Below are 72089 nucleotides of genomic sequence, written 5' to 3'. Positions count from 1 at the left end.
TCTTTTATCTTTTTTACCTACCTACCAAACAATGCAAAGTAATGATTCATTTTATTTCCATGTGGTAACCAAACATTTCATTGGAATTGTAGTAACCCATTCCATTCCTTTGTCCTTTTTATTACCACGTTCATTTCATTCCGTCATCAATTGAATTACCTCATACCAAAAATACTCTGTTGGTCTGATCCATTATTTATCTCTTCAATGGTATTTGATTTGTATTTAAGTTTTAAGCTTGAACTATTAATGCATAGTAAATTTCATGGTTTTTGAAGCTTAAACATGTGTTTAGCTTGCCTGATATGTTTTGAAATACTATCAACATCATTCTTCCATTGATTGATTCATTCATAATTTAATGAATCGATGTTTTCTTCTCGATTTGCTTATTAATGCACGGTATTGAATTGTTTTAGTGTTTAAACCGATGGAATCTTCTCATTCGTTCTAAATATTTCAATTTCTTTCATTCATTATTAAACGAATCAATGTTTTTTTTCTACTGTTGAAATCCTAAAAATAACTATTGTTCTGTTATGCAGACAAATAAGTTGACTAATGATTTTAATCTTGAAGTCTATTGAGAACCAAATTAACAAATAAACCTAAGTTAGTACATGTGAGGTAGGAGGGGATTATGGGTAGACTTAACAGGTATTAGAAACTTGTAGGTTGTCATTTGGTGGTAATGTTGGATTGTGATTTTCATTTTTGTCTAGGCACGCTCTTTGCTGTTCAGATGGAGTGTCGATCACTAAATTTTGTCTCTGAGTTCATGCCTCTTAATCTCTTATTTGGTTAAATTTTATTTTATTTTATTTTAAATTTTTATTTTTGCATGTGTGTGTGTGTTTCGTTCATATTATAATGGGGTCATAGGCAATTTGGGTTAAAACTTTAAAGTGGAATTTGTGATCCGGTCAATTTTAAATTGTAGTTATAAAAAGGTTTATATTTAGATATGCATTTTCCATGTATTTAAAGGTTGTTCTTTTATTTGCCTAATTATCTGATTAATCTGATTAATTTGTATTTTGGATATTATGCTAATCAATCATATACATGGTCAACTTAAATATTTCAAGTTATCTGAACTTGATTGTTAAAAAAAACTGTTTGTGCATGTTGTTTACACTTTCCACATAGTTCTTTAAATATGCTCATCATCCAGGCTAGCTTTTCATTTTAAGTATAATTATCTCATTCGCCAATGGCATGAAAAACGGGTTAGGAGACACTAAATTTATCAACATGGTCATCCTACAGTCATATCTCTTAGTAAACTTGTTATAGAAGCGGAAATTATGTCTGGGTTAATATTGGTATTCACACATTTGTTACAAGGGTTAATATGACACCTACGGCTATAAACAAGAAGATTCATTTCAAGTTTATGAGTAAACAATTTCCACTTGCAATGTATTTTTCGACGACGGTTAATGAAACCGAGACAATCACTAAGGAGAGTTAGTTTGTATATAAAACAACAGATTTTCACCCATTGACAGTATATGGCACTTTCAAAAGTGAATAGCTGTCGGTGTAAAGTTTTCAAATATTAGATATATATATATGTAAACATACAAATAATTTTCCAACTTTATAAGGCTATATGTAATGGGGGCTACAAAATGAAGCGATTTGTGTCATGTGATGTCCGGTCAGTAAAATGGTGGTTTTTGTTTAAAGGGTGTAATGGTGTTGTAGCCAATATATATATATATATATATATAGGGGCTACAAAATGAAGCGATTTGTGTCATGTGATGTCCGGTCAGTGAAATGGTGGTTTTTGTTTAAAGGGTGTAATGGTGTTGTAGCCAATATATATATATATATATATATATATATATATATATATATATATATATATATATATATATATATATAGGGGAGGGATATTTTGAGAACTTGATGAGTTGTAAGAACTTTGAGAACTGCATTTTGGACCACACATTTAATTAAATAAGTTAGAATATTTGGCTGAGATTAAATTTGATTAAAAAATGAATCAGGAGAGAGAATAAAGATTTTTGTTGATTACACAAGTTTAAACTTTAGTTATACATGTGTAAAAAGTCAATTCGGTGTGTAAAAATTTGCGGTAATTTTTTGTACATTACTTACACTTACGTATTACACATGTGTAAAAAAAATTCAAAAAAAAAGTTGTTATGTTGAGTTCTTTCGAGTTCTTAAAACTCAAAGCGGTTCTCAAAAGAAATCAATCATATATATATATATATGGGTGGGTTATTGTACAATAATCAGTTATCGTACATTAGGTACGCGAGCTTTATAAACGTCGATTTAATTTTTACGCGGTGGTATAATCGTAAATAACCTAAATCTAATTATACGATCTAATTCATTAACTGATTCATCGGACGTCCATCCATATCAATATAATTCAATCGTTAATCCATATCTAGGTTCTCGGTCTTGGCCGAAAACTCTCTTGTTGGTCGAGAACTGACCAAAATCTTCGGGCCGAAAACTCTGAAGCTTTGGTCTTCTGGCCGAGAACTCAAAGGGTCAAGAGGGGAACCATTCTGGTCAAGGGTTGGCCTGCTTGTTTGGATGTTCATAACCTAGCCATGACCTTGTGTATGTTGTGTGATGTTTTGTGATTTATTCAACTTGGTTGTAATATTCTTTTATTCGGGTTTGTAATCTATTTATTTATTTCAAATTGGTTTGTAATAATAAGTAGAATAGTTGTATTTCTTTTACTAGAAAAATGTATTATGATATATTTTGTAAAAGAAGATGCAACTACATTCATTTTGGTTTTGGGCCTTAATGGACCTAATAGTCCATTATGGGATTTTAGCCCAATGGCCCAGGCCCAAAATAGGACCAAGGAGCTAAAGTTGGAGCCCAAATGGAAGCCCAAATAAAGAGAAAAGATCACAACAAAAGGTGAACACTTGAAGTATATGGATGTGGAGTCAAGTGGGAGTTCGCCATCACATACCTTGTGTCATGCTCGTCCCTTAGGAGAGACCTTAAGACACACTTGTTTCGGTCAACAAGTGTGTCAATCTTAGGTGGCTATTGTTATGGACTTGTGATTATTATTTATGCGCGTGTGGTCGACTTATGTTTTGTTTTATCATATTTGGATATGTTGTTAACTTGCATAAAATTGATTCCTTAGAAATCATTAAGTAATAAAACTGGTTTTATTAATATATTAATGGTTTCATAATAAAATGAGTTTTATTAAAAGGAATTTTGAAAATTGGTTTTCAAAATGTACCATACATTTGAATGCATACAATTGGAAGGTACATAAAATAGTTTTCCAATCTAGAATTTAGAAAACTTAAATCCCTTTTAAAACGAGTTGAACACCATCCTTTTTTACGACACTCGAATCACTTGGGAACTTGATGTGGGATAACGGTCACCTAACCGCATTTAAGTAAACTTGTGAGTTTGAGGTGGATTTACAATACTTGTGGGATGAATGTCACCTAACCACTTGTATGTGTAAACTCACACGTGTGTATAAGTAGGACGACTTGATTTGGAAACCATGTGAATAGGGTCACCGAAGCATGGCGTACAAAGGTGTTGATGGGATTAAACATGCCAACTAAACGTATGATGTTTAACCGATCCCATAAAACTAGAAGTTGCAAAAGGTTGCAATCGTCAAACGTTGACTACCTTGTTAATTTGAATAGTAGGATAAAGGTCATCTGACTGCTATTTAAATGAAACATTGGGTTCTAGATTTTAATCATTAATTTTCTTGGAGACATTAAAGGGTATTAACGATTAAAATTTATTAATGATATCGAAAATACTAAAATTGAGCTTTGTTAAATTTATAGATGGCTGCAAACAACCCACCTAACGGAATTATCCCACCTGTGCATAATCTATCACTGAGATCCATTCTGGATAAGGATCGTCTGAATTACAACAATTTTATGGATTGGTATCGAAACTTGAGAATTGTTCTCAAGCAAGAAAAGAAATCCTGTATTTTGGACGATCCTATTCCTGATGAACCTGATGTTAATGACTTGGATGCATACAATGATTGGTTAAAATACACCAAGGATTCAGTGCAAGTTTCTTGCCTTATGTTGGGAACAATGATTCCCGAGATCCAAAAGGATTTCGAGAATGGGGCATATGACATGATCACCCAGCTTAAGGAAATGTTCTTTACTCAAGCAACGATGGAACGCTTCAAAACGGTTCGAGCGTTTCATGCATGTCGTATGGAAGAAACCCAATCTGTCTCATCTTATGTGCTTAAGATGAAAAGCCACATTGATCGGCTTAACTGTCTCGTCTCAAAAGATTTAGCCACGGATATGATCCTCAATGGGTTAACTAAAAGGTTTGAGACATTTGTTATGAATTATAACACGAATGGATGGGACAAGAATATTGGTGAGCTTCACGAAATGCTCAAAACAGCCAAAGCCGGAATGGGTAAAAAGGTTTTACCCATTATTACGATCAATGAAGGTGGCTTGAAGAAGAGGCATCACCCGGAACCCAAAGCAAAGGTTGCTAGTGGTAAAGGGCAAGTCAAGGGAACGTTCAAAGGAAAGGCAAAGGCGAAACCCAAACCAAAGAAGCTAAAGGTTAGCTCCTAGGATCCGTGCTTTGGTTGTGGTGAGATAGGCCATTGGATGAGAAATTGTCCAACATATCTCAAGGAGTTGATAGCTAAGAGGGATGCAGGGAAAACCTCAGGTACAACTTTCATGATCCATATTGATCTTAATATTATTTCTTCTAGCACATGGTTATTGGATACCAGATGTGTAACTCATATCTGCAATTCATTGCAGGAGTTCTAAAGAAGAAGTGATTACAAGAAAGGATATATAAGTCTCTTCATGGGGAATGGAGCAAAGGTTGACATCCAAGCCCGAGGAGATTATGTTTTGAAGCTTCTAAATGGTTTGGAAGTTATTTTAAAAAACATTTTGTACACTCCTAGTTTGACTAGGAATATTATCTCTGTTTCTTTGTTAAGACAATTTGGTTATGATTTAAAGTTTGTAAACGATGGTATTTATGTTTTCATGAATGATGTATTTTATTTTAAAGCGATGCCGTATAATGGCATTTATGAATTAGTTCATGATAATACATCCATTGATAACTCGTTGTACCAATCTAGCACCAAAAGACTCAAATTGGATTTGAGTAAGACTTTTCTTTGGCATTGTCGCCTTGGTCACATAAACAAAGATCGCATTCATACACTTCAAAAGAATGGTCTTTTGGAATCAAATGATGATTCATTTGATAAGTGTGAATCTTGTTTATTGGGAAGGATGACCAAGGAGCCCGTTAGTGGAACTAATGAAAGGGCAAAAGACTTATTAGGTATCATACATTCGGATGTATGTGGTCCTTTTAAGACAATGACAGGGAATAGTGAAAGATACTTCAATACCTTTACCGACGATTATAGTCGCTATGGGTATGTGTTCTTTTTAAGACACAAAGATGAATCCTTTGAAATGTTCATAGTCTTCCAAACTGAAGTACAAAATCAACTCAATAAAACAATCAAAGTACTTTGTTCCGATAGAGGAGGTGAATACCTCAATAATGCGTTTCTAGATCATCTTAGAAGTCGTGGGATTGTCTCAAAACTTACTCCACCTGGAACACCACAACATAATGGTGTGTCCGAAAGGAGGAATCGAACTCTATTGGATATGGTTCGATCTATGATGGCTAGAAGCACATTACCTCTATCATTTTGGGGTTTCGCATTGAACTCCGCAGCCCCTATTCTAAATATGGCACCAACCAAGAAAGTAGATAGGACACCATTTGAAATATGGCATGGAAGGGTTCCATCGTTATCATATTTAAAGGTATGGGGTTGTGAGGCTTATGTCAAGAACAACACTCAAAACAAACTTGAAAGCTGACCCACTAAGTGTGTTTTTGTAGGATATCCCAAAGATTCTATGGGATATTATTTCTACAATCTAAACGAGCATAAAGTGTTTATTGCTCGAAATGCTGAGTTCTTGGAAAGAATGTTCCTTATGGAAGGAACTAATAGAACTGTGGAACTCGAGGAGGATCGAGAACCACTAGCCGACACACGTTTGGTTGACACTAGCAATTAAAAAGAGGTTGAAATGATCAAATGGTTTATCAAGACACCCAAAAAGTTCGCAAATCTGGTAGAATTAGGATGAACCCGAAAGATATGGATTTTTCGTAGATGGATGCTATGTGGTGGATTCGGATGAACCCATAACATACCACGATGCAATGTCACAATCTGATTGTGATAAATGGCTGAAAGCCATGAACGTTGAGATGTAATCCATGCATGCCAACCAAGTTGGGACTTGGTTGCACCACCACTTAATTCCAAACCTGTTGGAAGTAAGTGGGTTTTCAAGAAGAAAACTGATATACATGGAAACTTGGATACTTATAAAGCTAGACTTGTAGCAAAAGGTTTCACTTAAACTCAAGGGTTGATTATGATGAAACTTTATCGCCTGTCGCGATGCTAATGTCTATTAGGATATTGTTTGCCATAGCCGCATATTATGATATGAGATTTGGCAAATGGATGTCAAAACCGTTTTTCTAAATGGACATCTTGAAAACGATGTCTATATGGTTCAGCCTGTAAAAGGGGGGAGTGTATGGCTGATCTTCAGCAAGACCAATAAGAACCTCAAACACAAGGTGGAGCTCGGCTTGGAAATCTTCTGAACCTCAAGTAGCTAGTCTTTCTAGACTTGAGAGAACCCTCAAACAACCCATCAGAAAATAAGAAAGATAAAAGACTCAAATGAGTTTTTAGAGAGAGAAACTAGAGAGAAGGTAGAGAGAAATATACAAGAAGAAGTTTTTTTTATTTCCAAGGATGAAAAAATACATTAGGGGGGAACCCTCCTTTAATAGGCCAAGGAAGGGTGTCCATGACATCATTGCTTACATCACACTAGCAAATGACATCATTGCATACATCACACAATACTAGATATCTTAATACATAACCTACTTGCTAAAACCACTTTAAGAGTGATTAAGCTTTATTCTTAGGCACACATTAAGCAAACTACAAAGCACACAAAAGCACACAAATAAAAATAGCCGAATCAATGGAATTCTTTTGGCACATGCTTCTTCATATCGGTCATATCGCAGATTTCGACGGTGAAACTAGGTGGGCTTAGATCTTCGTTAGCTGGGGTGACCTCGTAGTAGGGATCTCCGTTTGAATCTTTCACTCGTGAATACATGTCCTCATCCGGTGAGAAATCTATTTCAAAAGCTTCATTGAACGGCCACTTTCTGTTCTAGTAATCTAGAATTACCTGATCCCATTCTTTTGTCTGAGGATCTTCAGTTGTCCAGGCGTCTTCATTTGCTAGGATTTCAGGGGGGAATCTCTTCAAAATTTACTTTGTTTACCTTTGCCATGTAACGACGGATCTCTTTCCATGGCTGGAGATAATTAATTTTGAAGTAATAGCTTGCCGGGTTCATCTCAAACCATCAGTAGACAAATTTCGATGGGTCATTGATCTTCCTTGTCGGACCACTCCGTATATAACTTTCTGGTTCATCAAACAGCACAAGGCAATGTCTGCCTTGTCTGGACGACAACATCTTTACCCATCCACTGATTGGGGCAGAACCAATCAAGGAGTTTAACCACGTTTGATCTCTCTGGGGCCATAATTCTGGCTTCGTGGGTGATTAGGTGTGTGATAAGTTTTTCAGAATTGAAAGAAATGGCTATTTTATAATTCTGAAACAAATACCAGAAAAATGCCAAGGCCTCTGTTGGTAGCTGGTACAGGTTGCCAATTTGTAAGATGTTAAGAAAGGGGTAGTCTGGGTGGAACCTTTAATTTTTCATGAACAAGCTATTGTCAATCCACAACATCCTAATAAAGTATGCAAGTTAAAGAAGTCAATCTAAGGACTGAAACAAGCATCTAGAAGTTGGAATCACCGTTTTGATGATGAAGTTAAGAAATTTGGATTCATCAAGAACGCTGATGAAGCTTGTGTGTATAAGAAAGCTAGTGGGAGCATCATTACCTTTCTGGTATTATATGTCGATGACATACTACTATTTGGAAATGACATTCCAACCTTGGAAGGTGTATAAGCCTGGCTTGGAAGTTGTTTTTCCATCAAGGATCTTGGTGAAGCCGCCTATATTCTGGGAATAAGGATATTTAGGGATAGATCAAGGCGGTTGATAGGTTTAAATCAAAGTTCATAAATTGACAAAATCTTGAAAAGGTTCAAGATGGACAACTCTAAGAAATGTTTGATACCTATTCAAAGAGGAACAATATTGAGTGCATATCAATCTCTAAGATCAAAGGATGAGCAAGATAAAATGAATGGAATCCCATATGCATCTGCTATAGGATCCATCATGTATGCCATGATATGCACTAGACCGGATGTGTCATGCGCTTTGAGCATGAAAAGTAGATACCAACAAAATCTGGGAACTAGCCATTGGATGGCAGTTAAGAGAATACTAAATACCTTATGAAGGGTATGTTTCTAATATATGGCTCTGGTGAGGAGAAACTCGTTGTAAAGGGTTACAAGGATGCGAGTTTCCAAACTGATCGAGATGATTCTCGATCACAATCAGGATATGTTTTCGTTTTAAATGGTGGAGCTGTCTCTTGGAAGAGCGCAAAACAAGATGTGGTAGCATTGTCCACCACTGAATCGAAATACATCACCGCCTCATTGGCAGCTCATGAAGCTGTGTAGATTAGAAAGTTCATTTCCGATCTAGGGGTAGTCCGTACCATTCAGGACCCTCTAGAAATCTTTTGTGACAATGAGGATGCGATTGCTCAAATCAATGAACCCCGTGCACATCAAAATACAAGGCACATTGAGCGGAGATTCAACTACATAAGGGCTAAAGTTGAAAAAGGGAAAATATGTATTCGCAAAGTTCACACTGATCAAAACGTTGCGGATCCACTCACGAAGCTCCTAGAAAGGCCAAAGAATGAAGGTCATACTTGTGCCTTAGGACTTGGATATTATAGTTATTGGATTTGATCAAATTTTGTATTTGGATATCGGAACAATTGTTATTTGGACTCAATCATATGATTATGGTTTATGATTATGCTTTTGAGTTATGTTCCATTTTAGCATGTTTAAATACATGAATAAGTTAATTATTCTAAATGTCCGTAGTCGATCATATATGTGGGAACAAATATGAAGGTAAGACTATTATGAACTTAGATGGGTAGATATTCAAAAGGTATGAATATAGAAAGGGTTTGCTGCCAAGGTTCATAGATATTTATGGGATAATATTGGACTGACCCGCCCTCAAATTTTACTACATGGAATCCTTGTGATTTGTGGTCATAAGTAAATTTGAGAAAAGGCGAACATCATAGTATCCTTCGACCTGAGATACATATTGGGTCTTGCTATTCACCAAATATTATACTTTGACGTAGTTCTTCGTTGCTCTGAAATATGTCAGTACATAAGGCTGAGCTCAAGTATAGTACAAGGTGATAGTGAGAGACGTATGTAGTCAATAGGGGATTTGTCCATCTTATTAAGGCCTGATAAGTTTAATGTCTAAGGCCTGATATGTTAAATAAACAGGGAATGATCACTCTATGTCTCTGGATTTAACATGACATTTGTGGCAAAAGGATAAATTATGGTTTCACCTAAATCATTTTCAAGTCAGGGACTTGATGGGGATGATGTTATTGAATGGCACTTCGTCATGTGTATTAGGGATAGTAAACCGTTGTTAGGCGGTATTTGTTATTTGCATCAATCTTCTATGTATATTGTGCAAGTGGGAGATTGTTGGAATCGATATGCCCAAGACACATATTTGAGTTGATGTGACTAGTACGTTATGATCCAAGTCAGGTCATACCCAATAACAAGCTAGATAAACACCACGGCATTTATTATTAGATATGATCTAACTAATAAATATCAACACTCATAATATTTGGAAAAATGGTTTTCTAAATATTTGCACTTGTGTGATAAATAAATTATATGGATAATTTACATTTTGAGAGATGCTTTTTAAGTTGGTTAAATAACATTTTGCATGTCACTTATTTTATGTAATGGACATAATATAAGTATGGTAAGTAATAAAAGAGGATTTGAAATTTGGGTGGGAAAACCCCCTCCTTTGGCCAGCCCCCTCCCTCCTCTCTTTCCTCCCTTTTGTTTCTTCCAAGGACATGCAATATAGTTGGTTGGTGGATGGTTTTTGACCAACACAATTCAAGCTAACACTCTCCCACACATACACAAGCTCTCTCTCTTTTCTCTCTTCCTTTCGGCCGAAATCAAGAGGAGGAACAAGAGATTTGCAAGAGTGTAAATCCTAGCAATATTGGGTGTTTGTTGAAGGCTTGAAAGGGTATACAAGCTTGAGGATCTTCTCATTTGAAGACTTGACATTCAAAGCTTCATCTCCTTCACTTTTCAGAGGCTTGAAAGGGTTACCAAACACCCTATGGTGGTTTTGATAGTAGGTAAATCGTATACGGATCCTGGTATTGGGTTTTGATATAAAACGGGTTTTATATGTACATGGTAAACAAGATTTAAAACTATTATTTCCGCTGCGTTTTACATATAAATGGGTTTATATGTTCTTGATAATCTTGTGAAGACCCAACAATTACCATTAATAAACGGACCACAAGGGACACGCTACATGTAAACCCTACATATGAAATTTGCATGCTCACCTATGGTAATGGTTCGGGGTATTGCTTGATAACGGGGGGTACGTCATGTTGTGGGGAACACTGGCTATTATTTAATTATACATTAATCGTATCTAATGGCTGCTTGGTAGACTTTAATGCTTAAGTTTAGCTGGATAAACAATACCCTTGATCGTCTTAACTGTTCATGAAAAAAAAGAGCAATAAAAGTTTTAAATCTGCTAATTTTGAGGTTTAAGTCAAGTAGGGGTGGTCTAGTCCGGTAAAAACTGAAAATAAGCGGGTCTTAATTGTGTAAACCACAGAGTATTATAAATTTTAGATCTTATTTGTCCCGGTAAAGATTAAGGCATGGGTTTAAGTGGACAACAATATCGGTGATCGCGGTTTTTCCGTTTTTCTGAGCTTTAAATTAGTCTATATGTTTTTAAGACAGTATTTTCTGATTATGATTCCATTGCAATACTTTCGAGGACGAAAAAGGTTAAGTGTGGGGATATTTGATGTGGTCTAAATTATACATATTATTATATAAATATTTTCTATTGTTTCACTATGTGCTATTTGTTTAAATATGTTGGAAGGGTGGAATTAAACGGGTTAGACCGGGGTTGGATAAAAGAAAAGCCTCCTGATTGAGATTTCGGGAGCGAGTGCGGCTGAAGACTTTTCTGTAAACTTAGCACTTCCAGGGAGGCATGTAGCATCGTGAAAGTTTCGTGTTAAAAAGATTCACATTCAAAAGTTAAAGGACCAAAATTGTCAAAATTCTAAACTTTGAGGACTAAAATGAAAATTCTGGTTTCCTGACCCATCGCGATACGCGATGGATCGTAAGGAAAACCCATCGTGTATCGTTATGGGTGTACTGACAGGCTGTACACGTGTCCACACGTGGCACAACGTCCGCCACGTGTCACCACGTGGCATCATGTCTGCCACGTGGCAAGCCTAGTGGTGACAAGGCAGGGCTACGTCGCGATAAGCGACGGGCTAGCCAAAGGGGCCATCGCGTATCATGATGGGTCCCCTGTCTTGCTTATAAATAGCAACTTCGGGTGTTCTCATTTCTCACACCTAAATCTGCATATCTCTCTCTAGCTTCTTTCTAAAGCCTCGTAAAGTGTACCCTCGATTATCTCGTAAAACGTGTCCAAATCCCTCTATTCTCGTGCCTAATTATCGATATTCCCTCGACTTCCGTGCCACACACAACGACGTTCCAACAAAGAAGGTGTCGCCATCCCGACAAACCGCCTTGTAAAACGTGCCGACGTGTGGAGGAGTTTTGGCGTGCATCGTTGTTCGTGCAAAGGAAAAGGTGTCGAGAAGAAAGGGTTGATCAAGATAAAGAAGTTAAAGCGGCGTTGAAGTGCTGCTCGATTGTGTACGTTTTCATAAGCCGACAAAGGTAGGCATGCTGCCCGAGTAAAATAATAATAAAATATTAAAAAAAGGCTTAAAACCCTAAGTCGGGGAAATACTCGATACCTCGATAAGATAAAAGAAAATAGAAAAAAGAAAAGAAAGAAATATGAATATATATGTATATATATATATATATATATATATATTCCAATGTGATTATATATAATTCTTTGTTATAGAGTATTATTTAAGCAATTATGAATATTCTTAAATAATAAATAAAAGAAAAGAACACGTTTCTTAGAGAAGAAGAAACGTAGGGTTTTAAAGAAAGTAAAATATGATTAACTAAAGGTTTATTTTATAAAAGAAAAGAAAATAAGTTAAAAGAAAGACTTTTAATAAATGTTGCAAAAGTCGCTAGGCGGTACCTAGGTGGCCGACCCCCTTGGAGGGATTACTCGGAGTACTCGGGGAGTACTCGGAATTGCTAAATATAAGAGAAATTAATTATTGGACAATATATATATATATGTCAAAAGACTCAAAACAAACATAATTCACATCAAAAATTCAAAATAAGCATAATTAATGTCCAAATAAGCATAATTCAAAAGGGTACATGATTAAAGTCAAAATTTCAAGTGCTAAAATACTTCAAAATAAACATAATTCATTCAAAAAGACATACGAAACATTTAAATCTCTTCTTCGAAGCCGTCCAAGGTATCTCCATATTGTTCATTGATGTCAACCCCATCCGATTCATAATCAACCTCCTCATTCAATTCTTCTTCATCCTCGGACACAAATTCTAAAGACTCATCCTCAGCCATGGTTTCACTATCTTTTTCAAATGCATGAAAAGGAATTGCACATTCTTATGCCCATCTACATATATACTCTTTTACGCGATTAATGTGTTCCTTACGGATAACATTTGAAATATCTTCACTTTTGCTTTTCCCCTTATGCGATAAATTTTCAGGAGGATTAGTAAAACCTGGATATCGATCATTTGATTTTCTTTTTAGTTGCTCTTGAGTTGCGCTTGAATTAGTAGATGGGGTAGCTGACGACATAGCTAGCAAAACAACATACAGCTGTAGTTACAAAATAGAATTACAGCAACAAAGTAGTACAAAATTTAATAAACATCCAGTAAACACTAAACAGGAATAAAATCTAACAAAAAAGCCAAAAAAAGTAAACTAGTTTATGACTTTATGTATGATATATCAAATCTAGCAATGAGAAATTTAACTAATTGAAATCAAAATCTAAATGGCTAAACCTAAATCAGACAAACAGTGACCGATTGTAATCTGATTAGTACCAAACAGCAGTGTACAGCTAAACCTAAATCAAAATCTAAACGGCTAAATAGTTAGTAGATTAAAAACAATAAAACCCAAACTGCCAAACAGTGAACGATTAGAAGTTTAGAACTTAAAAGTTCAATTAGCACTTAGTAGATGTTAATGGTAGATCACTAAGTGATGGTAACGATGTCGATTGAAGATTAGAACGAACTTGGAATCGTGCAGATTGAAGATAAAACTTTTGTGGAGACGTGGAGATTAAACAACCGTAGTAGAGGGCTGGAGGCTGAATGGTGTTAAAGAAGATTTAAAGTTTTTTTTTTGGTTTGCTTTAGTTTTTAAGTGTTTTTTTAAGTCAAACCCGGTGTTGACCGAGTAGACCTTGTAGGCCGAGTTTGTCCTAGTTTGACCTAACCAAGGAATATTGGCCGAGTAGACAAAAAGCGGCAAGGTCGGGTTCCGAGGACCTTGGAATCGCCGATTCCAAGGCCTTGGAATCCGACTTTTACAACACTGCTTTTAATTTACAAAAGAAAAGAAAGAAAGAATACTTTTTAACTGAGGTTTTAAAGTAAAGAAAATATAATCGAGGTAAAGATTATAAAAAGACTAAAGGTTTTAATCCAGATTGTATATCCGACTAACAAAAGGTTATACTCGTACTATAGGTGCGAGATAGCATGGGAAAGACCCTCGGACAGTGTATTGAAGCTTATCCAAATCGAAAAAGGTGAATACGCCCCAAACTTTACAAACTTGTTTTAAAACGAGTCAAATGAATTAAAAGGTTTTACATTGGACTACGTGTCACTAAAACATTATAAACAAAAGTAAAAGCGCTAGCTCTCAGGCAGTCGTGTACGTTTGTCTGGATCCTTACATATGTGGTATACGCGGTGGACACACCGCACCACACCTGGTCATATGACGCTTTCTTGCGGGGAGCATGACCATGTGTATACGAATGGTACTTAACTAAGTCGAACGCTGCCGTGTTTGCTGGGGTATTTAGTGTAGAGACTTGAGTTTATAATTGTGTTGTTTTAAAGCTTGATTATTCCTAAGCTACGATGGGCCGAGCATAAATTTGTTCGAGGGGTAATCAAGTAAAAGAAATATTTTAGCGTCAGCATATTCACCAGCATGTGTTCCTGACGTATTTTCTAAACATTTTGCAGGTAATCAAGATTAAGGCTTTGGATGACGAAGTACTCAATATATCCGATGGCTCGGATCTTTTTGTTAAACTTTAAATATAAATGATGATTTTGTAATTAAACAAGTAACCCACTAAATGGGAACTTTTAATCCCATCTTTTGTGAATTTAAATATTATATTTTAAATCCACATGTTTTTAAAGACTTCCGCTTTAAAACCGTTAACTCTAATTTATTTACAAATGTGGTACCAACATAAGCGTCGCACGTCTAGACCGTGGTGGCTGTTAACTCTAATATAAAGATTACAAATTTTTTTACTTTGAATTTTATTTTTATTTTTGGGGTTCTTGCTTTCTTGTGCTGGTTGTTTCTTGGTTTGCTTTCAGGTTGCTCTAAGATATTAGATGATTGATGATACATGGTTTGATTCAAGTGTGGGGAGACTATTTGTTTATTTATTGCTGATTTCGTTCGTAAGTGACAGCTTGGAGTGTGAGGCTTTTGTTTGAGTTGGAGGGCACGAGACACGACTCGCGAGGCAATATCGTCATATTTACCAGGGGAGTCTGTTCCACGTTACTTGTATTTGAATGTTGCTTTATTGTTTGTCTTTTTTCTGTCTCATTGAGGACAATGTGACATTTAAGTGTGAGGATGGGAAACTGACGTTTTTATATTACAAAAAAACAAAAAAAAAATCATAAATTTAAAAAAAAATAAAAAAAATGTCCCTTGAATTATAAATTTATTTTAATTTTTGAAAATAATGGAAAATGATAGAAATATCGGGAATTGGTCTTTTAAACTACTAATAATATAAGATAATATAAAAGAAAACACACTTAACTTGGGATATGTCGGTAGGCTCAACCTTGAGAATGAAAGGGCAATTTGATAAAATGGTAAACGGAAATCTTTTGTAGGTATATCGTTTTGTTCGTGGAAAATAAGTAATGAAAGGTCGGGCCATACTCAAGCCTGAATTGTTGGTATGAAATGTGAATATGTTATAAATGTTATGAGTTTTAAAATTTGAATACGTTATCATATGATGCATGGGTAAGTTGAATGTTACAGTATGCCAAGTAGCCGGTGATATAATCTTAAACTGCTTAGTTTTAGTGTTTTACACTTCATTGGTGTGTGGTTTTATAACCTTAATTCTTGTATTGATGGGATGCCTCGGGTCCGGAGACCATAGGTCTGTATGCAGTCTATTCATCTGGGTATTCACAATTCCTATGTGGGGTTGTGAATATTTAAATAAATCTAAAAAAAAGCAAACCCGCGGTTATCTGCCACATAAGTCATTAAACCATGATCACTACGTACTAAAAGTACAAATACACTACTGACTTGATCATCCACGCTGTTAGCCATGTCGGGTCCCCTTGCTCGCGTCTCATTACCATTAATAAACGGACCACAAGTGACACACTACATGTAAACCCTACAGATGAAATTTTTCATGCTCACCTATGGTAATGGTTCGGGTATTGCTTGATAACGGGGGTATGTAATGTTGTGGGGAACACTAGCTATTAATTAATTATATCCTAATCGTATATAATGGCTGCTTGGTAGAGTTTGATGCTTAAGCTTATGTGGATAAACAATACCCTTGATCGTCTTAACTGTTCATGAAATAAAGTGGAATAAAATTTTTAAATCTACTAATTTTGAGGTTTAAGTCAAGTTGGAGTGGTCTGGTCCGGTAAAAGCTGAAAATAAGCGAGTCTTAATTATGTAAACCACTGAGTATTATAATTGTTGGATCTTATTTGTCCCGGTAAAGATTAAGGCATGGGTTTAAGTGGACAACAATATCGGTGATCGCGGTTTTTGCATTTTTCTAAGCATTAAATTAATATATATGTTTTTAAGACTCTGTTTTCTGATTATGATTCCATTGTAAAATATATTTTCGAGGACGAAAAAGGTTAAATGTGGGGATATTTGATGTTGTCTAAATTATACATATTATTATATAAATATTTTCTTCACGTTGAAGTACTTTTGAGCCGGGTTTTTATCGAATATTTTTATTTGGCTCATATTTGGATTTTAAAGATTTCAAGTGACGAGTTAAAACTAGTAAAATAATTTAACAAGAATAACAGTTAAAAAAGATACATGGTTGGTAATTAAATTGAGTTTTATTATTTGTTCAGTTTTAGTCAAGGTTGAAAAAGTCTCTAGGCGGACCTAGGCGACCGACTGAGGAGTTGGGAGTACTCGGCCTTAGTCGGTGAGTACTCGGCCTTAGTCGGAGAGTATTCGGGGATGGATCACCGAGAACTCGGCCTAGGCGGGGATTAATCGTTGAGTACTCGGCGCCTAGGCGCGATTTTTACAACCATGGTTTTAGTAAATTGATTGGAAAGATAATTATATTAATTAATATTATCATTAAATTCTAAACTAGTAAAATTATATAACAAGAATAACAATTAGAAACGATACATGGTTGGTAATTAAATTGAGTTTAATTATTTGTTTAGTTTTAGTAAATTGATTGGAAAGTTAATTATATTAATTAATATTATCATTAAATTCTAAAAGAAATTAAGTGGTGCTACAGGTACATCGAGAGAAGAAAATTGTCAAAGGATCACAAGCTAAACAATAATGACTAGGGTGGGCCGTAACAATTGGTTATTCAATTAAAACAAAAGTGGGCATCAAGGAATTAACAGTGGGTGCCGGCAACTAAAATCAATATATATACATATATTTGGAGTACGAAAAGGGGGTGGACAGCTGATTGGAGGGGGGGGGGGGGGGGGAAGAAAGGGTGCGTTTGGAATAAAGAAGCAAGCACGCCCCTAGGTCAATAAAGTCACGGCCAGGAACCAAGAAAAGAATTAAAAAGCACGCTAACATGCTGCTCAATTAATTTAAGATAGCAGGCTAGTAGCTCAACTTTTTTTTTTCTTTTTCGATGAAACGTAATATATATTTTACTCTTGTTTCATTGATTATTATGTTTGGCTAAACTTTTATAAGGCCTGGGTTTGGATGAATACTTTTTAAATTCGTTTTATTTTCGGTCTTGGATTATTATTGATTGGTTCATGCTTTGGTAAAGCTTTTATTGTATTTGGTTGTGATGCATATGCGTATTTGGTATTAATTTATTATCAATTTTTGTTTCATATGCGTCTTTGTGAATGTCTTTCATGTATGGATGCATATTAGGTTGTTTACTGTGTGTTTACAACTAGTTTATGGTTTATAGTTAACGTATTCCATAGGAACGGTAATCGAAAGTTTAGAGATACTTTATATTCTGCCACTAAAGAGACCGGGAGGTAATTAAGTGTCGTTTGTTTTGGTCTTTTGCGGGTTTGGGTAGTGATTGCACTGGAGTGAGTTAACCTAAATTCCATTAGATTCATACATATCCGAATTATAACCGAATTAAGCGAAAATACCCCTTTATGCCTTAGGGTGTTTTGTGATTATAGAGACTGGGAAGTAATTTAGTCTTTGGGTGCCTTAGCATAGTTAGGTAAGGTGAGACCGGGATGTGATCCGAACTATTAAACCGTTGAGCTTTACATGATATTTAGGGTTATTAGGTATTGTTGGTGAGACCGAAAGGTGATCTAGCATACCTTATTTATTCCTTAAGTTTCATATTTTTAGAATCCGGTACCAATCATAAATCCAATTCCGAGAGTTTACGAGTTGACAAGTAGGGTTCCTTGCCTAGGTAGTTGTTTCCACTAATTAAGTTTCACCCATATTTTATCGTGTCTAGTTTCGTATCAGTTTTAGTTTAAGTATTATTTAGTATATATTTAATAATTAAAAACTCAAAAATCAATTAAATCTATTTATTTAAGTTATTAGTCAGAGTTTAGTTTAGGTATCGCTAGTGTCATGTGGGTTCGATATCCGGACTTTTATAGGATTTACTACATTCGATAGGTACACTTGCCTGTCTAGTGGTCTAGCATTAGAAGAGTCTAGATTTATAAATTTAAAAAGTAGAGTGTCTAGGTTAGGTTAGGTTTTTAATAGACCGTTTTGCACATCAGTTCTCTTAAGATCCTTACCATATATGTGTGTGTGTGTGTGTGTGTGTGTGTGTTTGATTTCTTTTGAGAATCACTTTGAGTTTTAAGAACTCGAAAAAACTGAATGGAACATTTTTTTTAATTTGTTTTTACACATATATAATACGTAAGTGTAAGAAACGTAAAAAAATTACCGTATTTTTTACACAATGAATCGACTTATTACACATGTGTAACTAACATTTAAATTTGTGTAATCATCAAAAATATATATTTTCTCTCCTGATTAATTTTTCAATTAGATTTATTTTCAGCCACATATTCCATACTCATTTAATTAATGTGTGGTCCATATTGAGTTCTTAAGGTTCTTACAACTCATAAAGATTCTCAAAATATCTATCCCATATATATATATATAACACATATTAATATAATAACATTTAACAAAACAAACCGGCGACAAAAACACCTCGATCGCCCCTCATCGCTCACTACGTATAGCCTAAATGCAATTTAACTTTCACTTTATTTAATATAATTTCCAACTTTATTTATCATTTCAATTATTTATAGAGTTGGACTCATATTTTAATTTGTTTAACTAGTATAGGACACGGGTACGAAACTTAATTTTTAACAATGACATGTTATAATGCTATATATACCCCAAATAACTGCACTAACGGCCTTCTACCGATAATTCAGGTGACAAAATGGGACTACATTTGTCTTTGGGTTTGCACAGTTTACATTTTATTAAATATTTTTGTAGCATATCCATTCAAAATTATCTTTGACAACTAAGTTGTGCATATCCGGTCCATCTGGATATCAAAACTCATACAATATATAATTTTGATTATGCCATACTCCATTAAACTAATTGAAAGAGATGACATACTCAATTAAACTAATTAAAAGAGAGTAGCTGTGCATATCGAAATATGAGTTAAAAACTAATTAACATGATCCACGACCCACGACCTGATCACCATAATTTAAAATAATGGCGATTATTAACTATTTTATTACAAAGGATAAACATTCATAGTGAGTTGTTTTCAATTTAGCGAAAAGTCACGTTCAGAGAGTGTAATGTCTCAAGTTCGAATTCAAACTAAACCGAGATTTACCGCAGTAAGTCTTTACGCGGCGGGTTTTTACCAAAACATGAGATGATAGGCTTAGGCTATAAAGCGATGTTTGCGATCATGGACGTATGGGGTCGCCTTTTCCCATTACACTACCCCGGATAGTCATGTTTTATTAATTGGATGTTATAAAAAACAGAAAAGAAAGTCCCAATTTTTTCCCTTCTGTAGGGGTAAGGTATAAAACATTTCATGCATACAAAAGGATAACATGGTTAATTTGCGGAAAGGGTATCTTCCGTGAAGAAGTCAAAACCCACCGCGGGATATAACCACAAGACAATATGAGCAGGAACGAACAACAGAAGTGCTGCCACAGATAGGCCACGTGGTGGAACACCATTGCATAGTACCAACTGCCATATGGCCACACGATGGACCAATGAGAATGGGCCAACGCCGCACTTGTACCAAACGAGAAAGCGGCGAAAGTGTTGCATGGTACAAAACCCTACATGGACGCATGATGGACCAATGAAAATGGGCAACGCTGTACCTGCACCAAAAGAAAGAATACTATTGGCCAGACTGTCTAACCAATCAGGGCGAGCCATCATGCTTAACCATGACAGGAGAAGCTTCCATTGAGTGGGACAGCTGGCCCAACCTTCTCCCCCCTTCGACTATAAATACAGATGATAGTGTAACGGTAAAAGGATTCCAACTTCTAAGCTGTCTCATTCCTTTAAATAGATTCCGACCACCTACGATACTGATTCTCACGCCGGAGGGTGGTTACGAGAAGACCCTCTATTCCCCTTCTCGTGACGAGTTCAGGGCTTACTTGTATTCATATAGAGATAATTGGTTGAGCATCTAACCTCATCAGCTTGGTTTGATCTGTTGATTAACCCCTTGGACGAAGTGTTAGGCCTAACCTTATCGGGTTAGACTTAGTGTTTCTTCATTGGCGCCATCCAGTTAAGCTAGAACTGTAAAGAAAACTCAAATCTATGAGTTCTCGCGGGCCTACATCGGGAACACCACAGTCCTCCAACCGTGCAGGGACCAACCTAGATGGGACCCCGGATGGAAATTCAGGACAAAGGGAAGAATATGTGGAAGTGGAACGCCCTCAGCAAGACGCGTCGATCAGATTCGCGGAAATACGCGATGTTCGTCAAAAAGGCCGTTTAAAACAGATGACGAGGAAGAAGACCTAGTGATGTGGTTAAAGAGGGAAAAAGAAAGGGTCAGCGGAGAGTACCAGAAAAAATTGGAGAAACAGGAGAGGAAATTGGCGAATTGGATAGCCCCACGCGCCATCTTACTCACAAGAGATTACACGGAATCGTCCAAAGACGAAAGACACCCTCGCTGTAGAGAGATCGAAAGACTGGAAAGCCATAAAGACCAACAGAGAAAGCAAGGGAGAAGCCAAGACAGGTCTCCTAACCAGAGTCGGGTGGCTAGGTCAAAAAACGCGCGCGGGAAAAGCTCAGAACCAAAGAGTGGAATGCGATGGGGAAAGCTCCGGACCAAAAGATCAACCGCGGGGGAAGAAACATCTCAGTTATTATCCCGAAGCGGACGTAGATTTTTCAAAACCTCACAGGCCAAAAGCTTTTGCGGAAAAGTCCAAATTCGTACAAAAGATAGCAGAGGCTCCGCTGCATTTTAACTCGAAGCTGCCATCCGCAGCGGGAAAGTACGACGGGATGACCGATCCAAGCGAACACTTGCAAAGCTTTATATCGGCCGGAGGAGTAGTTGGGTGGACGTTTCCCGTGTGGTTCCATATGTCCCCCCTAACTCTTCGCGGTGCGGCCAGGGAATGGTTCGAGAGGCTCCAGAAGGCTAAATCACGTGCTTCGAAGATCTAGTAGCTAAATTCTCCCTGCATTTTAGCCAACAGCAAAGGCACACCCGCGACCCCGCCGACATATTGACCGTGATCCGCTGAGATAATGAATCCATCGAAGATTTTATCACGCGGTTCAACACAGAAGGTCTCAAGATCGGAGGAGTGAGCGAGGATATGATGAGGGCAGGCTTCCGCTAAAGAGTGCGAAGCAATGACCTCATCCGGTGCCTATCAGGGAGAGATGGCATGCCAAAATAATGGAACGAACTCATGAAAGTAGCCAAAGTATACGCGGGCACCGAAAAATCCTTATGTAGACGAGGACACCCAAGAGCTGAAAATATAAACAAGCCGAGAACGTTCAGGAACAACAAAAAGGAACGTGAGTCTATATGGTTTAGAATCCAACCCTCTGCAAACACATCAGCTCAAACACCAGTTCCTCGGCCGCTAATAGGAGAAAAACAAAATCGAGGGCACAAGACCAGAGAATGGACCCCACTGGCGAAAACCCCATCCCAGATATTGGCGACGGAAAACGTCGAATTCCGGACACCGAAGCCGATCTTCAAGAGAAAAAATCTAGATAAATCGAAGTATTGTAAATTACATGAGGACATCGGCCACAATATAGACGATTGCACAAATCTGAATGATGAGATCGAAAAGGCGGTGAAATCCCGGAAACTCGAACACTTGACCGTAGAGGCGAGGAAGCACGCCAAAAACCAGGGCCCAACAAAAGACGATGGTCCCCCGAGAAAACAAATAAAAAATCTGACCACACATATGATACAAGGCGGGCGGAACAAGATTGAGAAAAGGCAAACACCAATTGGCAAAGCCTGGAAAGAAGAACTAGTCATATTCACACGAGTAAAAGGAGGGCCATGCCTGACGCAACCACTGATTATCACTGCGTTGATAGGACACTATCGAAGCACCTATGTCTTTATTGGCCAAGAAAGCACGTAAGATATTATGTATCAACAACGTTTCGATCAATTGGACGCGAAAGATAAAGTGAGGTTAAAACAGGTCAATGCGCCTGTCTCAGAGTTCTCGAACGAAGTAACACATCCATTGGGACAACTAAAGTTCCCGGTAACACTGAGCGATGGAAAACATTCGAGAACCGAAGAGGTAGAGTTCCTCGTACTGCCAGTAAAGTCCAAACACGATGGGATTATGGAAGGAGAAGCGATTGGGGATTTTAATGCAAACCCATCCACCACTCATGGCATAACGAGTATCCCGACACCAACGGGAATCGCACTGGTGAGACCAAACAAAGACTGTTTGGTCGTGGAAGGGTCAAAACCCCTAAAAGGTGAAAAAGACGAGAAACAACAACGAGCCCAAAAAGTGGATGCTCAACGCCAAGTTCCCAGATCAAACCATCACCATTGGACCAACTTTATCGAGTAGCATAATCTCTCATCTAAAACATCTGTTGCTGAGGGACATGGATGTGTTCGCGTGGCAATCCGTAGATATGGATGGGGTCCCGTGCAGTATAGTGCAACACGCCTTGAAGGTCAACCCAGCGTTCACACCAGTAGTCCAAAAACAACGGAAGATGGGGCCAGAACAGACAAAAGCGATGAATGATCAGGTGAGTGAATTATTGAAAGCGGGCATCATTAGGGAAATCAGGTACCACATATGTTGGGATGAGAAAAGACTTAAGGAAGATTGGAATCTTCTCAACCTCCTTGGAGAATGGCTAAGTATGGAAACCGAGCACACTTAGGCCTCACAACAAGCTAACACTTAGTCAAGCAAGGTATTTTGCTCTTCGAGCAAAGTTATCTTCTGGAATTCTTCTTAAGTGTTAGTTCGAGCAAACTACACTTCATCAAGCAAGGTTGTTCTTCAAGTCTAGCAAGATTTGTTTCAGAACAAACTCTTGACTTAAGCAAGCTAAAACCAAGTATTTTGTTGGATCGAGCAAGGTTTATTTATAATAAACAGTGGTCCCAACAAGCTTGAAGGAAGTTGATAAAGAAATTACTTAAGGACTTCAAACGAGCAAGGTTAAACCCTAAGCAAGCTACAGTGCACCAGCATACTTGGACTTGTTCAAATAAGTTAAAGCAACAAAAGGTTGAATGGATCTCTGAAGAACAAGTTTGCTCGTAGGATATATATCGAGCAAAGTTTGATATTATTAGAAAGATTGAAGTCTGCTTGATGAATATTTTTGAAGGCAAATATTCTAAGTAAAGCTTACTCGGAGAACGTTCCCTAGCACACTTAATGGTTACCAGGTCTGCTCGCTAAAGACAAAAGCTGCAAAGCTTGCTCAAAGACATGTTTACACTTAGAATGATTTGTAATACGTTTGAATATGTTTAGTTAGGGTTCTTAGAAGAAATGTCAGGGTATGACTATAAAAGGCAACTTTAGGGCACGCATATGATAAGAACAGACACTGAGCGAATATTGTGATTTGACGGCTGTCTTTATCTTGTACGGAAAAGTTGCCAAGAATACAAACTTTCCACCTAGAAACCCTAACTGATTTTCATTGTATCATTCATACTATAAATGGAAATCGTTTGAGTTACTTTGTGTGTTTGTTACTTTCCTGTCCGTTGAGAAATATTAAGAGTATTATTGATTCCGCCTTTAATATTTATTGGTTGTTCATAAATACAGTATGTCGTAACCTTCTTGTCAACACGTTTGTGTGGGTTACGATAGTGAGCGATTAATCTACAATATTGTTGAGGTTTAAAAGTGTTTCTTACTCAGATCTACATTAAAGTTCTTTCCTTTATTATAGATCTTGCTCTTATCCGTCCAGATACATCGGATCTGAGGATTTTGTCCACAGATCTGATTATTTTTCTAGATTGTTTAAGTTTATGTTTAATTTTGTTAAGTTTCTTTCAAGTAATTTTTCAATTCCAAAAATATTTTAAAATACCAAAAATATGTTTGGATCAACGGATGAGCAAGAGGTTTCTACTAACAAGATTCCTAGGCTGTATGGACAGGAAACCTACATCAAATGGAAGGTGTTGTTTGAGGCTGCCGTTTGTTATAATGATGTTGAAATGTGGAATTCGATTAAGAATTGGCCATGTGTTCCTGATGGCACAGCAAACAACCAAACAGTTGAATGACCAATGAAAAAGAAAGATGACAGAGCCTTATATATGTTGAAGCTGGGTTTATCATAGGAAATATTGACCAATGTGGCTCATCATACTACAGCAAAAGCAATGTATGATGTTGTAGTAGAGATGTTTGAAGGAAACACCGATCTGAAAAGAATGACAGACTGAAGCAACAGCTAGACTGTTTCAAGTTTAAGGAGGGTGAATGATTGAAGTCAATTTTGTAGAGGTTCGTGCTATTGTTAATCAGATCAGAACAACTGACCTTGCATTCATAGATTTTGATCTGAACAAGAAATTGTTGTCATCCTTATCTAGAGAATGGTACACTGCTAGCAAATTCATCAAACAGAAACCCAATTTTTCATCCCTCAAGCTTGATGATGTTATCTGCTTTTTGCAAGCAGAAGAGCATGAGATGATAGAGAATAATATGATCAAAGAAGGCAGGCCAAGTTTTCAAGTGGCTAATGCTCTCATTGCACCCATGGGAAATATGTCTACAAAGAATCAACAGCGGATTCCCATAATAGAAGAGCCAAGTAAATATGGTGTTGAGATGCCAAGGATGTTTGTTGCTGGTCAGTCAAGCAATCAAGGTGGACAATCAAGATTCATTGTCCAATTGATTGATGACAATGATACATCCTTAATGGCCAGTGGACATGCTCCTTATAATGCTGGAAATGTGAACCATGGAAGTGATTATCAAGCTCTTTTCTCCATGTTCACTGAGTCTTATAATGCTTTTGTAGCAAAGAATCTGATTCATACTAGTGTGGTTCAGGAAGATCTTGAAGAAATTGATTCTGATGACTTAGAAGATATGGATCTGAAGTGGCAGGCTGCAATGCTAGCTGTGAAAAGTAAGAGGCTGTACAACAGAACTGGGAGATCATTGGTTTCAGGACCAAATGATATAATTGAATTTGACAAATCCAAGGCTATTTGCTACAACTGCCAATTACCAGGACACCTTGCAAGAGAATGTAATCAGCCAAAGCAATTTCAGAACAACAATCAACAAAGAAATCAATTTCAATATCAAAATCAGAATTAGGGGTCAGCAGAGAAGTTCAACAACTACAACAACCCTCAACAACAGAATCATCAACAAGTGATCCCACAACAACAACCCTTTCAAAGAAAGCAACAAATCCCTCCACAAGCTCCAGTAAATCAGAACATAAACAATACCAATCAACCAAGAAATCAAGGGAATGTTGCATTAGCTCAACAACAGCAAGAAGGTGTATTTTGTTGGAGAAATCATGCTGATGACATTGAAAAGCCAATGTAGCATTCATGGCAAAGATAGAGAATGAAGCAGAGTCCTCATCATCTCTGGTACATTCAGATCTTTCAAACCTTGAAATACTTGAAATGAATAAATCTTTGAGAATGACAGTTGGTAAAACTACAAAGTGAATGTTTTAAAACAAAGCATGATAAATGTGTATGAAACAAGTGAGTTGACCAATGAGAACCAAAATAAGAGTCTGGAACAGGACTGTATGCACAGTTACACCATTCAGTCTAGGTATGTAACTGAAACTGAAGAACTTAAGAAAATATATCATGATGAGAAGTTGAAGAATAGTCAACTTCAAGTTGAGAATGATTTCTTGAAATACCTGGTGTCAACTGGAAATATTTGTGGTAAGTTGAAGAAGATCAAGGAGGAGGATAAGTATAAAGTTGTTCCTCCACCTTCTAATGATAATTACTCATTGAAAGTGGATAAAGAATACAAAAAAATTCTTTCCTTGATCAGTTTAGAGATGTGTTTGAAGTTCAAAAGGAGTTTGTTGAGAATTACAAGTTGGTTGAGGTTGATGACAAGGGCAAGTTTGTAATGAAGGATGTTGAAACAAATGTTGAAAATTCTGTTGGTGTGCAAGTCTCAGAAGGTGACTTTTTTGAAAAATTGTTGGATAGAGATGGCTTGAGTGATTCAAGTGACAAAAGTTCAAGCAACGAAAGCTTAAAGGAAGAAAGAATGGCAAACAGAAACCAAAGAACAAGATTCCTTTGCTGCCAAAGATAACTCCCAAGATGAGAAAGCATCATGAGCAAATGAGAAGGGAACACGAATCTTTTGATATTTGTGGTGGTTCAAAAGAAAAGAAGAATAATAAAAAAATCTGCTTACAAGGTTCCACAAAGAAGAGAAAGTGTCAAAGAGAACAAGAAAAGAGAAGAAATCAAGAAGAATGATGATCTATTCATTCCAGTCTATCCTGTTTTCCCTAATCAAGAATTGTTTGATATTAGAGAGGTTGAAAGAATGGAGGAATATGAAAGAAGACAGTCAAGATTTAGAAGCAACAAAGATGATGAACCGATCAAGATGGAAAAGATAAACTTTGTCAAAAGTGCAGTTGAGAGACAACACATAAAGATTGACGAATTTGTAGCTTTCTCAATGAACTATGATGGTTTCATTACTTAAAATACCATTGGAGTTGATCCTCCAAGACCAAGTAAGAGGTTTAAGAAAGGAAACTCAAGTGAGAACTTCAAGGGAAAAGTTTGGTGCAAACATTGTGATGTGTATGGACATCATACTGACTCTTGTCATGAAAGGTTTACCTTCAAACCAATTCCTATCCATGACACAACAAAGTTTGGACAAGACTTTGGTTTGTACAAGAAAAAATATAATGAATTTTTGAACAAGGGTAAAAAGATGGTTGATGAACCACTGAGTAATGTTGCAGAGGCAAGTAAGAAGAAAACTGAAGTTGTTCACAACAAAGAAAACAAGAAGAATTGACTGAAAAGAAGAAAGCACCAATGAACAGACAGCCCATCAGAATTAAGCCTGGTGTGGACTCTAAGTCAGTAAAATCTGTTGAGTCTGAAAAGTCACAAAGATTTGAAGAGAAAATTAAGTAGAAAATGTTCAAGAAGAAGTCAAAAGAACTAAATGGGGGTGAGAAATTTCTTCTGAACATGGGTTTGAACCACATGGATTTTGTGGAAACCAAGAGTTCAAACACAAGTATTGGTTGAGAAAAGAGAATATGTCATTGAAGAACGCACAAGCATAGTTCCCTATGTTGGAAATTTGATTGAATTTGGTTATGAATCTGATGATTCATGGGAGATCGTTTATGAGGACCCCAAACCAAATGCAACAAGTCTTAATGTTGCTGATGGTTTGCAAGCTGATTCAGTTTGTATTTCATCACTTAACTGATTTCTTTATCTTTGATTTATGCAGGAACAATCCACGCCAGTGAATGATGTATGGTATATGAACAGTGGATGTTCCAGGCACCTAACCTGTGACAAAAGGTTACTGGTAAATTATGAAGAAAAGTTTGAAGGACCTGTTGCATTTGGGAGTGATGAAAATGGAGGGAAAGTTGTGGGGAAAGGCATTCTCACTAATGGAAAAGTATCTTTTGATAATGTGTTCTATGTTAAAGGATTACAATATAATTTATTGAGCATATCACAGATGTGTGATAAAGGTTATAAGGTTGGTTTTGATGATTCTCACTGTTACATCCTCAAACCTGAATTTGTAATTCCTCCTGATATGATTATGATGATGGCTTCTAGAAATGGGAACTTGTATGAACTAAGAATGAAAGATGAAATTCTGGGGGTGGAACTCGTTTTGTGTCAAAGGCCACTAAAATTGAAACAAAATTGTGGCACAAAAAGCTTTTTCATGTTAATTTAAAGAACATGAACAAACTTGTTAAGGGTGAACATGTAATTGGTTTACCAACAAGGGAGTTCAAGCTGGATGACAAGTGCATTTCATGTCAAAAGGGAAAGCAGCACAAATCATCACACAAAGCAAAGCTTATAAACTCAATTGAACAAGTACTAGAAATGCTTCATATGGATCTTTTGGGTCCTGTGAGTGTTTCTAGTATAGGGAAGAAAAGATATTGCTTGGTGATCATTGATGATTTTTCAAGATATACTTGGGTTTATTTTCTGAATTCCAAGGATGAAGCTGTTGAGTTAATTAAAGTATGTGTGACAAGGATTGAGAACCAACTAGATGTGAGAGTGAAGGTTATGAGAAGTGACAATGGAACTGAGTTCAAGAATGGGGTGATGGCTGAATTCTGCCTTGCAAAAGGAATTCCTCAACAATTCAGTGCACCTAGAACTCGTCAACAAAATGGGGTAGCAGAAAGAAGAAACAAGACACTCATTGAAGCTGCAAGAACCATGATAGCATATGCTTATCTGCTTGTTACTTTTTGGGCATAAGCTATTAATACTGCTTGTTATGTTCAGAACAGGGTTCTTCTCAACAAAAGTAAAGACAAAACTCCCTATGAGATTTTGTTCAAAAGAAAACCCTTCATCAAGTTTCTCAAGCCTTTTGGATGCAAGTGCTCATTGTTAAATACCAAAGACTATCTGAACAAGTTTTAATCAAAATATTTAGATGGTTTCTTTGTTGGATACTCCACACACTCAAAAGCCTATAGAGTATATGTGAAAGATAATTTGAGTGTGATTGAATCTTCTGATATAATATTCAATGAAAACCAATTTAATACGGTGGATGCATTCTGGCTGTTTGATCTTGAGAAGTTAATCAAGTCTTTCAAGATTTATCCTGAAGACTTTGATGGAACTTTGTATAAAACAAGTTTCCATGAAGAAAAAACAAAAAAGAAGGTTGATTTGGACAAATTATGGTCCAAGGTTATTGACAGAAATGATGAATACTCTTTTGATAAGAATGCTTCTGACATTGAATCAGAAAATTAGCAAAATTACAATCTTGAGCAATCACCTGTTCAAGAAAGTCCTGTCATGGATGATGTGCAAACTGACAACCAAAGTGATCAAGAGCAAGTTGTCAATAATGAACTGCAATCTGATGACCAGATTAATCAAGAACAAGCTGAAAGACAACCAAATTTTGAGACCTTGTTTTAAAATTTGAACACTGGAAAGGACTTTGCTTCATCACAACAGAATGTTGAAGAAGATGCATAAATGAACAATGCAACATCTAATTTGGTCGTTGAGGAAACTGATATCTGTGACACAAATCTTGATTCAAATATTTTTTCAGATCAAGTTGTGCAAACTTCCCTTGTGAAAAGAAATCATCCTCCTGAAAACATCATTGGAGACGTTCATGAAAGAGTTACAAGAAGTGCATCTGAATCTGCAAACACTTTTTTGTACTCCTGCTTCATATCCCCAATTGAACCCAAGAACATAGTTCAAGCTTTAAAATACAATAGTTGGGTGGAAGCAATGCAAGAGGGGTTGGCTTAATTCAGAAATATGCAAGTATGGGAACTTGTAGATAAGCCAAGAGGTAAGTATGCTATTGGCACCAAATGGGTTTTCAGAAACAAAAGGGATGAGAGAGGGATTGTAATGAAGAATAAAGCAAGACTAGTTGCACTAGGATGATTACAAGAAGAAGGTATTGATTTTGAGGAAGTGTTTGCATTAGTGGCAAGGCTAGAAGCAATCAGAATCTTCTTAGCTTATGTTGCTTCAAAGAACATCAAAGTATTTCAATTGGATGTAAAATCTACTTTCTTAAATGGAAAAATTGAAGAGGAGGTGTATGTCACTCAACCTCCAGGTTTTGAGCATCCTGAGTTTCCAAATAGAGTCTATAACTTGAACAAAGCTCTATATGGACTACATTAAGCTCCAAGAACTTGGTATGATGAGTCGTCAAACCACCTACTTGTTAATGTATTTCACAAGGAAGCCATTGATAAGACCCTCTTCTACAAGAAAAGAGGAAGAGATTTATTCCTGCTTCAAGCTTATGTTGATGATATCATCTTTGGATCTACAAATGAACAGATGTGTTTGGAGTTTGAAGAAGTTATGAAGTCAAAATATTGCATGAGCTCAATGGAAGAAATGAACTTCTTCTAAGGTTTGCAAGTTCAGCAAAAGAAGGAAGGCATATTCATTTGTCAATCAAAGTATGTGCAAGACATTTTGAAGAAGTTCAAATGTCAAGACTTGAAGACTGCATCTACACCAATGGACACCCATGAGAAGATGATAGATGATGAAAAGGGGAAGCCAAATATGGAGCCAAAATTGGATCATTGTTGTACCTGACTGCTTCAAGACCTGACATTATGTTTTGATTTTTGTGTGTGTGCAAGATTCCAGTTATGTGACACTCGTCAATTTCAGGTTAACTCCGTTAACTCAAACTCCGTCAATTCAAACTTAAGATCACTTGATCTACAACGCACATCTCATTACATTTAAACTAGGGTTTAAATGACGCTTGACAATTACTACATGTGTAGTCTTTCGGGATTGCACCGAAACGCAAACGAGTTGACACAAACCATTGGTGAATAAACGAAAAACATCCAAACAATAATTATGTGATAATTATGTGTTAGGCTTATGTGTTATTTGATAATATCATTTAGAACACTAACTCAAGATGCAAACAAGTTACTTTAGGCTAGAAAAGTAATATTTAAAAGTTGAGGGACCTATTGTAACATGTTATTATTTAATAATAATACAAAACCCTAACTCTTTCTCTCTACACTCTAACCCGATCGGCAGCCCCCTCTCCCCTCCTCTCTTTGCGACGGCAGCCACACCCACACCCATATCACCTTCGTTTGATCTTGTTCTTCATAATCGGAGCATCCCACACTCGTTTCTAAGCATCTCTCACCTTTCTCTTGATTGTTTCTGCGTTTTTAAGGTATAAACATGAAACCCTAGCTTTGTAAATTATGTATTAAGTGTTTAAATGCTTGATTTTGATTTGAGGATGATTGATTATGCGTTGGTTATTGGTTTAGATAATCGTATGTGATTTTGAACGGTGGAAGATTGATAAATCATTGATTGTTTGTAAACCCTAGAGGGTTACTACTGATTTTGATGAATAATTATGTTTATTACATGTTTGGATATATGTCGTATGCTTAGGATGCATGTTAGACGATTGTTTGTGCTTGCTGAGTTTTGACAGCAGAGATTGTTAAACTTGAACGACATGTAACTTGTTAAATATAAAAACAAACTGAGCTATTTATGAGTCGAAAAGGTAGTACTCTGAGTCTAGTTTCCAGAAAATCCAACCACGCCTAATTAGGAGGTGTTTTGGTAGTTCAAACGATTTAAATGTGATTAAAGGTCAAAACTGGTACTGGACAGATTGTAAGTTATGTTTAGACAACTGTAACTAAATGTTAATGTGGAAATTGGTCAAGGTTGTTAACACTACAAGGTGCTATGTTGAGTCTAGTTTCTATAAAGTCCAAGTTTGTAATTTTTGGACGAGAAAAGGTTAACTTTTATTATTTTACAAAACTGAATTGCAATTCTGAATTGTGAGACCTGCTTTTAGGTTGTTTTGTAATTATCATATCTCATGAACTACAAGACCAAATGGGTTGGTTCCACTTCTGGAAGTTAGCATGTTGAGTTAAGAACCTAAACCAATTTGTCTTGTATTAATTGGATTTTCATTTAACGGGAATAACAAATAACATTCTGTTGCGCATGATTTTGACTGTTGTGAGTTTGCTGTAATATTTTGATCATTGTGAGAAATCTATGTAGAATAAAAATACAATAAAATATGTTCTGGAAACCTAACTCATGTATGCTTTTGTGACGATTTTTGGTGAATTAATTGAGATGCTATGATCTGTTGAATAGAGTAATCTTTCAAGTAGAGTTCTGTCTTGATGAAACTAGCTGCTGAACTTTGTGAAAATACATGAAACGTGCTAATTGCTAGATAATTGTTATGTTTTGACCAAATTGCCCTTGCGGGGAATAATTGCTAGAAATGTACACTATTAATACTTGACACGTAAATAGTTGTTCACACATGTAACGTATCACAAATGTGTTTGTTGAGACACACACAATTCACAAACGAAACACGAAACGTATTTTTGCATAGGAATTATGTGCCGAGTCTAGAGACTCGATAATAGTTCCAACACTTAGAAAATCTCCTTGTTGTTTTAGAACGCTAGTGAGGGTTTTCTGCGACTCGCATCACTTGGGTGACTTGTTTTTGGAATTCTTCTCAAACAGTGAGTTTCACGTTCCCCTTTTAACTCTTTTAAACGCTTTTCACTTGGGGGAGAATACATACTCCGAAACGCTTTTAGATTTTATTATTTATTATATATCACTTGTAAAGGCTAAGTGGCAAACGAAACAACTGAAGTCCTTCACACATCGAACCGTTTAATATTGGATAATAGCGAGTCACTGTTGAGTAGTACTACTGGGTTTGACAAACCCCACCCAACGCTAAACTCGACTGGAGGTCGAGTGGGTGCAATTTTGGCTAACACATTACCATGGTCGGGATAGACCTGGTGGCAAGGCACATGATAAACAGTCAGCTTTGGTGTCGAACACTTAGTAATACTTGCTTTATAGGCTAGCTACCTATAGATATATAATTTATTTAACATTATCTGGTAACGTAACGCAAAACGCAAAACGCAAACGTAAACGCTTTATATATATAAACTTGTGAACTCACCAACCTCGTGTTGACACTTTTAGTATGTTATTCTCAGGTAGCCGAGGCGGGCGCGCGGTATAGGATCATGCATTACTTTGAACGCTTTTGTTTATGCAAACTTGTTTTAAATTGTTATTATTAATTGGGTTTTAAGTCGTCCTGCGTGACGCAACACTTGGCTTATGGTTTTACGCTTCCGCACTTATTTACACTTAAACGTTTTCGTGGTTTGAAAACTTTATTTATGGTTTGATTATAACTAATGATTCCGATCCTGTTAGTTCACACCCTCTGACGGTAAAACTCTGTTAGTGGAATTTGAGGGTGATTCTATTAAGTATGTTGATTCTAAAGAGAGAACATCTGGGGGTGATTCTATTAAGCTGGGTGGTTCACAAGCTTTGCTAACAGCTGAGGGTATAGAGTGGAACCAAGATTTTTGGGAAGTGCAAATAGTAATCAAGCAAATCTTTCAATGTTCGAGTCTATTAGAGATTTTCAAAACGCAAGGGGTGAAGGATTGACTGCTGAGAGTGAATCAGAAACCGATTCTGATGCTGAGAGTGAATCAAGACGCAATGTTCGGGTTCTTTTGCTCGCATGGCCAGAATAGAAGAGGTTAGTCCTAATTCCACTTTTGTTATGTCTGAAAATGTAGCATGTAATTCAGTTAAAGTAAATGAGAATATTCCTTGTTCTATATGTGAGGAATTTATGTCAAATTTGGACTTAATTCATGCTAATAATGAGACATTATTGAAAGATCTTGCTATTGTTCGTGATAACTATAGAAAATCCTCGGATCTTAAGAAGGGCGTTGAAATATACCAAATATCGGGGTAGGGCATTGAAATATCCACGAACCACCCTGGAATTTCAACTAAATAACAAAATGTAATTAAAAAATGATAATGGATCATTGAGATACCCACGAACCACCGTATGTTTTCAACAAAAATCGTGAAAATGTCATAAAAATGAAATGGGTAAAGTTGTCTATGGATCGCCATTAATTTTATGTTACAACAAAAATTTGAATACAATTTTAAATGATAACAGAATAACTTTGAATTTGAGGACAATGTTACATAAAAGAAATTAAAAACTCCAAATAAAGTGTGATATGAATTTATTAAAATTCGAGGATGGGTCGGATTTTGAGAATTTGAAATATCGTGAATAATATGAGATTAAGTTAAAATAGTTGGACGATTTAAAACATTGTGTATTATTTGAAAATTTAAATATTTTGAGGTTTTTGAAATATTGCAGATAATTAAAAAAAATAAATAAATGATATGTGAATCATACAGAAAATATTGATTTTTATTCAAAAGTTAGAACTTTCCCACTACTCACTGTGGTAGTTTGTGTTCTAACTAATAAATAAAATAAAATGATTAAATAAATTCAATTTTGATTAGTCGGGCCTCTCATGAGCCTTCCATGACATTTTAAATGAACCAATTGATTAACGAATCATCGGGATACGAGAGTTGAACCGCCCATGAGAGTATCATGGCATTTTAGTTAGTTCAACTAAATAACTAGCAATTGAAATCGTAATGGGTAGTTGGATCATCTCGTGATTCACCACAGTTAGTGATGCTCTAACAAAATATAATGCTTAAAATGTGTTGAAAATGAATAGTTGGAGTTTCCATGGATCCCCAACTAATCATTTAAAAAAAATAATATAATTAATCATAAATATTTAATTTAGCCATGAAATCACCGTGGATATGGTTTTTAATTAAGGAATGCAATTGTTACATGATCACGTTGACCACGTAAAGTTTTATATCACATGACGTATGTTTCGCTTTGGCCTTTAAGTTCAAACATTATGGTTGGGATCCCCGAGGAAAAGAACATCCTTCATTCAATTCTCATAATCTTTTTACCAAGGCCTGACTCAAAGTGTTCTCCCCATTCCAGTTACTACGAAAAACCTTAATATGTTCAAGCTTTAAGAAGAGAGGAGTAAAAATAAAAATCGTGGGAATTCTTAAGGAATTTCCCAAAATAAAATAATAATTCTAGGCTTGGAAAATGATTTTGAGAGTGAGGCATAGCTCGGAATTGTGTGTGCATCTTGTGTACGATTATATAAATAAAACAATTAATATATAAATTATGAACAAAAATTTGAAACAAGTAGGGCACACGTACAAACATGTGTAGGGACCCTAAGCATGCTACTAGGTCATTACGTGTAACCATCTATCTTATACCCCTCGGCTTTGATACCCATCTGTCACAGCCTAGCCTACGGCGGAACATCCAGGGGAGTGACATAATTTATATCCTAGCTCAAAAGACACCAAAAATAATATGTGTCAGTTACAAATTTATTCATTCAAATCATCGTACACAAAAGTTTCACAAAATAAAATAATTCAAAACGTTACATCAAACGCAAACTAACAAATTGTTGTTTGTTTTTATTAAAACCTAAGGTCCAAACTAGGTCTTCAAAACTTCATTTCATTGCAAATATCTACCTACGATATGCGTAAAAATAGATATATTTTGTCAGCTTAATGTTGAGCTAGTAACCACAATTTGAGATATATATGAAAATAAAAATGACAAATAATGTGCATTACATCAACTAGCATAACATAAATAATACTCTCTTTTCAACATGCCACTAGATTCGGACAAGTTTACTCGGACGTTGTATGATCATACCATGATGATGAGGATAAGATACCAACCAACCATAAAATCTATAAACACATAGTCATTTAGCATTACCAACTAATCAAGCAATATCACAACTATGCAAATAGTGGAATTGTGTTTAAGTATGTACTTGTATAATAAATAAATAATAAAGTTGTGTAACCCCTAAATCCAAGTAATTAAGGCTTCTTTAGAATGTGCTGTAAAAGTCCATTATAGGATCTTTAAATTATAGGATCTTTAAATGAATGTGTACAAACACCATGAATATATCTACTCTACAATGTTATGTGCCGAAACCATAACAAGGTGAAAAACTCAAAGATATCTCTTTAATATTCTCTTATGTTCATTGATAGTAGTTAAATACATCATAATATGGCAATATAAGAAAATTTACTAATAGAACCAATAATATCGAAGAACATATAAGCTAAACTCCTATTTATAGACATGATGACCAACATATATGGCGTACATGTCTTATACTGTGCAAAGCATATGTGTCGTATAAGCACATATCCGTTGTATTAGTTACTCATATGTTCCAACACATTAATCATACATTCCAAATCACTAACTAGCAAGACCTATACACAAGACCTAAGCGATATACATTATGTACTAACACACTCCCCATTGTATATTGCTTGGTCTTGGAATCTAAGTAGTAGAGATTTAATTCACTCCCCATTAAATGTCTGCTTAGACAAGGTCATCATACAATCATTAAGATGTAGAACCCACGAACATTATGCTTCCCGAACATCTCTTTCTAAGATTTGACATTTTAAACTTTTCCTTCGGCTTAGGATTAGATATCCACATTTCATGAATCCATACCTTCGGCTTAGGATTAGATATTCACCTTTCATGAATCCATATACAATTCTTATTTCCACTAATATTTTGTTCTAAATATCCTCCATGTTTCATCTAATATCTTTACTCCAACAATCACTTATTGATTCATCGCCGTATAATTCTCCATAGTGTATAACTAACAGTCAACGTATGTTTTCAAACTTCAACATGTAAGCATGTATACGACGTATAACATTATGTGTTGCGTATGTTTGTTTGAACCAGAAGTCCCACACAACGTATAAGTACTTATCAGTTGATGAAGTACTCTGAAAACACTTATGCAGAGAAAAACATTTTGCGGATATGAATACATTTAAGTTGTGCGCCGTGTATGTATTTGCGTTCCTTTGAGATATACGGTGTGTATGATTATACATGGACGACTTATGCGCCATATATGTTTGAAAGTGATTTTTTTTGAACTTTTTGTGAAGAAACTGAAGATGTAATGATCTGACTTTGAAGTATAATGTTCAAAACCAAGAACATAACATTATGTTAACCTGTTGTAAGGTCAGAACAGCTACATCTTCTGAAATGATAAAAACAATGTAGAAAAGAGATGAAATTGGGCTTTTAAAAGTAGATACTGAGACAATGCCTCTGATACCTGTTAAAATTCCATTATAGGATCGTTAAATGGATGTGTGCGAACACCATGAAGATATCTACTCTACAATGTTATGTGCGGAAACCATAACAAGGTGAAAAACTCCAAAATATCTCTTTAATACTGTCTTTTGTTCACTGATAGCGGTGAAGTACATCATAATATGACAATATAAGAACATGTACCAATAGGACCAAAAAGATCGAAGTACATATAAGCTAAACTCTTATTTATAGAAATAATGACCAACATATACAGTGTACATGTCTTATACGGTGGATTACTTATGCGTCGTATAAGCACATATCCGCTATATTATTTACTCATACTGTAACATCGTGAAAATTTCGAGTTCAAAATGTCAACTTTCCAAAGTATAGGGACTAAAATTGCCAAATTCCAAACCTTAAGGTTTAAAATGAAAATTCTATTTTCTTGTCCTATCGCGATACGCGACGGGACAAAGGACAAGCCCATAGCGGATCGCGATGGGGCTTGGTCAAAGGTTCTAGATGAAGTCAACAGCGATACGCGATCGCTATTGAGCCGACGTCATCGCGTATCGCGATGACGTGGCTGACACATTGTGACACGTGTGCCACGTGGCACACGGTGGCACCGACTGCCGCCACGTGGCAACACGTCCGCCACGTGGTGGCAGGTCAACGTGGTGACTGGCTGAGCCTACATCGCGATACGCGATTGGCTTAGCCAGGAGGCCATCGCGTATCGCGATGGGCTCCAAAATTTTGCCTATAAATAGCGGCCAAGGTCATCCCATTTTCACAACCCAATCTGCTCTCTCTCTCACTAAAAACATCTCACTAGCCTTATACCTTGTAGTACGTGCCAAACTTGTTTTCAAACGACTCAAACATGTTATATGAAAATTGTTTACAAGGAACTACGTGTTCCTAAAACCATTATAAATGAAAGTATAAACCTAGCCCTCAGGTTTTGGTATACGTATGTCTGGATCCATACATAGGTGGTACTGCGCGATGGGCACATCGCACCACCCTGATCGTAGGACGCTTTCCCGCGAGAAGTACGATCATTGTGTATATTTACGGGTACTTAACTAATTCGAACGCTGCGGTGTTTGCTGAGGTGACCAAGAGTAGAGACTTGAATTTATAAATGTGTTATTTAACTTTGTTATTCCTAAGCCACGTTGGGCCAATGCAGGCGTAGTCTCTATGGGTAATAAGGTAAAAGAAAATATTTTTGCGTCAGCGTGTTCACCAGCATTCGTTGCTGACGTATTTTATTTACATTTTGCAGGTGAACAAGGATAGCACTTGGACTGTCGAAGTGCTATATATAAATCCGATGGCTCGGATTTATTTTGTATAAACCTTAATATGATAAATGATGGTTTGTAACTAAAACAAATAATCTTTTGAACTTATACGGGAATCTTTTATAATCCCGTCTTTTGTAATAATACAACTTTGATCCTTATAATTTATAAGACTTTCGCTAATCAAACGTAACACTGATTTATATACAAATATGGTACCAACTATTGGGTCACATGCCTAGGCCTTAAGTGTGGGTGTGACAGGTTGGTATCAGAGCCATCGATCTTAGTGAACTGGGTATCATAAAACAATACCCAAGCTTCGATCCAAGTATAGGAAATAATTGTTTATGTGTTTTAGGGATAAGATAGTCTGGTAACCTTTTCTTTCCCTCCACATTCTAAACCACCCGTAATATAGATGTCATTCAAGAATTGGATGGAGAATTATGTACGAAAAGAAAAAAAGCTGGAATCGTCAAACCTTACCCTGAGGATAACATGAGTGATGGTTATTATGAAGCATATTTCGACCAAGATGCGGAACATGACTTAACCAAACCTGTGTACTACCCCGGAAGTAGACACTACCCAATAAACGTTCCCGAAAATCCACCAAAACAAAGAGTCGAACCACCAAGGCACTCAAGTTACCATCCACCAACCATACCCATGTACCAACCCTCTGAAGTACCGACGTACCATCCCTCGGAAATTCCCACTTACCAACCATCGGAGATACCGCAGTACTTTCCAACTGGATACCTACCAAATCCACACCCGTCCTATGCCTTCTTTTCAAACCGACCAATAAAGGAAGAACCAAGATCCCCATCCTCCGACTGGATGCAATGCCACTCTGATCAACGAAGGTGGCATACCGGAAGCTCCACTTTCAACGAAGTCAACTCACAACCCAACAATGGCGAAGGGCCGTCCCACAAACCCAAGATGAGGGTAATGATGCCCTACGAAAGCTTCAAAATGGACCCAATAATCAAAGAGACCACCCAGCATATGGAGAAAGAAGAACCTGAAGAGGAAGAAGAACCTATGGAAGAAGAGGAACCAGAAGAAGAGGAGGACCCCGAAGAAGAGGAGGATCCCGAGGAAGAGAATGAGGAAGAACCGGAAGAAGAGCATCCCGATAATCCCAATGAGATATCAAGCTTAATGGAAGGATCACTCACTTCCCAAAAACCCGAGCTACGGTTCTATGGATCCATACGTACAGTATCTCGAAGCTCTTAAGAACCAAGCTTCATCAAGCTTCCCACCATTCCAAGGAGAAATTCCCTCGATTCAAGAGCAAGCTGATGAGATCAGAGAACAAAACCGAGCTGCTAAAGCTTTCTTCTACCTTGCATCCTACATGACTGAGGTTCCGTATCCCGAATCGAGGAATCACTACGAGATGGTGGCATTGGGTTACCGCGACCCACCTCAACAATATGGATACCCCGATAAGGTCCTACAGTCATATGAAGAACACATGGACCGCGCTCTGATCGAAACAGACGATTGGAGAAAGAAGGTAGCTGAGGAAGGAAAGAAAAAGAAGAAGATGGGAGAGAAGCTTCTTCATAAATGTAACAAGCTGACAAAAGTGGTGAAAAAGTTCTTGAAAGATTGAAGATGGTGGCATATGAAGTTGTGTGTGTAATATAAACATGTATGATATGTGAAATATATGTAACAAGAACGTTGAAACGTTCTTAAGAATAAAGATAGGATAATATATATATGTGTGTGTGTGTGTGTGTGTGTGTGTGTGTGTAATGTGTGAAATAAATACATATATATATATATCCTTTGTGATATATATATATATATATATATATGAATGTATAATAAAATTATATGTTTAATAGAAAGAAACATTGTTTGAATTTCATATATAAATCAAAAAGAAAACGATAAAATGTCTGAACAAAGTAACAACATTGAGATAATTCAAAAAGAAAAAGAAGTAAGAAAAGAAAAGAAAAGGGGAAAGTCCCCGAGGGTAATCAGGAAGAAGAAATTCCCGAAAAATATACGAATAAAATACAAAAGATGATTAAAGATGCGGTGAGAGATGAGTCTATGGCTAGGTATCAATCGCGAAATTCAAAACATTCTCATTCTGTTAATCATTCCCGAAAATCTATTTCTAAACCTCGATCTAGACCTTCGCATAGGGAAGAAAGTGTTCATGAGTCTAATGTTGATGGTGGAGTTAGACAAGAGTTCAAGAAACTCAAGTTTAGTGGGTGTTTATTTAAAGATTTCAAATACTATGGACCGAAAAAGTTCCATGGTGACAAAGGAGCCATCACGATTGTGAGGTGGCTTAAGGAGATGGAGACGATTGTGATAACGAGCAAGTGTTCCGATGAGGAGAAGATTCAATACTCTGCCCTTATGTTTAAAGGAGAGGCGCTCGAGTGGTGGAATACGATGTTGATGAGTAAAGGGAGAGAGGCGATGTACAACCTGAGCTGGGATGAGTTTAAGACATTGTTGATGGGAAAATTTTGTCCCATGCATGAAACCGACCAAATCCAAACTAAATTTCCCAACCTTAAGGTCGTGGGGACGAACCTTCGTGAATACAGCACCAAGTTTCACGAGTATTGTCGCCTGGTTCCCCAGCTGGTGAATCCGGAATCCAGCAAGGTTACAAGGTATATTTGGGGACTGCAGCGGGAAATCCTCTACATGGTGAGGTCACACTTACCTCAAACCACTGACTCTGCGATGGAGTTAGCTGGTTACCTGATGGGTGGAATGGTCCGCAACAAAGAAGAAGACAAGAAGGATTCAACAACAAATCAAGCGAGAACAAGTGGAGGTGCCAACTACAAAGGCAAAGGAGTAAACCGACAGCAAAATCGGTTCAATTCAAATGCTACGCCATGCAAGACCTGTAGGAGGTATCACAAGGGACGATGCAATTTCGCTCCTCCTCCTAAAGTTTGTGAATCATGTAACCATACGGGTCATGCGACTGCTGATTACTGGAAGAAGAAAATGACGTGCTTTAATTGTAAGGAGACGGGGCACTTGAGTTTTGAATGCCCAAAGAACAAACCCGCGACTGGTGGTGCGGGTGGAAGTGGCAAGGATAGGAAAGGAAACTCGTGAGTCTTCGTACTCGACACAAAGAAAGCCGATGACATGCCGGAAACCATTACCGGTACGTTTCTAGTCAACGACACCTATGCTAGAGTTTTATTTGATTCAGGTGCCAATTTAAGTTTTATAGATTATAGCTTTTGTAGTCTATTAAACGAACCTTTAATAAAGTTAGATAAAACTCTAAGCGTCGAGACTGCTAGTGGCGAAATTGTTAAGATCTCCGAAGCCCTTAAAAACGGAAAAATTCTTTTAGCTGGTTATATTCTGCCTATCTGTTTGTTGCCTATGAGTGTGGCTGGTTTTGATATTGTACTTGGTATGGATTGGTTATTTGATAACCATGCCCGTATCATCGGCAATAGCAAAACCGTTGAACTTCAAGCCCCCGATAAACGAACGATTCGAATTGAAGGGGACAAAGACGCTGGCCAAGTTAGCATAATTTACATGATTAGGGTTAGAAAATGTTTAATCAAGGATTCTTAGCATTCATGGCCTACGTCACTGAAGAGTCAAAGCCAAAAGAGATAAAGGACGTACCTATAGTCTGCGAATTTTCTGATGTCTTTCTTGACGAACTTCCCGGAATCCCTCCCGATCGTGAAGTAGAATTTAGAATCGATTTTGTTCCCGGTACCGCTCCGATTGCCACAGCTCCGTATCGCTTAGCGCCAACTGAGATGAAGGAGTTGAAGAAACAACTCAATGAGCTACTGGAGAAAGGTTTTATACGACTGAGTTCGTCACCTTGGGGAGCGCCAATTCTGTTTGTCAAGAAGAAGGATGGTTCCATGCGTATGTGTATCGATTATCATGCGTTAAACAAAGTCACAATCAAGAACCGATATCCACTCCCTCGAATCGATGATCTTTTCTACCAACTTCAGGGTGCTAGCTTCTTTTCAAAAATCGATCTTCATTCCGGCTATCACCAACTTAAAGTCCAATATGAGGATATCCCGAAAACCGCTTTTCGAATAAGGTATGGACATTATGAGTTCACGGTCATGCCGTTTGGACTTACTAATGCTCCAGCCGCGTTCATGGACATGATGAATCGCATCTGCAAGCCTTACTTGGATAAATTTGTTATCGTATTCATCGACGACATACTTATTTATTCTAAGTCCAAGGACGATCATGAAGTCCATCTCCGAACGTTGTCTGAAATTCTTAGAACCGAGAAGTTGTACGCCAAGTTCTCGAAATGCGAGTTCTGGTTGCACGAGGTACAATTTATTAGACATATCATCAACGTCAACGGAATTCAAGTCGATCCCGCTAAGATTGAAGCTATCTCTAAGTGGGAGATTCCAAAATCGCCAACCGAGATCCGAGGTTTCTTAGGTTTGGCTAGTTATTACCGAAGATTCATTGAAAGCTTTTCTTGAATCGTTGTTCCCTTAACTTCCTTAACTCGCAAGAACATCAAATATGAATGGGGAACAAAGAAACAAGAGGCGTTCGATATACTTAAACAAAAGCTCACCCAAGCATCTATACTGGCCTTACCAGAAGGTACTGAGGATTTTGTAGTCTTTAGCGACGCGTCCCATTCTGGTTTGGGATGTGTACTAATGCAACAAAAGAAAGTAATCGCTTACGCCTCTCGTCAATTGAAGGTACACGAAAAGAATTACACGACTCGCGATCTAGAGTTAGGCGCCATAATCTTTGAACTTAAGATATGGAGGCACTATTTCTATGGAGTATGATTTACTGTGTACACCGATCATAAGAGCTTAAAACATATCTTCAATCAAAAAGAGCTCAACATGCGCCAACAACGATGGATGGAGACACTCAATGACTAAGATTGTGAGATTGTTTACCATGAAGGCAAAGCCAACGTCGTGGCCGATGCCTTAAGTCGCAAGGAACATGAAAAGCCCAAAAGAGTTCGAGCGTTGCGCCTAGAACTCCAAATCGACCTCTTTGAACAAATCAAATCCGTGCAAACTCAAGCGATCAATGAAAACCGAATCTCCGACGAAAAACGTAGCGGCACCATTGACTCGCTAGTCAAGGGTGACGATGGTATCCTTAGACTCGGTAATAGAATTTGGGTACCAATCGTTGGAGGCTTGCGTGAGAAAATTTTGAATGAAGATCACAAATCCAAGTACATGATGCATCCCGGGAGCGACAAAATGTACCATAATCTCAAGTCTAACTATTGGTGGAACGAGGTGAAAAGGGATGTTTCTTCGCATGTTGCGAAATGTTTAACTTGTTTAAAAGTCAAGACTGAACACTAAAAGCCTTCGGGACTGCTCCAGCAACCCGAACTTCCAATATGGAAGTGGGAGTTAATAACCATGGATTTCATTACCAAACTTCCTAAAACGACTCGACAACATAATGCAATTTGGGTTATTGTGGATCGATTGACGCAAACCGCACACTTCATACCCATCAATGAATCGTACTCGATGGACAAACTAGCGTGTGTCTATGTTAACAACATCGTTTCTTTACATGGAGTACCACTGTCCATAATATTTGATCGAGACAGTCGTTTTACGTCTCACTTTTGGAATAACTTCCAACAAGCGCTTGGTACAAAGTTAAACCTTAGCACTGCCTATCATCCTCAAACCGATGGGCAAAGCGAAAGGACGATTCAAACATTGGAAGACATGCTCCGAGATTGTGTGATCGACTTAGGTGGAAGTTGGGATGACTACTTACCCCTAATAGAATTTTCGTACAATAATAGTTATCACACAAGTATTCAAGCCGCACCATTCGAGGCGTTATATGGTCGTAAATGTAGAACGCCCGTGTGTTGGTCTGAAACCGGAGACAGTCAATTATCTGGACCCGAGATAGTCCAAGAAACCACCGACAAGATTCTCCAAATCCGAGAACGACTTAAGACGGCACGTGATCGCCAAAAGAGTTACGCCGATGTCCGTCGTAAGCCGTTGGAATTCAAAGTTGGTGACAAAGTATTATTGAAAGTCTCGCCTTGGAGAGGCGTTGTTCGCTTCGGTAAGAAAGGAAAGTTAAGTCCTCGATTCGTCGGACCTTTTGAGGTACTTGAACAAATCGGCACTGTTGCGTACCGTTTGCGACTGCCTGAGGAAATGAAAGGGATACACGATGTATTCCATGTTTCAAATCTGCGTAAATGCTTAACTGATGAATCTTTAGCTATGCCGTTAAAAGACTTTGAAATAAATGAAAACCTAAAATTTGTAGAACGTCCAATTCAAATTGAAGATTCGAAAACAAAGAAATTAAAAAGAAGAATGTTGAAAATTGTGAAAGTAAAATGGGACTCACGTATAGGGCCCGAATATACATGGGTACTCGAATCGGAAATGAGAAAGAAATACCCCCAATTGTTCTTTTAAAGCAATCTCGAGGACGAGATTTGTTTCAAGGTGGGGAGGATGTAACATCGTGAAAATTTCGAGTTCAAAATGTCAACTTTCCAAAGTATAAGGACAAAAATTTCCAAATTCCAACCTTAGGGTTTAAAACGAAAATTTTGTTTTCTTGTCCTATCGCGATACGCGATGGGGCTTGGTCAAAGGTTCTAGATGAAGTCAACAACGATACGCGATCGCTGTTGAGCCGACGTCATCGCGTATCACGATAACGTGGCCTGACACATTGTGACACGTGTGCCACGTGGCACACGGTGGCACCGTCTGCCGCCACGTGGCAACACGTCCGCCACGTGTTTCCACGCGGCACAACGCATGCCACGTGTCGCCACGTGGTAGGTCTACGTGGTGACTGGCTGAGCCTACATCGCGATACGCGATGGGCTTAGCCAGGAGGCCATCGCGTATCGCGATGGGCTCCAAAATTTTACCTATAAATAGCGGCCAAGGGCATCCCATTTTCACAACCCAATCTGTTCTCTCTCTCACTAAAAACATCTCACTAGCCTTATACCTCGTAGTACGTGCCAAACCTTGATCGTACCTCGTTTTGCGTGCCGACGTTTCCTCGAAGTTTGTGCCACCCTCCACCCACATACGACAAAGGAAGGTGTTTGTTCTCAAAAGGCGTGTCGAAAATTGTCGAAGAGTGGTGATCGTTGGCGTGCTAAGGAAGGTGTCCCAGTTGATCGAGAAAGTGAAGCGGCGATGGAGTGATGCTCAAGTTCTAAGGTTTCTAAACGCCAACAAGGTTAGGCGTAACAACAAAATGAATATAATATGATATTATATTAAGGGCCTAAGCCTTAAGTCGAGGTTATACTCGATACCTCGATAAAAGAGAAATAAACATAACAAAGAAAAGAACAAAAGAATGAATTGCAAATATGTATATATGTGTGTAAGTATATATGGATATTCTTTGTTATGAAGTTATTATTTAAGTAATAATGAGTATTCTTAAATAATAAAAGAAAAAGAATACATTTCTTAGAGAAGAAGAAATGTCGGGATTTTATATAAACAAAAGGTTTATAATTTACTTTTAAACTAAAGGTTTTCAAGTAAAAGAAATCTATGAACTAAAGGTTCATCGAGGTAGAGATATAAAATAAGACTAAAAGTCTTAAGCCGGATTGTATATCCGACTAACAGATGGTTATACTCGTACTATAGGTGCGAGATAGCAAGGGAAAGACCCTCGGACGGTGTTGAAGCCGATCCCAAAGAGAAAAGGTGAATACGCCCCCAAAATTTTATAAACTTGTTTTCAAACGAGTCAAACATGTTATATGAAAATTGTTTACAAGGAACTACGTGTTCCTAAAACCATTATAAATGAAAGTATAAACCTAGCCCTCAGGTTGTGGTATACGAATGTCTGGATCCTTACATAGGTGGTACTACGTGATGGGCACATCGCACCACCCTGATCGTAGGACGCTTTCTCGCGGGAACTACAATCATTGTGTATATTTACGGGTACTTAACTAAGTCGAAGGCTGCGGTGTTTGCTGAGGTGACCTTGAGTAGAGACTTGAATTTATAAATGTGTTATTTAACTTTGTTATTCCTAAGCCACGTTGGGCCGAGGCAGGCGTAGTCTCGATGTGTAATAAGGTAAAAGAAAATATTTGTGCGTCAGCGTGTTGACCAGCATTCGTTGCTGAAGTATTTTATTTACATTTTGCAGGTGAACAATGATAGCGCTTGGACTGTCGAAGTGCTATATATATATCCGATGGTCGGATTTATTTTGTATATACCTTAATATGATAAATGATGGTTTGTAACTAAAACAAATAATCTTTTGAAACTTAAACGGGAATCTTTTATAATCCCGTCTTTTGTAATAATACAACTTTGATCCTTATAATTTATAAGATTTTCGCTAATGAAACGTAACTCTGATTTATATACAAATATGGTACCAACTATTGGGTCACACGCCTATGTCTTAAGTGAGGGTGTGACACATATGTTCCAACACATTAATCATACATTCCAAATCACTAACTATCAAGACCTACACACAAGACCTAAGCGATAGACATTATGCACTAACAAACTCCCCCTGTATATTTCCTTGTCTTGGTATCTAAGCAATAGATATTTTATTCACTCCTCATTAAAAGTCTGCTTGGACTAGTTTATCATTCAATCATTAAGATGTAGAGCCCATGGGCATTATGTGTGACATTCGTCATTTTCGGTTTAACTTGTATCTGTTTTTGTATCGGAAACCCGACCCGTTTTGGTCTTTTGGATCTTTCGTTATTAATAAAATATTGGGTTTTATGTTCGTTTATGTTACGCAATTGTTTGATCAAGAAATCATCTTTTTCGGTACGTTAAAACACCCTTTATGGCTAAAAACGACTTAAAACAAACTTAAAGGACTAATTCTGTCAAAAACCTCTTGTTGTTTTGTGCATTGTTTGACCATTTTTAACCAATGAAATGCAAGTATACCCCTTATGACTAACCTATCCTTTTTCCACTATAAAAACAAGTCTCCCATGCACCCATTTTGGTTTGCTATTTCTTCTCCAAACTCTGTCAATCTAAGATCCAAGTATTTCATTCTTCAAGTTCTTGATAGTTTGACTCTTCAAGGTCAAACTAATACTAATATTTTTTTCTAACTAATTCTTGTTAGTTAAAGCTTGTTATTATAAATTTTCTAAAACATGCTCCCCTTGTTTCCTTGGCTTTCCTTTCTCCGGCCATGTCGGTTTAGGTGTATTGTTAGGCAAGGCTTCATGGAGGACTATTATAATCATTGTTAAACACTTTAATTTATGCTTTAATTTATGCAAGCTTACTAAGTTTAGTTTATAGTTACGTTAGTTTCCAAATAATTCTAAAGAGTGGTATTGGGTATGTGGCCACCATCCTCGGTTTCATCCCGAGTCAAGATCCGAACCAAAACCGAACTTTTGTTTAAATACTTTATTGTTAACATATTGTATGTAATACTTGAGTATTATCATTTCAAAGTTTGTTCTAATGAGTTCTATGGTATTGGATATGTGGTAACCATCTTCGGTCTTATTCCGAGTCAAGGACCGAACCAAGACCGAACTCTCGTTTAGATGCTTTATAGTATATTGTTTGGTCTTGGTATCTAAGCAGTAAAGATTTCATTCACTCCCAATTAGATGTCTGCTTAGACTAGGTCATCATTCACTCATTAAGATATAGAACACATGAACATTATGCGTCCTGAACAACTCTTTAAAAGATTTGACATTTTAGACTTTTCCTTTGGCTTATGATTCTTTAAAGCTTATGATTCTTCACCTTTCATGAATCCATCCACAATTCTTATTTCCACTGCTATTTCATTCTAAATATTCTCCAAGTTTCATCTAATATCTTTACTCCAACAATCATTTCTTGATTCATCACCGTATAATTATTTAAAGCTTATAAGTAACAATTAACATATATGTTCAAACTTCAACATGTAAGCAAGTATACGACGTATAACATTATGCGCTACATAAGTTTGATTGAACCAGAATTCCCACACATCGTATAAGTACTTATCAGTTGATGAAGTACTCTGAAACACTTATGCGGAGAAAGACATCCGGCGGATATGATATACATTGAAGTTATGCGTCGTGTATGTATTTGTGTTCCTTTGAGATATACGGCGTATATGATTATACGTTAAGGACTTATGCGCCGTATAAGTTTAACAATGATAGTGTTTGGAACTTTTTGTGGAGAAACTGATGATGTAATGATCTGACTTTTAAGTATAATGTTCAAAACCAATAATATAACAATATGGGAACGTTTGGTAACGTTTGAACGGGGCTACATCTTCTGGAATGATATTAACAATGTAGAAAAGAATACAGAGCCCATGCCTTTAATACCAGTTAAAAGTCCATTATAGATCTCTCCTTATTATTAGATCTTCACCTTTCATGAATCCATCCAGAATTCTTATTTCCACTGCTATTTCATTCTAAATATCATCCAAGTTTAATCTAATATCTTTACTCCAACAATCACTTCTTGATTCATCACCGTATAATTCTCTGTATCGTATAAATAACAATTAACGTGAATTTTGAAACTTTAACATGTAAGCATGTATACGAAAAATAACCTTATGCGTTGTATAAGTTTGTTTGAACCAGAGGTACCACACATCGTATAAGTACTTATCAGTTGATGAAGTACTTTGTGACACTAACACGGAGAAAGACATCCGGCGTTTATGATATACATTGAACTTATGCATCGTGTATGTATATGAATTATTTGAGCTATACGGCGCATATGATTATACTTTGAGGACTTATGCGTCGTATATGTTTGACAATGATAGTTTTTGGAACTTTTTGTGGAGAAACTGAAGATGTAATGATATGACTTTTGAGTATTATGTTCAAAACAACAATATAACAATATGTGAACGTTTGGTAAGGTTAGACGGCTACATTTTCTGGAATGATAAAAACAATGTATAAAAGAGATGAATTGGGCTTTTCAAAGTAGATACTAAGCTAATGCCTCTGTACCAGTTAAAAGTCCATTATAAGATCATTTAATGGATGTGTACGGACACATGAAGATATCTACTCTACAATGTTTTGTGCGGAAACCATAACAAGTTGAAAAAGTCAAAGATATCTCTCCAATATTCTCTTTTGTTCATTGATAGAAGTTTTCTTTTTTTTTTCTTTTTTTTAACGAGGAATGCGTAACATCTCGTTTTCTCGTTTCGGTTAATAAAATAAGATATGAGTTATTAGGAGTCGTGCTTGTGTTGGGTTAAATAGATATGGGTTATGGACTTGGATTAAAAAGAAAGAGAGAAAAGACCATGGGCTTTAGCCCATGACCCATAATATATAAACAATAATTATGCATTAATCCATCCATTTCACTCATTCCTTACACCATCAAAAACCCACACTTAGCTCTCTATCATCCTACTTTCTCTCTCTAGCCGGAATCACCAAGAAACCCAAGCATCAACCTGAGGTAATGATAGTATGATATTGTATAGATCCAAACCCGTAGATCTAGTCGAGAAACGACGAGCCGACACCTTTAAACCGTTAAAGTCACGAGATCCGGGTGGAATCGGGTATGAACGGAGCAAAAGGTGAGCCTAGGGGTCACCCTAGCTCAGATCTTGATCGAACGCGACGAAAAACGGTGGAAAACAAGCGAGATATCGCTTTTCCGGTGAGATCCCGGTTTTCCGGCGACGACGGCGCCGGAAAGGCATCGTTGGAAAGTGGGTACGAGGTTAGGGTAATGTCAGAGAATGTCCTGATATTCTCTGACCTAAACCTAATTCGTTAACGGAAACTTAACGAACTAGCCTTAATTCGTGAGTTAATTCGTTAAAGAAAGAATGACGAACTAGCCCCATTCGTTTAAGTCCAATTCGTTATGATGACCAGTTCTTTATAAGGTCCAATTCGTTATGAAGACCGGTTCGTTATAAGGTCCAATTCGTTTTAATAGCAAATTCGTCATGAAGGCAGATTCGTTATAATAGTCGGTTCGTTATGAAGTAACGAATGGGTTCATTCGTTATGAACCCCATTCGTTAAGGGACTGGGACGAATTGGAAGTTTGAAAGAATGACAGAAAGGTCCCTGGACTTAGAATTAAATGGATTAATTACAAAGAAACCCTCGAACTTTTTAAGTTATCCAATAAAATAATAATCTAGAATTCTAATGAAAAATGTGTTAAGACAGTTAAAAAGTTCGAGGGCTTCTTTGTAATTAATCCATTTAATTCTAAGTCCAGGGACCTTTCTGTCATTCTTTCAAACTTCCAATTCGTCCCAGTTGTAACATCACGGGAATTTTGGGCCAAAAATGTCAAGTTTCCAAAGTTAAGGGACTAATTCTACCAACATCCAAACTCCAAGGTTAAAAATGAAAAATCTGATTTATTGTCCTATCGCGCTACGCAACGGGAAAAGAAGACAAGCCCATCGCGTATCGCGATGGGGCTTGGTCAAAGTTTCTAGAAGAGGTCAACAACGATACGCGATCGCTGTTGAGCCTACGTCATCGCGTACCGCGATGACGTGGCCTGACACGCCTGACACCTTTTCACCATGTGTCCACACGTGGCATGTCGTTCGCCACGGTTCAACACGTGGCACACCGTCTGCCACGTGGCAGACCTACTGTCTGTGTCACCAGGGCTACGTCACGGTACGCGACGGGTGACCTGAAGGCGGTCGCGTACCGCGATGGGACCCAGATTTTGCCTATAAATAGCAAGGTCGGGGTCTTCACAAATCACACCTCAAAACCTGCTCTCATACCTCTCTCTAACATCTCACTAAACCTCGAAGTTTGTGCCAACGATCCACCTCGAAAACCGTGCCCGAATCCTCGTTAAACGTGCCATACCTCGATATTTGTACCACTCCTCGACGATGTTCCAAACAAGAAGGTGGTGCTGATTTTATACCCCGAAAATCATCTCGAAGTACGTGCCGTGAAGTGTTGGTGCCTCGAGAAGTGTGCCGAAAAGAAGTAGCGATCAAAGCGAGTGTTGAAAAGACTAAGCGGCGTAGAAGTGCTGCTCGAGTATCTAGAGAATTATAAGCCGAGTGAAGGTAAGTTTAATGCCTGACTAAAATAATAATAAAATATTATAAAGGCTTAATACCTACGTCGGAATTATACTCGATGCTTATGAAAAGAAAATATATAACAAAGAAAAGAAAAGAAAGAAATATAAAAGTATAGATATATATATATATATGTGTGTGATTATATATATATAATTCTTTGTTATGAATATTATTTAAGTAATAAGGGTATTCTTAAATAATAAAAGAAAAAGATTACGTTTCTTAGAAAATAAGAAACGTCGGGTTTTTATAATAAACTAAAGGTTTATGTATATTGCTTTTATAACTAAAGGTTTTAAAGTAAAATATTATTGAACTAAATGTTTATCGAGATAAATAAGACTAAAGATCTTAAGTCGGATTGTATATATCCGACTAATAAAAGTTATACTCGTACTATAGGTGTGAGATAGTAAAAAAGAGAACGCAAGGACGGTGTTGTAAACCGATCCCGATCAAAGGTGAATACGCCCCACTTTTACAAAATTGTTTTCAAATAAATAAACGTGTTATGTGTAAAACATTACATGAGAATAAATGTCTCTAAAAACATTATGAATAAGAGTAAAAGCCTAGCCCTCAGGCTGTAGTATACGTTTGTCTGGATCCTTACATATGTGGTTAAATGCGGTGGGCACATCACACCATGCCTGGTCATGACCTCCAGCCAAGATGGGCCGAACCAAAGTATGTTCGAGTGAGAATGACCTTGTGTATATTTATGGTACCTAAGTACGTCGAGACGCTGCGGTGTCTTGCTGGGGTGACCTAGGTAAAGGCTCGAGTTTATAATGATATTGTTTTAACTTTGTTATTCCTAAGCCAAGATGGGCCGAGGCATGCGTAACCCTCGAGGGGTAACAAAGTAAAAGAATTGTTTTAGCGTCAGCATATTCACCAGCAATCTTTGCTGACGTATTTTTATAACATTTTGCAGGTAACCAAGAATAGAGCTTGAAGGACGAAGGCTCAAGAATCCGATGGCTCGGATAATTTTTGTTAAATGATAATATAACTAAATGGTGGTTTTGTAAACATAAAACAAGTAAACGTAAAATGGAACTTTCGTTCCATCTTTTGTATTGTAAATATTTTACAACTTTAATCCCTATGTTTTATAAAGTCTTCCACTAATAATCCGTAACTCTGATTTATATACAAATGTGGTACCAACTATTGAGTCGCACTGTGACATGTTGGTATCAGAGCCATCGATCTTAGCGAATTGGGTATCGTAAAACAATACCCAAGCTTCGATCCAAGCATATGAAAATAATTTACTTGTTTATTTGAATAGGGATTAGATTGGTTGGTAACCCTTTCTTTCCCTCTCTACATTCTAAACCACCCATCAAAGATGTCTTATGAGAAATTAATGGAGTATTATGATCGTGAAGCAAGAAGAGCAAGAAAATACTACAAGTTCCCAAAAGACGTCATGAGTGAAGATTACTTTGAGGCTTTCTTCAGCCGAGACCAATACATTGAACGACCCAAACCGATATACTTCCCCGGGACTGAACAATGCCCAATTAAACTACCCGATAGCCCACCCAAACCAATCGAACCACCAAGACACTCGAGCTATCATCCACCCACAATGCCTATGTATCATCCATCTGAAATACCGACGTACCACCCATCGGAGATCCCTAATTATCAACCATCACAAGAGCCTCAATACTTTCCCACCGGATATTTCCCAAATGCACACCCGTCCTATGCCTTCCTCTCAAACCGACCAATAAAGGCGGAACCAAAGTCCCCATCCTCCGACTGGATGCAATGCCACTCTGACCAACGAAGGTGGTATACTGGAAGCTCTACCGCTCTTGAAGTCAACTCACAACCCAACAATGGCGAAGGATCATCCCGCAAACCAAGAATGAGGGTGACGATGCCTTACGAGAGTTTCAAAATGCCCGCAATGATCAACGAGACCACTCAATATATGGAGGAGGAGGAAGAGCCTATGGAGGAAGAAGAGGACCCCGAGGAAGAAGAGGATCCTGTAGAAGAGTCCGAACCGGAATAAGAGCATCCCGACAACCTAATGAGATATCAATGAGTGGATCACTCACTTCCCACAACCAAAGTTACGGTTTCGTCCATCCATACGTTCAATATCTGGAGCAACTAAGGAACCAAGCTTCGTCAAGCTTCCCGCCATTTCAAGGAATGATCCCTTCAATTCAAGAACAAGCTGATGATATTCGCGAGCAAAATCAAGCCGCCAAAACATACCTCTACCTTGCATCTGATCAGACTTACGTCCCGTATCCTGAACCGAGAAACCATTACGAGATGGTGACACTGGGTTACCGTGACCCACCGCCACAATATGGATACCCCGATGTTATTCCGCAGTCATATGAAGAACACCTGGATCGCGCGTTGCACGAGACTGATAACTGGAGGAAGAAGGTGGTTGAAGAAGGGAAAAAGAAGAAGAAGATATGAGAGAAGCTTCTTCACAAATGCAACAAACTGACTAGGGTTGTTAAGAAGATTTTGAAGGACTGAGATAATGGTGGTGATGATGTGTTTCAAGAGATGAAGTGTTTGTGTATATTCTAGTTTTATGTGTAATGTGTTAAGTAATGTATGGATAAGAATATATATATACATCGAGTATGAATGTATATATATATATATATGGTGTTATAATAATCCTTGTTTATACCTTGTATGGTATATACAAATGATAAAATAAAATGTCTGTTAATAAAGAACATTCGTTAAATTTCGAATATAAAAGAATAAAAAGAAAAAGATAAAATGTCTCAACAAAGTAATAACTTTGAGGTTTCCCGAAAGGAAGCCGAAAAACAAAAAGAAAAAGGAAAGGGACCCAAAAAAGAACAAGAAGATCCAATTCCCGAAAAATTTATGGATCGAATTCAAACGATGATTAAAGACGCAGTTAGGGAAGAATCCACGGCTAGATCTCAATCTAGACAAACAAAACATTCTCACTCTGCTAATCCTTCCCGAAAATCTGTTTCCAAACCCCGCTCTAGACCTTCACGTAAATCGAACGCTGATGGTGGGGTCCGTTAAGAATTTAAAAGGCTTAAGATTGGTGGGTGTTCGTTCAAAGACTTTAAATACTATGGGCCAAAAGAATTCCACGGCGATAAGGGAGCCATCACGACTGTAAGGTGGCTTGAAGAGATGGAGACAATTGTGATTACTAGCAAGTGTTCGGAAGAAGAGAAGATTCAATACTCTGCCTTGATGTTTAGAGGCGAGGCCTTAGAATGGTGGAATACTTTGATCTTGAGTAGAGGATGGGAGGTTATGTACAACATGTCATGGAGCGAGTTTAAGGAGTTGTTAATGTCAAAATTCTGTCTGATGCATGAAACGGACCAAATCCAAACCAGGTTCCTATCTCACAAGGTTTTCGGAACAAACCTTCGTGAGTATAATACCAAATTCCACGAATACTGTCGCTTGGTGCCCCAGCTGGTTACCCCGGAATCCAACAAAGTTACACGCTATATATGGGGGCTACCACGAGAAATTCGTGACATGGTAAGGTCGCACTTGCCTCAACCCGCCGACTCCGAGATGGAGTTGGCTGGATACTTAATGGGTAGAATGATCCGCAACAAAGAAGAAGATAAGAGGGTCGTGATGACGCAAGATACGAAGAAGGAAGGAAATACCCGTTTCAAGGTTATGGGAGTCGACCAACGAAGGTCTGGCTTCAACTCCGGCATTCCACAATGCAAAACTTGCAAGAAATACCATAGGGGTCGATGCCATCTAACGCCCCATCCTTGTGAGTCATGTCACAAACTCGGTCACGCCACGACCGATTGTTGGAAGAAGAAGATGACTTGCTACAATTGCAAAGAGATGGGACATCTTAGCTTTGAATGCCCCAAGAACAAGCCCGCGACTGGTGGTGCGGGTGGTAGAGGTCAAAAGAACGAGCCCAAGAAGGGCAATGCAAGAGTTTTCATCCTGGATACCAAGAAAGCGGCCGACACACCGAAAACTATTACCAGTACGTTCCTTGTTAACAATGCCTATGCTAGAGTCTTGTTTGATTCAGGAGCCAATTTAAGTTTTGTAGTCTATTAAACGAACCCCTAATCAAACTTGGTAAAACTCTAAGCGTTGAAACCGCTAATGGTGAAATTATTAAAATCTCCGAAGCACTAGAAAACGGAAAAATCTTATTAGCCGGTTATACTTTGCCTATTCAATTGCTACCTATGACTCTTGCTGGTTTTTATGTTGTATTGGGTATGGATTGGTTATCCGACAACTACGCACGTATCCTTTGCAATAGCAAGACCGTTGAACTTCGAGCCCCTGACAAACATACCATACGAATCGAAGGGGATAAAGACGCTGGCCAAGTTAGCCTAATCTTAATGATAAGGGCTAACAAATGTTTAAATCAAGGATGCTTAGCATTCATGGACTACGTCACCGAAGAATCTAAACCTAAGGAAATCAAAACGTTCCTGTTGTTTCCGAATATGCCGATGTCTTTACCGACGAACTCCCCGGCATTCCTCCCGATCGTGAAGTAGAATTTAGAATCAATCTCATCCCCAGCACTGCGAAAGGATAATTCAAACCGATGGGCAAAGCGAAAGGATAATTCATCCGCAAACCGATGGGCAAAGCGTAAGGATAATTCAAACGTTGGAAGATATGCTCCGAGCTTGTGTGATAGACTAAGGTGGAAGTTGGGATGACCACTTACCCCTAATGAAATTTTCGTATAATAATAGTTATCATGCAAGTATTCAAGCCGCACCTTTTGAGGAGTTATATGGTCGAAAATGTAGAACGCCCGTGAATTGGTCTGAAACTGGAGATAATAATTATCTGGACCCGAGATAGTCCAAGAAACTACCGACAAAGTTATACAAATCCGTGAACGACTTAAGACGGCACGTGATCACCAAAAGAGTTACGCCGATGTCCGTCGTAAGCCGTTAGAGTTCAATGTCGGTGATAAAGTCTTTTGAAAGTTTCGTCATGGAAAGGCGTAGTCAGCTTCGGCAAGAAAGAAAAGTTAAGCCCTCGATTCGTTGGACCCTTTGAGGTACTTGAACGAATTGGTACCGTCGCATACCGATTGCGACTACCCGAGGAAATGCAAGGGATACACGATGTATTCCATATCTCAAATCTGCGAAAGTGTCTAGCCAATGAATCTTTAGCAATGCCGTTAAAAGATGTTGAAATTAACGAGAACTTAAAATTCGTAAAACGCCCAATTCAAGTCGAAGATTCAAAATTAAAGAAACTCAAAAGACGAACCTTAAAAATCGTGAAAGTAAAATGGGATTCCTGACGAGGACCCGAGTATACTTGGGAACTCGAGTCTGAAATGAGAAAGAAATACCCCCACTTATTCTCATGAAGCAATCTCGAGGACGAGATTTATTTCAAGGTGGGGAGGATGTAACATCACGGGAATTTTGGGCCAAAAAAGTCAAGTTTTCAAAGTTAAGGGACTAATTCTGCCAACATCCAAACTCCAAGGTTAAAAATGAAAAATCTGATTTATTGTCCTCTCGCGACGGGAAAAAAAGATAAGCCCATCGCGTATCGCGATGGGGCTTGGTCAAAGTTTCTAGAAGAGGTCAACAGCGATACGCGATCGCTGTTGAGCCTACGTCATCGCGTACCGCGATGACGTGGCCTGACACGCCTGACACCTTTACACCACGTGTCCACACGTGGCATGTCGTTCGCCACGGGTCAACACGTGGCACACCGTCTGCCACGTGGCAGACCTACTGTCTGCGTCACCAGGGCTACGTCGCGGTACGCGACGGGTTCCCTGAAGGCGGTCGCGTATCGCAATGGGACACCAGATTTTGCCTATAAATAGCAAGGTCCGGGTCTTAACAAATCACACCTCAAAACCTACTCTCATACCTCTCTCTAACATCTCACTAAACCTTGAAGTTTGTGCCAACGATCCACCTCGAAAACCGTGCCCGAATCCTCGTTAAACGTGCCATACCTCGATATTTGTACCACTCCTCGACGATGTTCCAAACAAGAAGGTGGTGCTGATTTTATACCCCGACAATCATCTCGAAGTGTGTGCCGTGAAGTGTTGGTGCCTCGAGATGTGTGCCGAAAAGAAGTGGCGATCAAAGCGAGTGTTGAAAAGACTAAGCGGCGTAGAAGTGCTGCTCGAGTATCTAGAGAATTATAAGCCGAGTTAAGGTAAGTATAATGCCGACTAAAATAATAATAAAATATTATAAAGGCTTAATACCCTAAGTCGGAATTATACTCGATGCTTATGAAAAGAAAATATATAACAAAGAAAAGAAAAGAAAGAAATATAAAAGTATAGATATATATATATATATATGTGTGTGTGTGTGTGTGTGTGTGATTATATATATATAATTCTTTATTATGAATATTATTTAAGTAATAAGGGTATTCTTAAATAATAAAAGAAAAAAATTACGTTTCTTAGAAAAGAAGAAACGTCGGGTTTTTATAATAAACTAAAGGTTTATATATATTGCTTTTAAAACTAAAGGTTTTAATGTAAAAGATTATTGAACTAAAGGTTCATCAAGATAAATAAGACTAAAGGTCTTAAGCCGGATTGTATATCCGAATAATAAAAGTTATACTCGTACTATAGGTGCGAGATAGCAAGAAAGAGAACGCAAGGACGGTGTTGGAAACCGATCCCGATCAAAGGTGAATACGCCCCACTTTTACAAACTTGTTTTCAAATAAATAAACGTGTTATGTGTAAAACTTTACCTGAGACTAAGTGTCTCTAAAAACATTATGAATAAGAGTAAAAGCCTAGCCCTCAGGTTGTAGTATACGTTTGTCTGGATCCTTACATATGTGGTTAAATGTGTTGGGCACATCGCACCACTCCTGGTCACGACCTCCAGCCACGATGGGCCGAACCAAAGTATGTTCGAGTGAGAATGACCTTGTGTATATTTATGGTACCTAAGTACGTCGAGACGTTGCGGTGACTTGTTGGGGTGACCTAGGTAGAGGCTCGAGTTTATAATGATATTGTTTTAACTTTGTTATTCCTAAGCCAAGATGGGCTGAGGCATGCATAACCCTCGAGGGGTAACAAAGTAAAAGAAAATGTTTTAGCGTCAGCATATTCACCAGCAATATTTGCTAACGTATTTTTATAACATTTTGCAGGTAACCAAGAATAGAGCTTGAAGGACGAAGGCTCAAGAATCCGATGGCTCGGATAATTTTTGTTAAATGATAATATAACTAAATGGTGGTTTTGTAAACATAAAACAAGTAAACGTAAAATGGAACTTTCGTTCCATCTTTTGTATTGTAAATATTTTACAACTTTAATCCCTATGTTTTATAAAGTCTTCCGCTAATAATCCGTAACTCTGATTTATATACAAATTTGGTACCAACTATTGAGTCGCACTCCTAGGCCTAAGATGGGGGTGTGACACCAGTCCCTTAACGAATGGGGTTCATAAGGAATGAACCCATTCGTTACTTCATAACGAACTGACTATTATAACGAATCTGCCTTCATGACGAATTTGCTATTATAACGAATTGGATCTTATAACGAACCACTCCTCATAAAGAATTGGACCTTATAACGAACTGGTCATCATAACGAATTGGACCTTAACGAATGGGGCTAGTTCGTCATTCTTTCTTTAACGAATTAACTCACGAATTAAGGCTAGTTCGTTAAACTCTCGCTGACGAATTAAGATTCGTTCGTTAAGTTTCCGTTAACAAATTAGGTTTAGGTCAGAGAATGTCAGGACATTCTTTGACATTACCCTAACCTCGTACCCACTTTCCGGCGCCGCCTTTCCGGCGCCTTCGTCGCCGGAAAACCGGGATCTCATCGGAAAAGCGATATCTCGCTTGTTTTTAACCGTTTTTCATCCCGTTCGATCAAGATCTGAGCTAGGGTGACCCCTAGGCTCACCTTTTGCTCCGTTCATACCCGATTCCACCCGGATCTCGTGACTTTAACGGTTTAAAGGTGTCGGCTCGTCGTTTCTCGACTAGATCTAGCGGGTTTGGATCTATACAATATCATACTATCATTACCTCAGGTTGATGCTCGGGTTTCTTGGTGATTTCGGCTAGAGAGAGAAAGTAGGATGAGAGAGAGATAAGTGTGTGTTTTTTATGGTGTAAGGAATGAGTGAAATGGATGGATTAATGCATAATTATTGTTTATGTATTATGGGTCATAGGCTTAAGCCCATGGTTTTTTCTTCGCTTTTTCTTATTAATCCAAGTCCATAACCCATATCTATACAACCCAACACAAGCCTGACTCCTAATAACTCATATTTTATTTTATTAACCAAAACAAGAAAACAGGATGTTATAGATGGGACATAATAACACTTTCACATACAATAAAATTATGTTTATTATGTGTGTTGTATGCATTTATAAGTACAAAACGATTACAGTAAAGTGGCAGGCAAACGGGCAACAAGCTGCGCCGCAACCCTCTTTTGAATAGCAAAGTCAATCCTACTAAAGAAGAAGCTTTGGGACCTAGGAGCCGAAGAGGTCCCGTGTACGACACGCTGAACCCTACTCAAAAAAGTCACATCCTTTGGGGTCAGAAACCCAAATGTATCAAAGTCTACATGTATATGCATGCTCCAATGGCTACACATTGGGATGCCCTGAACGCATAGTCCGTTATATTAAATGTACCACACATCTTGGCCTCACACTCGGCAACTCTGTAAACCTGTCATTACTTGCCTACACAGATGCCGACTGGGTAGGTTGTCCAGACACTTAGTGTTCCACATCGGGCTATATTGTGTCTACTATGGTTCCAACCTTATTTCTTGGCCTTCCAAAAAGCAACCGATAATTTCTAGATCGAGTGCTGAAGCCGAATAACGGAATTTTGCCAACGTTGTTGCCGAAATATGTTGGCTTCATAATCTTCTACTTGAACTCTGTCTCCCTCTTTCTAGGGCCACTCTAGTTTAGTGTGAGAATGTCAGTGCCATTTATTTCTCTGGTAATCCCGTCCAACATCAGAGAACCAAACATATCGAGCTGGACATTCATTTTGTTCGCAAGCAGGTTCAGTGGGGTCATGTTCGCATTCTTCACGTCCCTTCACTGTATCAGATTGCGTATAATTTTTACGAATGTTCTATCGCGCCCCTTACAGTTTTATACCCAACACCTAGTATTTGCAAAATATAATCCTAAGAAAATGTTAGCTATCCATAAATTTTCGAAAAATCTCGTTTACTTCCTATCAACAACCACCTCAACCAAAACCATGCATTAGAGTATTCACATCCTATCCACTATCTTTAAATCTAAAATTACACTAACAATCAATACATTTATCTTTCATTTCAATTAAATAATACTTTTTTTATACTTTTATTAGTACATTTTCTATTTTACTCACTCACAACCAATTTCAAAATATATTAATAAATTGTATAGAATGAACGGTAACTATTCAAATATACCGAAAAATCGTTGTAATTCTCTCTATTCCACTCACAACATCTTAAACCACACCTTACATTATAAAAACTCCACTTATATATTTTAATGTATTAAATGTGAATGCTCTTAGCTTTATGTACACCTAGAGAGGGAGACTTGTTCATTCAATGATAAATGTCTCAGCATATTACCGAATCAGAGTAAACTAACGACCTAACCAATAATCTATTTGACAAAAAGATTAAATTTATGAAAAATCATATGCTAAAATGTCAGAATTGTATAATCGTTCTTATAAAAATAATATAATCTAGTGTAAAAACAATATTGGTGACAAAGCAAATCACTTTTCATTTTTTTATTTATCTTGAAAACCCTGTTGCTTTCATATTTATATTTTAATTCAAGCAAATGAATTTGATATATATCACGTTTTTGAAAACGTACAGGTAATAATTTATGAAATAAAATCTGAATATGTAAAGATCTCATTTCGTGGGACCAATATTGTAGCCAAGTCATAACAAAAAATTATACAATTATAATATATAATTGCAAGTAGGGCTCTTCCCATTTTATATAACATCTGACAGTTGTTTTTCTTCAAACACGACACTATCATTTTCTTTCAATATCCTCATTCTTTCTTTCTTTCTTTCTTTCTTGCTTCTTTTGCATCTGTTTGATCTTTAAAGATGAACGATCTATATGTTTATGTCGGAATTGTCGGTATATCTTCGCTGCAGACGTTATTTTTTGTGATTGATCACCAAGTTTAATTCCGAAATCTAACATTTTTGTTGTTTGTTTAAGGCAATATCATTTCAATTCTTATGTTTCTCTCCCCAGTGTAAGTAAATATGTGTTCTTCCACACATTTTGTTCGACATCTTCCTTGCTTTTGACGGTAGCTGATATTCTGTTGGTGATGCTCATTTGTAGAAAAACTTTCTTGAGAATAGTGAATAAAAGATCAACCGAAGAGTTTGAAAGCCTTCCGTATATCTGCACTTTGCTGAATTCGAGTTTATGGACTTATTATGGAATTACAAAACCAGGGAGTTACTTGGTGGCAACTGTGAATGGCTTTGGCGTAGTTGTAGAGATTACTTATATCTCATTGTTCCTCATTTATGCATCTCCAAGAACAAGAGTGAGTTTTTTATTTATTAATAATTTGTTTCTTTTCATATATTAATTAATGGTCCCTAGCCTATAATTATTCAAATGTATATGAATAGATAAAATTATGATAAATTTTGGAGACATGTTTCAGCCTTTATATGCCAACTTAACTTTTTGGTTAGAAAACAACATGAGTTGATAATTAAGTGGCACATGAGATTTATGTTTGTGTTCATTTCTTAGGAAATATAAAACATATAGATATACTATGGCTACAAATAAAACTGTCAAATGATTATAAAACATTAGTTACCACTTTTGGTTGAATTAATAATTCGGACAAGTTGACAATTTTATATCAATGATTGATGTTTCTTTTATGTTCTACTTCATTACGACCATTCAATATTCTAAAGGTTATGGGGCTGTTCCGTTGTTTGGTAGCCTCTTTTAGGAGGCTATCTTTAAATCAGTTTGAGATATAATGTGTGTTGTAATACCCTTGGCAAACACAACATTGTCCTACTCTTAGACTATCCCATATCGGCCGTGGACAAGAGAGATCACTGGTTCATAAGTAATGTTCTGCCTCTTCAATCACCAACGCGTTTTGGGCAACCAAAAACAAATCCGTGAGCTCTTCGTGGGCAGAGCGGACAATATTGGTGGTGCGAGGGGCCGGGGTGTTACAGTTGGTATCAAAGCCACTCTTGTGCCGTTCGGGATGTTGGGACGCTCCTCATCGAGGACGATGAGTCCAGAGGGGGGTTGTCTGTAACATCCTTGGCAAACACAACATTGTCCCACTCTTAGACTATCCCACATTGGCCATGCATAAGAGAGATCACTGGTTCATAAGTAATGTCCTGCCTCTTCAATCATCAATGCGTTTTGGGCAACCAAAAACAAATCCGTGAGCTCTTCGTGAACAGAGCGGACAATATTAGTGGTGCGAGGGACCGGGGTGTTACATGTGTGTTCTATCTTTAAATCACTTTGAGATCTAATGTGTGTTCCATTCAAGTAGACACTTCTTAATGTTTTATATAACTTTTTAATAGTCAAGTTTTAGAAACCGCTATAAGATTTAGAAGTCATCTCTCTTAACTAGTTAAAATTTTACATGTTTCAGCACTAAATTGCCAAACAACTTATGTATATTATATCTCTTAAGTCAGTCATACATTCTAAATATATATTACTTGATGTAATGAATTATATATGCTTTATTAAATAATGTATACTTATTATTAGTGGTTCCATAAGACATTTTAACCATTTAAAAAAATATTATTATTTAAATGTAGCATTGGTATGCAGAAATGGGTGATAGAATGGAATAAAGGATTACAAAAGAATGAAAAAAAAGTGTTTGATAAGTTAAGGGAATAGAATTATATTACCTTGTACATTCCATTCTATCTAAAGCACACCAAATTCATTCCATCTACCACATTTTTTTCAATCCGTCTCATCTTTCACCTTACATCATCTCCACCGCCTTCCCACCACATCAACCATCGCCGCCACCTATCCACCGTCTCCCGCCACCACCATCTCTTGCCGCCACTAACTCCCACCACCGTCACCCACCGCCACCAACTGCCGTCACCGACTGCCTCTCGCCACCACCACGCACCACCACTTGTTTTCCACCACCGTCATCACCTACCACCACTACCACTACCACCAACCACCATCACCGACCACCACTGGTTACCACCACACCGTCACCCACCACCACCATCACCGCTCACCTAACAACATAAAGTAACGATTTATTCAATTCCTAGTTATTACATGGTGACCAAACAAGACAATGGAATAGTAATGATATATTCCATTTCTTTGTTAAATCTATTCCCCCGTCCATTCCACTTCCTCGTCCATGCCGTTCTCTCATCCATTTAGTTACCTCATACCAAACAGACCTAATGAGAATTCATCAAGTAATAATTCATTTCATTCCTATATAATAAACAAACTTCTCAATAAAATAATAGTGGTCCATTCCAAACATCTCAATGCATCAAGTAATAATTAAGTCAATTATTTCATTTATTTGTTTATTTCATTATCCATTCTAAGCAGAGAGATTATATTTTTTTTACATTGAAAAATGTTCCCTAAATGTAATAAAATAATTGTTTATCTAATTTGATATGAAAATTATTATAGATGCAATTAACTGAATATATGTGTGGTTACAGTTAAGAGTTTAAAAAAAATCTAAATACCGTAAAATTTTGTATGAATTGAATTCATGCATGCTTTGAGTCATTCGTATTTAAAATTGAACAAACTCGCATGTTAACGCACATATTATGAACATACCAGCTAAAGGTAAATTTCTGTTTGGTTTTTACTTTTCGTATACGTGTGATCACTTACCATTAGTTATATGTGAATCAATCTACTTACGAGTTAACAAGTACTTTTAAAATTTTTAATATTTTTATAGTATTTATTTGGCCCGTATATGTGTATGTGTATGTGTATGTGTGTGTTCATGCATCAGTTTATTCTATAATCAAAGACACTAGTCTCTGTATTTCAGTTTTAACACTTAGTTTGATTATGCCACTCAGGTGAAAACAGCTAAGCTTGCTGGGATAGTTGATGTGTTGGTGTTCGCAGGGGTAATTTTGGTGACGCAATTTGCAATGGAAGGAGAAATGAGGATTGATGTGATAGGCTTCGTGGGTGCAGCTCTTAATATTGTCATGTATGCTTCCCCTCTTTCTGCCATGGTAAGAATTTGATACCTCATTTAGAAATATTGTAACGAAACCGTACACACATGCGTATATACCTGTCATATCATAACACAACACGTACACTTATACAGATTCATTGTTAATAAAAATAAAATTTCTTGTTAAGTAAAATGACTGTAATTATCACTAACAGTATTCTTCATCTTTAATTGTTTACTGGGATAATATCATGAAACGATAATAAGGGTATGTTTGGTTAGAAGTAATGGAATGAAGAGAGAATGGAATGAGAGAAGGAATGGAATGAACAAATGAATGAAATTGATCATTAATATTTCTTTGTCTTGTTTGGTTAACCTATGAGAATGAAATGAATAATTACTTTATGTTGTTTGGTATCCAAAACAAATTGTAAGAATGAAATAGAAATAATAAAAATGTTCCTATCCCATGATATATTTTTTACAAAAAAAAATAAAAAAAAAATTGAAATGACGATGGTGGTGGCAACAGCTCCGGCGACGAAAATGGTGGTGGTGGCGGTTAGGCGAGGTGGTTGTGGCTGTGGGGATGGCGGTGGTAGCATTGGTAGTGATGGCGATGGTAGGGTGGCGACGACGATGGTGGTGGTCAGGCAGCGAAAGTGGTGGTGGCGGTTATGGCCAGGTGGCGGTGGTAGCGCTGGTGGTAACGTGGTGGTGGTGGCGGAGGTGGTGGCTATAAAGATAATGGAAAGCGTAATTTCTATTCAATGATACATTATGTACATATAGGAGGAGATACATGATTACATGAGAATATAAAGGGATATACATGGAAGTTACAACAACTTTGACTAAGTATTGATTCTAGAATATTTCATGAGAGATACATGGAAGTTAAAAAAATTTTATGAATGAAATAGAAATGATTAAAATATTCCTATCTCAAAATATATAAATTTTTTAAATAAAATAAAAAAATCTGAAATGACGACGGGTTTATGCTGGTGGTCTCAAGGTTGTTCATCCGGGTAAAGACATCAAGGATGGTGATAACTCTGGAGATGAAAATGGTGGTGGCGGTCAGGCGGGGGGGGGGGGGGGGGGGGGTCAAGCGATGGTAACATTAGTAGTGATGGCGGTGGTAGGGTGGTGATGACGGTGGTGGTGGCCAGGCAGTTATAGTGATGGTGGCGGTTATGGTCGGGTGGCGACGGTGACAATGTTTGTTGTGGTTATGGCGACGATGGTTGCGGTGGTAGCTTGGGTGGTAGGTGGTAGGTGGTGGTGGTGTAGGTGGTGATGGCGACGATGGCGGTCAGGTGGTGGCGGCGGAGGTGATGGTGGTGACGGTGGTGGTGGTCAGATGATGGTGATGGCTATGGTAGTGGTGGTGGTGGTGGTGGCGGCGGCGGTGGTTGTTAGATGATGGTGTTGTTAAGAAAGTAGGTTGAAAGATGAATGGAATGAAAAAAAAGAAGGGGGTAGGAAGGAATGGTTTTGATGGAATGAGATTCTATCTGTAATGAATGATTCCATTCCATTGTGCAACCAAACACCTCTTATTTCATTCCCATGTAATGAATCATTCCATTCCACATGTCATTACTGCATAACAAACGCTACCTTATGAATTATGGAGAGAAAGAAAAAGAAATGAAGAGAATAACTTTGGATTATTAATTATTTAACTGAATGATTCCTTTTATAGAATTATATCAAGATATATTTAAAATTTAAAAAAACTTATCTTGCTTATCATGTTTGTATTTTGTAATATGATTATATCAATTAATTATGCAGAAACTAGTGTTGACGACTAAAAGCGTAGAGTACATGCCGTTTCTTCTTAGCCTCTTTCTCTTACTTAATGGCGGGGTATGGACTTTCTACGCCATTCTTGTGCAAGATTGGTTCCTCTTGGTATTGTTTCTCCCTCGACCCTCTAATTTATTTAGGCCTAACCACATAATTTATTTTGCTGACTTCCAGATTGCTTGATCCAAAATCTCGAGTATTGATTTCTATAATATAATGCAAATGAAAAAATAAAGAAGTTAATTATACATAAGTTTAAAAATTTTGGTAATTATAAGTGTTATTATACAGTCCTATAAAGTACAACAATTACCTTTTTGTATGAACTTCAAAAATAACTCATTATTTTTTTATCCCACACTGATAAGAAAGAAAGTCGAGGAACCGCCTTATACTCTATAAAAAGGTAAGCCTATGCAAAAATTAATAAAATGTATAAATTACATACTCGACTATTTAGCTACGTATAAATTTTTTTTAGCCGTTTTACTAAAAAAAAAGTTACGTGCTAGCCTTTTTAATGAAATAAGTCATAAAGTTAAGCCAAATTTAGTTTGAGTGAGCCATCCTTTGTAATAATAAGTCATAAAGTTAATGCAAATTCGGTTGAGTGAGTCAACTTATTTTTTAATCGAGCCGAGTTTAAGTTTAAGATTCCAGCTCGATTTTAATTTTGAGTCGAGTCGGCGAGCTTCTTATGAAGTTCAAGTCAAGCTCAAGCTATCTTTGACTAAGCTTGTTTACAAATTTTAAGTGTTGTTGCCCATCGTATCGTGCTTGAGCATAGGTAGTGTGTGTATACATATAATCTAGAATAATAGAACTTATAATAATTTAAAAGTGTGCGTTGAATAGATCCAACTTTCCGAGCTTTAGTACAACATTGGAGGGGAAGTGAAAATTTGGGTCAGATGCCATAGGGCCTTAAATTTGAATATGATCAAACCGGATTTTATCTTAGTGGACCTTCAGGTGACAGGTTTTTACCGAAACAAAAGATGGGGGCTTAGGTTACTTAAGGTTGTCTGTGGTCGTGAGTGTATTGATCGTCTTTTAAAATTGAGTTATCCCGGGTAACTATACTTTATTCTTTATACGTTAATCAATCAGAAAGATCCAGCCAAATCAAGAAAGTTTGTATGTCAAGAGAGAATACAGAAAGGGAGGGGTACATGTGGCCAACTAGATAAGGTAACAAATTATATGATAGACGTGGTCACTTCTCCCTCATATTTGAAAAGAACAACGTGTTTTAAAATCAAAACTGAAGGTAGTACAATCCTATTTATCTTTTTCTCATTTTAAAATGTTAGACTTATCAGGCATGGATGCCTTTTTATTTCCTGATTTATACCGTCACATCAGCGCCATATCAAGGAAATGGTTCCCAATTTACTTCCTCCTCTTTTCAATTAAAATAATAATTATTATTATTAAATAAAAATAATTATTATAATCCAATTAAAACATAAATCTATCAAATTTACTCATTTCCAATCAAGCTGAGTAAATTGCATACTGCCGTTTCCAATCCAAGCTGTGTACTATCCTTTCCAATCCAAAATTTGAAATTGTACTCAAAATCCAAGCTACCAATATTCCCAAATCACAAATCTGCAAACCCTAAAATCAACAAAAAAAACTACCTATTCCGTCACAACAAGAGCCGAAACCGGTCGAACTCTCAAACCCGGGTACCGAAACAAAGATCGCAACTGTGTTTGCTTCAGATCCATAGTAATCAGGCCATTGTTGGTGAGTTTGTTGATTAATCTGATTTTCTATTGTTAATTTTGATCAAATGGGTTAAAAATAATAGGGACATTGGAGGATTTGAGCGGTGAAATAATCGGCAAAAATTCCACAAAATTTTCACCGCTGGCGACACCAAAACTACGGGGGTGGTGTTTGCCGACGGTGTCGATGGCCAGCTAGGCAGTTAAGGCTGTAAATCAACACCCACACCGTTTAGCCTTAATAAAGAAAACTATAAAACTATTTAATTAAAAATAGATAAAAAAAATGATCCTTAAATATTCAAGTTTCTCAAAGTGTCTCAACAAATTTGAACCGTGCGCGACACTTTGGTTTTTGTTCCGATGAAATCTATAGCCCAATTAAAAGATGACATGTGGATAAAGACTGACACAGACGTCTATAATTTTTAAAACCTTGTGGTTTCCGTCAAATTTATTTCATTATATCTGTTTCTAAAATGTAATCTCACCGGACGGTTTTTTTTCTATGTTTCTTACTTGGTCCATACATATTCTAATTTTTCTTTTTGGAAAAAAGTGACTTTGAAATTGCGCCTGTCAAGACGCATTTCAAGTGAATTTGTTCTAAAGGGTACCGTACATTCATATTTTGTTCTTATAAGTTACTAAAGTTTAAATCTCGTTTAGACCGACATGATTTATTGATATTCTGTTTAAATAGACAAAATTTAAATATATTCCGTCCACACCAACTAAATATCCAATTAGTTTTCAGGTGGGCCACACTTTCTTAAATTAACTATTAGTTATTACAAATAATTTTGATTATCCTTAACTAATTTAATACTTCATCTTCTTCCATTGTCATTTTTGTAATTCAATGAACTCAGGACCCATATCAACAACCGTCACTCGATCTCCTCTCTTAAACTTCATTATTGTGGATGAAGATCAAAGTGCCAAAGTATTATTAAGAAACACGGATCGGATTGAGAGAGAAGGGATTTTGAGAAGATGAAAATATAAGAACATATAATAACATGACATTTGTTTTTACCAGATAGAAAAGATGAAAATATGGTTTCTTTGGAACAGATTCATTTGAAATGCGTTTTGAAAGATGCAATTTAAAATGCACTTTTTTCAATAAAAAAAATAGAATTTGTGCATACCAGGTAGAAAGCATAAAAAAACTATCTGGGGAGACTGTTTTTTTAGCAAAAGATGTAATTAAATAATTTGGATGAAAACCACAAGATTTTAAAAAATATGGACGTTCGTATCAGTCTTTATCTACATGTCATCTTTTAATTGAGCTAGAAATCTCGTCGGAACAGAAACCAAAGTGTCGCCCCAGTCCAAGTTAATTGAGACATTTTAGAAAACTTGAATATTTAAAGGAAAGTTTTTTCCTCTCTCCCTCATGGTTCTTTTTGAGAATTTTTCTATTAGAATATATTCCTTTTAATATTATATCTAACTATACTAATAAAAAAAAATGGTGAGGATGATGTGGCAATCTCACATTCATTCTAGGCATAACTTCTCTTCTCATTCATCCTACCTATCCATGCGTTATGGAGCAAAACCATATTGACAGATGTGTTATAATTTCCTTTCTAATTCTCTAATTTATCATTTCATTCATTTTAACTATCCATTGGTCATGGGCCAAAATAATTTTGGCAAATGAGTTATAATTTCATTTTCAATTCTCTATTTCTCATCTTATTTATCGTACATATTCATGGGTCATGGGACAAAACAATTTTGAGAAATGGATTATAATTTTTCTAATCTCTCATTTCATTTATCATAGTTATCCACGGGTAATTGGTCAAAACAATTTTTGCAAATGTTGTATATAAAAAAATCAAATTTGTAAATTTGAGATTTTAGACTTCTTATTGTTTATACTAAATATATTTTATCTTCTTTTTACCTATAATTCTGTTTATTTCTTTTAGATAATGGATCTTTTTATTTTTATTATTTTAAAAATCCCGTATAATACACGAGCTCAAAAGCTAGTAATATTATATTTCATAAACTACACTTGACGTACTAGGTAATAAACTACACTTGACGTACTAGGTAGTGTTTTAAGAAGTGTATAATATTATGTACAATTTAATATTTTAAGAAGTGTATAAAAATCTGTCTTTTTAACGCCCCAATTTATGTGTTTGAGAGTCGCCACGGCTCTCAAACACCGTATCACCTAACCTAGCTGATAAATATATGAACTAATATATAATTGATATAAAGATCAACAGTTATTGAAAATGTGCTGGAAAATTAAAATATTAATAACCCATGAAATTATTAAAAGAGACTAGCATGTGCATATAACGTGATCCACGACGCGCATCCCACGTCGCTTTCCAATTTCTGAAACTTATTATTAATATTATTAGTTGTGTCTTTCTATTTTTATAAATTAAATAAAGAAATACACATTTATTTATTAGAAACAACTTGATATAATATCTTCTACATAATATTTTATCATATATATGAAATATTAAAAAAATATGTACTCGGTATTTTCAAAAATATCTCCAGCTCCAAGGATCAAATATATTATGTCAATAGTAGGTTTAGGTTGAGGATGCGTTAAAGATTCCTTTTAAACAATTTTTGTTCTCACAAAACTGTTCCTGACGTATAACAACCGGAACTATAGGTGAAAATGGGTTATAGGGGTTTTGTGCTTTTGTATGTTGAAATCCATCAATGAATACTAAATTGTGTAGAGTGATTTGACTATTGTTATCTTAGCGATTTTAGATAATTTTAATCTCGTTATAAAGCTCTTGACAAAGAGAACAAGCTAGGTTACCAAAACCTTACAAATTATCAATTATGTCACACACACACACACATATATATATATATATATAACTATTTTACAAAGATAACAATCCGTTATATATTTACAAATAACTTTTGTAAAAATAATTAACCCGGTCACATCACACTAACTGTCTTCTTTTAATTTTATTAGGTACCAAATGGGACTGGATTTATCCTTGGGTTTGCACAACTTGCACTCTATTCAATTTACAGCAAACCAAATACGTCTAAAAATAATTCAGACGACTTAGACTCCGGATCGCAGCACCATTACCTTCTTCCAGATTCCACTTTAGACGGCACACAACCAATATGATACATATAAGTTTTTCATGGATGCAAAATCACTAAAACTACGAAAAACTTTATTTATGTATTGTGCTTGAGATTTTTGGAATTCGGATTTGATTTTGATTTATTATATAATTGTCGGGTATTTTGTGATTCATATTTCCCCCTTTTTGTAATTATGGTGTAAATTATGCACGTTTTTAAAATGTAACGGTGTTGTTGATCAGTTTTTCATGTATGTAATAGAAAACATGAATATTATGATAAACCTACAACTAAAACATACATGCCATAGTA

The 72089-nt window shown here is 37.0% G+C and overlaps 1 protein-coding gene across 1 annotated transcript; it reads left to right on the top strand.

Annotated features, from left to right (window-relative positions):
- Positions 1–61953: 61953 nt before the first annotated feature.
- Positions 61954–71835, top strand: LOC143595383 (bidirectional sugar transporter SWEET17-like). The gene is made up of 6 exons (XM_077074411.1): positions 61954–62015; positions 62100–62136; positions 62229–62439; positions 65000–65161; positions 66913–67032; positions 71653–71835. The coding sequence occupies exons 1-6, from the start codon at positions 61982–61984 to the stop codon at positions 71815–71817; spliced, it is 729 nt and encodes a 242-aa protein (XP_076930526.1). The 5' UTR covers positions 61954–61981; the 3' UTR covers positions 71818–71835.
- Positions 71836–72089: the final 254 nt, after the last annotated feature.

The sequence above is a fragment of the Bidens hawaiensis genome, unplaced genomic scaffold (genome assembly GCF_021521415.1).
Source record: "Bidens hawaiensis isolate Kalapana, Puna unplaced genomic scaffold, B.hawaiensis_p1.1 tig00044948_1, whole genome shotgun sequence".
Taxonomy (NCBI): domain Eukaryota; kingdom Viridiplantae; phylum Streptophyta; class Magnoliopsida; order Asterales; family Asteraceae; genus Bidens; species Bidens hawaiensis.
Note: the sequence above shows the minus strand (reverse complement) of the source record. Positions and strands in the feature narration are given on the sequence as shown.

What these genes read in the sequence shown, in the direction of transcription:
- LOC143595383 (XM_077074411.1), top strand. Translation starts at nt 61,982, where the DNA reads ATGAACGATCTATATGTTTATGTCGGAATTGTCG. An exon ending in TGTTTATGTCGGAATTGTCG is followed by an intron (nt 62,016 to 62,099) that starts GTATATCTTCGC and finishes TGTTTGTTTAAG; the next exon opens with GCAATATCATTTCAATTCTT. An exon ending in CTTATGTTTCTCTCCCCAGT is followed by an intron (nt 62,137 to 62,228) that starts GTAAGTAAATAT and finishes GCTCATTTGTAG; the next exon opens with AAAAACTTTCTTGAGAATAG.